This window comes from Panicum virgatum, chromosome 6N (genome assembly GCF_016808335.1).
Source record: "Panicum virgatum strain AP13 chromosome 6N, P.virgatum_v5, whole genome shotgun sequence".
Taxonomy (NCBI): Eukaryota; Viridiplantae; Streptophyta; class Magnoliopsida; order Poales; family Poaceae; genus Panicum; species Panicum virgatum.
The window spans coordinates 25,284,857-25,345,804 of record NC_053150.1 but is presented as its reverse complement, the minus strand read 5'-3'; the positions used below and the strand labels follow the sequence as shown (position 1 = coordinate 25,345,804).

At 45.1% G+C, this 60,948-nt stretch overlaps 1 non-coding gene across 1 annotated transcript; it reads left to right on the top strand.

Annotated features, from left to right (window-relative positions):
* The first annotated feature begins 11,663 nt into the window (after positions 1-11,663).
* Positions 11,664-11,770, top strand: LOC120680381. Its single transcript, XR_005677647.1, has one exon. It is a non-coding gene; the product is annotated as a small nucleolar RNA R71 (small nucleolar RNA).
* The last annotated feature ends 49,178 nt before the right edge of the window (positions 11,771-60,948 follow it).

The window sequence follows — 60,948 nt, the reverse complement described above, 5'->3', positions numbered from 1 at the left end:
CGACCAGTACTGGGGAACCATTCCATCTTTTTCCAACTGCTCCTGATGTACTTTTCTGCAAAGGATCACCACCAATGAAGAAAGTGATAATGACTGTCCAGCCAGACTTACTTCAGTCGGCTTTCAAACAAAAACAAACTTCTACAGTAGTTGCCCCCCGAGTCTTGACCAAGAAAAGGAAGATGATCACCAGGCGAGTGATCAAGAAACCAGTACCAACTTCCCCGAGCCCATCAGAGTCCAACACCAACCAGGTAACTCATCATTCAAGAACTTCTTCTTTATTTCAGACATATATACTCTGGTTGACTGTAATTCTATTTTCAGGATGCAGCTGAAGAAACCTCCAACGCAGAAGGCCTGAATCAACATGAGACGGCTGCAACTCCTGATGCACTGATGGATATAAACGAAGAACAAGCTGATACAGTCGATGCTCTTGACGCTAATACCAGCGCTGATAGGACGATTGCTCCCGAACCGACCAACATTTCTTCTCCAGAACAGGTGACATTACAAAACCAATTCTGAACCAGCCGATAACTTCATAAATGCACCTTGTTCTAACTCCAAAGATGTCCATAGAGCTTTGACATTTCAGGTTTGCTTTCCTTCGACCCGGCATCAATGGGTCTGATTGTCCCTGGAGCAGAAACATTATCTCTGCAGCAATCGGCTAACTTGACACATCAGCTTCTACTCATCAAGGATCTTCTATCCGCTCCAATCACCGCTCTGGTTGACGATTCCAGCAAAATAAAGAACATCTTCGAGCAAATAGAATCCCAACTTCCAGAGTCATTGCAAATCAAGCTCTGGTCGGCCAGCAACCTCCCATTCTTTCGGATAGAAGTCAGTAAAGCACAACAAAGGATGGAAGCACATCGCTCTCAAACTTCTCTGAAAGCTGACATTACCCAAAAGTGCAAGGCCCTCAACCAGAAGAAGGCAACTCTAGATATCAAAGCTGACGTGTCTGCCAACGTGAACCGACTCAACCTCCTGAAGAAAGAACTGGCGGAACTCGAAGAAAAGGTCCGCACCACCAAAGAACTCATCCAGGCCGAAGAAACCTCCATCGCAAACTCCAAGCAAGAAACCCAGGAAATAGCCAAGCAGATACAAGCAGAGTTTGCAGACATCAGCACCTTGAGTCGGCAGATAGTCACAGACGATGACAAGGATGACGAAGCGATTGTAGCACGAGCAGACGCCGTCCATACTGAAGCCATCCATGCCATAGTGGAGTTCCTGAACCAGTAGATAGGCTCAAGAGAGAATTAGTACCACCTGTTAATTTGAGACTTGTAACTGTTCTTTTAAAACATCTTAAGTCGATGGTCACACATCGGCTGTTTGCTTTTCATATTTTTTACTAGCCAACTCAAAGTGTTGGCCTGTCATGATTTTTCTTTTTCTTTTTTTTTTACTGGCCAACTCAATGTGTTGGCCTTTCATGACTCTTTTTTTTTAGTGGCCAACTCAACGTGTTGGCCTGTCGTGATATAGCCAGATGGACGTCATCGGCTTTCACTACTCGCCTTCCCACATGCTCGGGAAATACCTCTTGAGATGCTGACCATTGACAGCAACAGAAAACTTGACACCGTCCAATTCCTCGAGCATGTATGCGTTCCCAGGCAAAACCTGATCAACCTTGTACGGCCCATGCCAAGTTGGAGACCATTTACCAAACTTTTTGTCTTTAGTTCCCAATGGCAATACCGCCTCCCAAACCAAATCTCCAACTTGGAAATCCTTAGGCTTGACCTTCTTGTTGTATGCACGGGCAACTTTAGCTTTGTTCTCTTTGATTTTTTCCAGCGACCAAAGCCTTAGCTCTATCAGGTCCTCCACATTATCGTTCATCAAGGCTGCATACTGTTCAGCAGATAGATCATTCTGAAACTCAACACGCCTTGATCCAGCCGTGATTTCCCATGGTAGCACAGCATCCTGGCCGTAAACTAGATGGTACGGCGACGTCTTGGTGGACCCATGACATGAAATACGATATGCCCACAAAGCTTTTGATAACACCTCATGCCAGCGCCTAGGATATTCATCAATCTTTCTCTTTATGAGCTTGATAAGGCTCTGGTTGGATGCTTCAGCTTGTCCATTAGCTTGGGCATAATACGGAGATGATCTGATTAGCTTAATCCCCATGTCATCGGCAAACTTTCTGAACTCCTCTGATATAAAGACCGATCCTCCATCGGTCGTAATGGTCTGAGGGATCCCAAACCTATGAATGATGTGTTCTTTGACAAAGCTGATCACATCTCTCGATGCTACTGATCTCATGGGCACTGCCTCTACCCACTTTGTGAAATAATCTGTGGCAGCTAAGACCCATTGGTGACCCTTGCTAGACGACGGGTTGATCTGTCCAATCATGTCCATGCCCCATCCTCTGAATGGCCAGGGTTTGATGATAGGATTCATCACTGATGCTGGCACTATCTGAATTTTGCCAAACTTCTGACATGCTTGACATCCCTTGTAATATTTGAAACAATCCTCAAGCATAGTGGGCCAGTAATAACCCGATCGCCTAATCAGCCATTTCATCTTATGAGCCGATTGGTGAGTACCGCAGGCTCCTTCATGTATCTCATGCAAGAGCTGATTTGACTCTGAAGGCCCCAGACACTTGAGCAGTAGTCCTTCCAAGGTCCTGTAGAACATGTCATCCCCTATCAGAACATACTTCATGGCCTTGAGTCTTATCCTTCTGGGTGCCCCCCGAGCCGAGTCCTTCAAGTAATTGAAGATATCGGCTCTCCAGTCTCCGGGTTCTAGAAACTGAACCTCCACATTGACTCCATCGGCTGCTTCCCTGTACCTGGAAGCCATCTGTGCCAAATCATTGGCTTCATTGTTCAGAGTCCTGCGTATCCAGTGGAAATTGATGTATCTAAATTGTGACATCAACTCACGGCACTGCATCCATATTGAGAAAAGAGCCTCGCTCTCACATCTATATTCTTCCGTGAGCTGAGAAATCACCAATTTTGAGTCCCCAAAAATTTCCACCACCTCTGCTCCAGCCTCAAGGAGTAGTTCCATCCCTTTGAGAACGGCTTCATATCCCTCCAAATTATTGGTGCATGAGGCAGTCATTCTGATGGAAAAAGAATATGTCGCCCCACGAGGCGAGACCAACAGAATTCCCACACCGCACCCATCATCACAAGCCGATCCATCAAAGAACATAGCCCAAGCACGAATAAATACTGCAGCAATATCAGTGGTAATCCTGTCCGCAACAAGATCCGCCAGTGCTTGTCCCTTGACTGCTTTTGCAGGCTAGTATCGGATATCAAACTCTGACAATGCAAACATCCATTTTCCAAGTCGACCTTTCAGGACAGGAGCCAACAGCATGTGTTTTATGACATCTGATTTGCATATAACAATTGTTTCCGCCGAGAGCAAAATATGACGATGCTTTGTACATGTAAAGTATAAGCAAAGGCAAAGCTTCTCGATTTCAGGGTACCTGGTCTCGGCATCTAACATGCGTCTGCTGAGGTAGAAAACCACCCTCTCTTGGCCGTCATGCTTCTGAACCAACACTGAAGCAATAGAAGTGTCACCCACGGATAGGTACACATAAAACGGCCTATCATGCTGAGGAGGAACCAACACTGGAGGCTTTGACAAATATTCTTTGATTTCATCGAAAGCTTGCTGTTGTTCTGCCCCCCAGCGAAACTCATCATCAGATTTGATCTTCACTAGACCCATGAACGGCTCAATGCACCCAGACAGATTAGAGATAAACCGTCTGACAAAGTTGATTTTACTGATGAGCTTCTTTAATTCTTTCTTCGTAGTAGGTGGCTTCATCGTCTTCACAGCTTCTTGACTCTTTAGGCCGATCTCGATTCCCCGTTCATGCACCAGGAATCCTAGAAATTGACCGGCCGATACACCGAAGGCACACTTCTTTGGGTTCATTTTGAGCCTGAACCTTCGAGTCCGCTCCATAACTTGACGCAGATCTTCTAAATGCCCCGCAGTTGACTTGGACTTGACCACAACGTCATCAATATAAATCTCTACCAGCTTGCTGATGAGATCATGAAAAATGTAATTCATAGCACGTTGGTACGTTGCACCGGCATTTTTCAGTCCGAAGGTCATAACCAAGTACTCAAACAAGCCAACTGCACCTGGTACTCTGAACGCAGTCTTGTTCACGTCCTCTGGGGCCATGAAGATCTGGTTGTAACCGGCGTTGCCATCCATAAAACTCATCATTTTGTGGCCAGCAGCGGCATTGATCTACGTCTCTGCAACAGGCATTGGGTATTCATCCTTCGGAGTTGCTCTGTTGAGATCTCAAAAATCGACGCAGACACGCCATCGGCCATCTTTCTTTTGTACCGGCACCACACTGGAGATCCATTCTGCATACCGGCACAGCCTGATGAACCCAGCATCCAGCATCTTCTCCACCTCTTTCTTAACTTCTTCTAGGACTTCGGCCTTCATCTGACGTGCTGGTTGCTGAAACGGCTGAAACCCCTTCTTGAGCGGGAGCCGATGCTCGACGATGCTTCTATCCAGACCGGGCATTTCAGTGTAGTCCCATGCAAAACAGTCCCGATACTCTTTCAGTAATGCAATCATCTCCTCACGCAAAACCAGATTCAACTTTTTGCTGATAAATGTCGGCCGTGGCTTATCCCCAGAACCGATGTCAACTTCTTCCAAATCGTCAGCTGACGTGAACCCGTATCCTAGTTTGCCATCGTCTGAGAAACCAGCTGCGAACGCAGGCGAGTCTTCATTATCTGCAAGATCAGCGGCAAACACAGGGAGATGACAAGAAAAATTATTTGGCCAACAGCATGGGCTGGCCGCCTCTATACTTCCATTATAATTCAAAATCAAATAGTGGATGAGTGGCCAACTGCCAGAGCAGGCCATCGTGTGTACATGATGTAACAATTCCGAACCCAAACAGGATTTAACTATTTTTTGGGGCCGATCGCCGGGATCGGCCTCTCTATTTCTATTACATCCCGTGGCATGCCAGGATGCATTTACTCTGTGAGGCCAGTGGATAAGACTAGCCTCAATCCGTTTTTTGTCGCCTCGATCCGATCACAGTCTTCAAGGGCGATCCCTGAGATCGGCTCTTGTCCTTCTGCATCCCAAGCATGCATATCCGCGACGGAGACTTCGCTGGAATCGTCTGCAGGGACCACTTCTACTTCATCGCCGTCCCATTGGATGAGGTACTGATGCATTGTGGAGGGGATACAACAGTTGGCATGAATCTAGTCCCTTCCAAGCAGCGCCGTGTATGTACCCTTGCTGTTAACGATGAAGAACGATGTTGGTACAGTCTTGCGGCCCACTGTCAGTTCCACATTAAGAACCCCCATTGCTTCTGATGGTTGTCCGTTGAAGTCATTGAGCATCACGTTGGTCTTGATCAGATCAGCAGAAGAACGACCCAGTCGGCGCAGCACAGAGTACGGCATCAAGTTGACTGCAGCGCCAGTGTCAACCAACATCCTGTTCACAGGCTTGCCGTTGATGAAGCCCTTGAGATATAACCCCTTCAAGTGTTTGTAGCTCTTCTCCTTAGGCTTCTCGAAAATGATTGGCCGTGGGCCGAGATCCAGCTGCGCGACGGCCAATTCCTCCTGTTGGGGTGCTCGAAACTCTGACGGGAGCACGAACACCATGTTCACGTCAGCCGATGGCTTTTCATTGGCTTTTGTCTGCTTGGGGCGCCACTCCATCCTCGGGGGGCGCCTCTCTTCCCTCTACGGTCGCCTAACTTTCTCCGCGAGATCCGGACGCGCTTTTCTCAGCACGTCAAGGTACTTTGCTTCTGCGTCTTCGAGGTTGCGCAAGCGCTGTATTCTGCGCTTCTGCGACCGGTTGAGCCCGTCAGGACACCACCGTGGGCGATGGTACCTGTCTTCTTCCTCTAGCTCTGAACCACCTCCGGATGGGCGCCCCACATGGTCGTCCTGACGTGTTCTGGGCCCCAAACGCCGGAACACCGATGTCTTGTCTTGTTGATGCCCTCAAGGCCTGCACTCCAAGCAATCATCTATAGTAGGTAATCGGCTCATGCCGGAATTCCAACAGTACCTGAAGAACGGGCAATGCCAGTGGTCGCGTGTAGCCTAGCGCCTGCCCAGTGTCCTTCCTGAGCGGTGCTCGTACTCGTCTTCCTCCGATTTGTATCGGCGGCGTAGCTGATACTGGTACTGGTATTTCTCCAGAAGCCGATTAGAAGCTGGAAGCTGATTGCGGATGTGACGTACTTGCTCTTCAGTCACATGCTGCTATTCCAAATCACGTTCATCTTGCGGCCGTTTGCCAGAAGCGGCCTCTCTCCTCTGCTTGTTATGGCGGCGCACAGGTCCCACCATGTTGATCTGGAATGCTAGATCCTGGCCTTCGGATCCGACATCTGACAGCTCCACAACGTTAACCGGTGGGAAGGGCTTCGTGTCAACCTTCATGGTGTGTTGAGCCAGGATCAATTGGCCTTGTTCGATAGCCGATTGGATCTGTCGACGCAGCTCCTTGCATTCACCTGTGGCATGAGTGAACGAGTGGTGCCATTTGCAGTACAGCCTCCCCTGCAGCTCTTGTGGCGTCGGTAGCTTGTGGTTCTCTGGGAGCTCCAGCTATTTTTCTTTGAGGAGCAGGTCGAATATCTGCTCTGTTTTGGTTACGTCGAAGTCGAAGCCCTTCACACGCCCCTGCTGCTTGATCCACTTGCATGGGACAGGATTTGCCCCCCGGGTCCACTCTGCCACGGCTACTTCCTGCTCTTCGCCAGAGTCGTCAGATTCCTCAGCTTGTGCCATGTTTACATGGCGCTTGAACTTGTCCTGGTACAGCTCAGGATGGTAATGCTCGTACACTGTAAGCTTCTGCACCAGGTGAGCCAAAGATGTGAACTCCAACTGGAAAGCCGCATCCTTGATCGGCTTAGCGAGTCCCAGGACAGCCAGATCGACTGCCTCCTTCTCTGTGATGCGTGACGAGTAGCATCGGTTCTTGACCTCCCTGAAGCGCTGTATGTACTCTAACACGGTCTCTCCTCGCTTCTGCCTGACTTGGGCGAGGTCGGCAATTCCGGCTTCTGCAGCTTCCGAGTGGTACTGGGTATGGAATTGATCTTCAAGCTGCCTCCAAGTCCGGATCGAATCCGGAGCCAGTGATGCATACCATCCAAAAGCTGGGCCTGTCAGGGATTGGCCAAAGAACCGGACCCTCAATGGATCTGATACTGAGATCATCCCAAGCTGCGCTAAGTATCGGCTCACATGCTCGATGGAGCTGGCTCCTTCTGACCCGTTGAACTTGGTGAATTCAGGAAGCCGATACTTGGGTGGCAGTGGGATCAAGTCATAATCACTTGGATACGGCTTGGAATAGCTGCTCGTTTTCCTCTTGGGCAGGATGCCGAACTGGTCTCTGAGTATTGCACTGACCTGCTCCACACTGAGAACTCCTGGGGCCGATGGCTCAGCATTCGGCCCAGTAGCGTACTTTGCCAGCCACGCTTGTTTTTCTGCGTCTGCTCCAGGAGCTCCTGGGTTCACCATCTGCACCGAGCGTGCTGGACTGACGCTGTCAAGGATGTAGGCGCACGTGTAGCCGTGCGGGATCTCCTTAGGTGGCTCGGTGAGGAACTGGCCTTCTCCAGGATCACCGCCGATCTTGTGGACGACGTAGATCGGCGAGCTGTGTGGTCTGGGAGCTGCAAACGAGAATGGCAGTTGCGGCCTAGAATGCAGTGCAGCTTCCTCTGTGCGACTCCCCAGGATTGGCCCCGATGGAGAGTACTGGTTCTTGATTATCTCCTGGATGACGCGATGCGCCATGCGCTCGAGTTCGTTCATCAAGCTCTGAGAGTGCCGATGAAGCGCATGGGCCACCATGTAGTTCATCTCCTGACGCAGGGCTCTAGTGCGTTCTTCAGATGGTACAGACAGATCTACATTGTCCAGAGCGCCTTCTGGTGAGAACCCCTTCCACTTGATGCCATGGTTGCGAGTCCTCTCAAAAGAGCCGATGAGATCGGCTTCCAGCAGAGCTTTGATCTCATCATACTTCTTCTTGTGTTCAGGAGGAAGCTCATCATATGTGACGGGCTTGGGAGCGGGTTCTTGATCTTGAGCTCCAGTCATCATTGCGGTGGATGTTGTTGCCGAGTGTCCCACTGGGCGTGCCAGAATGTGTTGTCGACCGAAACCCACCGGCGAGCAACGACGGGCAACACGAAGAGCCGGGAGGTTGCTGGTGCGCTGGCAAGCACTGCTCCCTTGTCGACGGCACGCAATTTCCGTCACGCGCCCGGAGGATGTGTGAAAGCCGGGCATGCCACCTGACCTATACCCGATCAGGAGGGTGTAGACGTGCTTCGAACAGTTTCCTGCATACAAAGACACGTGTAAACGTAAGTCCGAGCCGTGGTCGGCTCCCCGGGATGACTCTTGCATCGGCTTTGAAGAGCCAATCGAGTTCCGGTGTCAGATGGGATCTGATTGTATCCGGATATGATAAATAGAGCAAATCACTATAAAAACTGCTTCAATCAAGTCTAATTAATCTTAATCCACGATGGTAATAGCTTCACTACTAGATCGGAACATCCTACACGTGACTAGGCCTAGCGAACGTAACAGACGACTAAACCACAACCTAAAACAGAAGCCTAAGAACTAGCAAGAGCCGATTCCCGGAACAATCCCTATCAAGGCTAAGATAAAGCATCTACTACACCACCGGATCATCCAATCCGTTTGCAAGGCCTAACCCAGCAGATATTATGCCAACTCTTAAGATAAGAGCAAACCATAACAGATCGGATCTACTAAACATGAAAGAAGCAAGGTGTTGTCCCTGTGCGACTAGTTCTATGCGATAAGAACTAGCGAGAGATTGAAACGTGACTGCACAGAGACAACATGATATTCGCAGATGATAAGCAACAAAGCACAAAAGATCTACTAAAAACCATGCTACGAACATCATGATAACTAGTACTACTCGCCATCAAAAACGCTTCAGTATGAGTAATACCAAGGTAAAAGCAAGAACAATACTGCCCTGATCGCAAGAAGCGATCAGGGCAGCATGGCACTTACTTGGTTGAAACCCTAGGATTAGGGGTGGCGATGCGCCGAGAGTTGTTGTTTGCGAGTCGTGATGACGCTCTCCTTTACAAATAACAAAGGATACATATTTATAGTCCGGAGACTTGGGAAACAATCTAAACTGATCTTGTCCCGATTGGACTCTATCTCTAATCTTGAACTAAATCTAAGGATACACGGCCAATGTGGCCCATACGCTCACGCAGGAGCCGATTTACAAGCCTTCCTCAATCTTCTGCTTTAAGCCCATCTTCCTTTCGGCCCATAAATTAACCCTGTTAATTTATGGCGATAACACAATGGTAAGCCCTAGGTGATGGCGAAGCTCACCGGTGGCAGCACGGGCGGAGAACGGCGACGAGGCGGCGTCCGGCGGAGGAAGGCGGCAGCGGGCGACGGCGCTCCCCGGGGAGGCCCTACGGGAGGGGAGGGAGCCAGGCGAGGAGGGGAATGGGTCGAGGAGAAGGGGATAATGCTCCCCATGCGCGGAATCAAGGAGGGGTTCACCGGAGGCGACGAATCAAGGCCGGCAGCGGAGCTCCAGTCGGCAGCGGCAATGGCGGCCAGCCGGTTCTGGGTCGATTCCGGCCGGGGTTGGGCTCGATCGAGTCCGGTGATGGGCGGGGGAGGTGGAGGACAAGGCTGGGTAGGCTCTAGCACGCGGAATTGAGGAACGGTGATCGAGGATGGTTGGGGCACCGGCGGCGGGGCGGCTCTGCTCATTCCGAGCTCGAGGAGGAAGAGGAGGGGAATGGGGAATGGGTTAGCACGACGCCCTCATTGCGGATAAGGACACGGGAGGGAGGGCGCGTGCGGCACGGAACCCGAGGATGGCCGGCGCGTGTCCCGAAGATGGACGCCGGCGAAGCCGACACGTGGTACGCCGCGATGTGCGCGTCGGCACTTCGCGCGCCTAATGTTCTGGAGTCGTGACATGGGCATTGTTCGACCTTCGGTTTGAAAGTGACCTTCTCCATCTGTCCATTGATGTTGAGCTGGATTTTTCCGGCTCCTACATCGATGTGAGCGTTTGCTGTGCTCAAGAATGGCCTGCACAAGGTGAGAGGCGTCTTGGTGTCGTCTTCCATGTCGAGAACGACGAAGTTGACAGGAATGAAGAAATTCCTGATTTTGACCGGAATGTTCTCTGCTATTGCCGCGGGGTAGCGAACTATTTGGTCCACTAGCGGCAAACACATGGCAGTAGGGGCGAGTGCATGATGGTTAAGTTTGTCATAAACTACCTTTGGCATGACACTGATGCTTGCTCCCAAGTCGCAGAGAGCGTTCGAAAAGTGTTGGGCCCCAATCGAGCACGTGATGGTAGGGCAGCCTGGGTCCTTCTTCTTCACCAGGAGTGGATTGAGTATAGTAGTGCTACACTCTTCTGTTAACTACACGATCTCGGTGGTGGGCAGTGTCTGCTTGTTTCCTAGAATATCCTTGATATACTTAGCATACATGGGTACCGGCATAGAATCAAGAAGTGGTATATTGACATACAACTTCTTTATTACCTCGACGAACTTGCCGAATTGTTCGTCGGCAACCGGCTTCCTTATCCACTCCGGAAACGGTAAGGCAGTTGTGTCATGGTAGTCCCGTGAAGTTCTAGGGGGTTCCATGGGGTCTTCCTGGGTAGCAGAGGTGTTGGATTCGATGGCCTCCTCCTGCACCTCGTCATCAACTTCGGCATGGCTAGCGGTTACGGTCTTCCGCTAATTTCCTGCATCCTATGGAAAAGGTGGCTCTCGCGTGGTCTTACCACCACGCTTGGTCACCGCACTAACATTTTCTTTCGGGGTAACTTCCGGTTGACCGGGCAATTTCCTCGTGTTAGCGTTAGGACAAGAAGATGCTAGTTGAGCTACTTGGGTTTCTATCATCTTATTAAAGCTCAATTGATTTTTAATAAAAGAATTAAAACCCTCTAGTTGTGCAGCCATAGATTCCAAAATTTTGTTATTAGCAAGGAATTTCTTACTAATGTTGTCATTTATCTGTTTTTGGCCGTACACTAGGTCTTTTAATATGGGCTGAAAGTTGTTATTAAAATTCATACCTTGTTGTTGCCCGAAGGGAAGGTTGGGCTTTGAGTTCCAACCCTGCTGAGGATGGAATCTCGAGTTGGGATTGTTGTTGCTCCCAACAAAGTGTGCGTCCTCTTGAGTTAATGGGCATGAGTTGCCCGAGTGCCCAGTCTCGCCACATGTTTCACATGACATCCGAGACTCTGAAACCTGGTTAACCTCCTGGTGCGGAGATTCCAGCTTCTTCATCAAAAGATCCATCTTGGCAGCTAACATGTCGACACTGTCAATATGATGCACGCCTCTGGGATGGGCTGGCTGCCTTTCTCCTTTCCAACTTTGGTTGGAAGCTATCTTGTCAATCAGTGTCTTTGCTCTCGCAATGTCGAGAGAAATGAAGGAACCACCCGCTGCTGCGTCGACGTGGTCCTGAGCTTGCTGATTTAGGCCATGGAAGAAGTTCTGAATAATCAGCCATTCTTATATGCCATGGTGTGGGCATGCTTGAATGTACTCCTGGAGACGTTCCCAGACTTCTGGGATGCTCTCATCCGGTAATTGCTGAATTCTGGTGATCCTATTTCGGAGGGCATTGGTCTTGCCCACTGGAAAGTACTTTGCTAGGAATGCATTTGAACAAGCTTCCCATGTATTGAAAGCTTCCTTGTTGGAGTAAACCCACGTCTTTGCTTTCCCGAGTAGTGAGAACGGAAATACCCGAAGGCGGACGATATCCAGTGTAGTTCCCTTGGGGTTGATGGTGTTGCTCACCTCCAGGAAGTTCTGAAGGTGGGCGTTGGCATCCTCAGATGCCTTTCCGCTGAATGGACTTGCCTGGACTATGTTCATCAGTCCAGTCTTTAGCTCAAAGCCGTCATCGCCGGCTTGGTTTTGGTTCAATCCAGTAGGGATGTGGCTACTGGACGGGGCAGAGAACTGACGAAGAGTCTTCTGAGCCATGGATGAGGAGGCTAAAGTGGTCGGGGAACTTGGGGGCCAAGTGAGTCTCTTCTGAGGTGGGACGATGCGGCGTCTCATGATTCTCCTAATTCTCTCTAGATTTAGGTTAAGTTGCTTGGTAGGTCGAAACCAGTCATGCACTGCTCTGCATCGATCAAAAAATAGAGAGAGCAATGGTAAGCCCGCTAGGGTTAGCGGTGACAAACTAGTAACGTTTATCAAACTATCTACGATATCTATAGCCATTTGCTTCCCTGGCAACGGCACCAGAAAAGCTTGTTGGTGTTTCTTATGCCCAAAAGAATTGATATTCTGCAAGCACATAGAATCACCGTTGTAGCACTTCACCTTGGAGTATTCTAGGGTATCGTATTTTTCCTTAGGGAAGCACTATGGTAAAGAGTATCGTAAATCAAATGATAACCATAATAGCTTAATCAACCGACTGACTAGACGGGGGTAAGCCAGATAGATAGGCAAGACAAATGGCCAAATGATGACCGGGTGACACATGGAGGTTCAACTCCTTAGAGAGGTAGAAGCTGGGAGGACAACGACCAAGATAAGACACCTGATACACTTCTGAACTATCGAGCTAGCCTCTCTAGATCAGACTAAACACCTAACTAGTCTTCGGGAAAGCAGAGCTTACTTCGGAGGCTGGAAGAGGAAGGACTTCAGAAAGGGGTGAGAGGGGAGTCCAATGGTAACCTGCACTACTGCTATGAAAACACCCGAACGTGGTGGACTACAAGGGACGGATAGGGCTGTCACAACCTACCGCCTACCACTACGGTTCTGTGGGGTGGAACACACTTTCTAGCTAACACTAAGGTCAGACACCACGTCTGCACTCGGTGTTAGGATTTCTCACGAGGCCTTCAAGAGAAATCCCCCTCAACCTAGAGCACTGACTTGAGATACTCTAGTCCAGGCGAGGAAACCTATAAGATAAGATCCCGACTAATAGAGAGATAACTTAGCCTAAGCTAAAGGTAAACTTCCACGCTCGAGCTAAACACTCACACTTGAGAAGATAAAAGATAGTGGAAAGTAAAGCTGACTCAGAAAAATAAAGAAGATAACTTATATTGACAATGTCAAAAGAAAGATACAAGAGCTATACCAGACTTTTGACAACTCCGGAATCCGGAGCAAGCTCGACTCGACTCTAACTCCCAAGCTACTAACCTACTCTAGAAAGTAAAGTGAAGAGAGAAGATCTCCAATGGTGTGTGTTACAAGTGATGGATGGGGTCTCTATTTATAGCCTTCCAGGGTCGGTTTTTGGCCGTTAAAACCTGTAGCGTCAGTTGTAAGCAGGTAAGGTCGGTGTGCTTGTCTTACACGTGAAGCCGGGGCTTGAAAGGCTGTAAAGTGGGGCTGGCCAGCCTCCCCTAGGCCGGCCGGCCTGGGGATGTGACCATCTGGCCACCGCCTTGGTGTGGACGTCCCTAATCATCTCCTGGGGTCGGTATTCATTGCGTGGTTTCAACGCTCACAGTGCTAGGCCAGCTGGCCTAAGGGAGTCCGGCTTGCTTCCCTTTGGCCCAACTCGGCCCTCCGTTGCGCCGATGTTTCTCTTGGACGCTTGTTATTTTCTCTGGGTGGTGGATCGATGACTCAGGCACAAATTTGCACTGAGTTGTGGGTCCTTTGATCCTCGTACAAGCCTCTCATTCCACTTGATCAAACCGACATCCAATCCACGACTCAGAGGCATTGTGGGTGTGTCATATTGCCCCTGGATCGAAGATAGGGCCTTGTCTTAAGAGGTGCCAGGCCGGCCGGCCTAGGAGAGGCCGGTCGGTCTGGGTTTTTGCCCAATTCTGCTCAATTTTGGTACACCTGCTCCTAAAATCGTAACTCATCCAAAACTTGTGAAACTCAGTAGAAATAAACAAAATATGAAAGAAACATAGTGTAAAGCTCATTTTATTCCAGAGAAGTTGACGGCTAGAATGTGAAATTATAGCCGTCAACTGTTATGTCATCCTAGATGAGAAGAACTTGACCACCCTAGATGCAGAAAATGAACTCCTCAATGATCAAGCGGTGAATGTGCTCTTTAGTCTCTTGATGTAAGTGAGTTCGATAGAGTCAAGAATCTCACAAATGCAAATGAGATATGGAAAAAGCTCATGGAAATTCATGAGAGTACATCAAGTGTGAAGGAGGCCAAGTTGTATGTGCTCAAGGGCAAATTTAGTGAGTTTGCCATGAAGAAGGATGAAAGTGTGGTCGAGATGTTCAACCGGCTAAATGACATTGTTAATGAGCTCGAGGGCCTTGGCTTTGAGGTGCCGGATGTGGATTTCTCTCACAAGTTCCTTAGAAGTCTTCCGGAGAGATATGACACTATTGTCACCTTGCTTGTGAGGTCGCATGTGAAGACCACTACTCCCACAACAAATATTGGGAGAAGTGCTTACTCATGACATGTTCAAGAAATCACAAGATGAAGTTCATAGTGGAACAATTGATGAAAAGGAGAAGAGTGTAGCTTTCAGGGCTCAAGATAGCAAGATTGAAGAAGAAGGTGGTTGCTAAGAAGAAGAATCGGATGAAGAGATGTCTCTCTTTGTCAAGAGGTTCAATAGAATGATGAGCAAGAAGAACTTTGTCAAGAGAGGACAATCATCAAGGAAAAATCCTTTTGTTGACAAGACATGTTTTTAATGTGGTGAATTGGGCCATATCATCATAAATTGCCCAAACAAGAAGAATGACAAAAACAAGAAAGACAAGAAAATGATGAGAGGAAGAAGAAGAAGTTCATCAAGAAGAAGAGAAATGGTCAAGACTGCTTTGTTGAGTGGGATTCTGATGTAAGCTCCGATGAAGATGATGATGACAAGCCATCCAAGGGAGTTGCTGGGATGCCATCAAGGAGGCTCCATCACTCTTCTCTGCACCACATTGTCTTATGGCAAAAGGCATTGCAAAGGTATTGCAAGATGATGAATTTGAAGAATTCTCATATGATGATCTTGTTGACATGCTCAACGATGCCGGTGAACTTGTGATCAAGGAAAAGGCAAAGTTGAAGGATTTGGAGTTGAAATATGGTTCACTCCAAGCTTCCTATGAGGAGCTAAAGACCTCTCATGAGAATCTTAAGGAAACTCATGAGAAGCTTGAGGAAGCTCACAACACCTTGCTTGATCACAAGAACAAGGCTAAGTTGAGTATGGGGGCTAGTAGTGAAACTTGCAAATCATATTGTGTATCTAGTTCTACTAACCCCTCATGTAGCACAAGTGATAAGTCTTTTTGTGATGAGTCACTTGTTTTGGAGAATGAAAAGTTGAAGAAGGAAGTGATTTGTTTGACCAATGATTTGAGCAAGTGCAATGATAGTAGAGCCAAATTCAATCATTCTTGGTCAAGCCAAAAGTTCACCTTGAATAGGCAAGGTCTTGGGTATATTCCAAAGAAAGGCAAGAAGGCCTTCTATGCTACCAAGACTACCTTTGTGAAGAAAGATGGACGGCCCTATTGTGAAAAGTACAAGAAAATAGGCCATAATAAGAAGAATTGCACAAACAACAAAGCTATATCCTTTGTGATGTAGACTAGACCCGATCTTCTGAGAGGCAGGGGTAAATTCGATTGATAGAGTACGTGACTTTGGCGATCCGGCTTCTAATCAGACATGAATTCGAAGCCTATAACCGTTACACCACTGCTCTGTTGGTTATCAACCAAGAACAACTTGATTGACCTCGCCAAGAAGGCTTTTCCTACAAGCGAATCGAAGAACACAAGCAAGAAAGTATAAACGATCTTCCGAGAGGTAGGGGTAAATTCGATTGATAGAGTACATGATGTTGGCGATCCGGCTTCTAATCAGACATGAATTTGAAGCCTGCAACCATTACACCACCGCTCTGTTGGTTATCAACCAAGAACAACTTGATTGACCTCGCCAAGAAGGCTTTTTCTGCAAGCGAATCAAAGAACACAAGCAAGAAAGTATAAATGCACAATCTGAAATTGCAAGTATGAATGAAGCGAAGGTAAAGTAGGGGTTCAAGAACTCAATTCCAAATGACTAATCGACACAGTGGAGGAGATCAAGAACGGGGGCCCTGATTCACAGCAAAATGACTTGTCGTCACAGTTACAATGAAGAAGATAGTTTCGCAATGGAAAATCTGATCTAAACAAAACCCTCACCCTAATGTGGTGGCGGCTACTGATTATATGAGGGTTGTGGCGTGCATAACTGATGAGGACATCGCTGCATCGGATACGTACACGTTGAAGTCCGACTCGTCTACAACTTGGACATCGTTTCCTTCTCGGATTCTAGAAATAGTCTGCACTAAAAATGACGCCACGGCCACATATAGAGTTTGTTTCAGGATATATTTATATGGTTGGAAACATAATTTCATAACCTTTCCAATGCCACCAGATTCAGGTCCATAGCAGTTTGGAGTCGATGGCAATTCACAAAACAAGTCAACATCCAGAATCTGTCAGGGTGCTGCGCCACCTCTTTTGGGCCAATGGCCCGTGTATCGTGTCGGGCCTTCAGCCCATGTTGTGGGCGCCCCCTTGGTCGCGCCCCAACCCTAGGTCACCTGGTTCTTCCATAAACTCAGTAGCCGCCGCCGTTTGGACTTGGGTTTTGTTTAGTTCTTGTGTTTTCCTTCGAGAAACAGAGATTGCATCGTTGTATCTGTGGCGACAAGTCCTTATACATTGATCCAAGGCCCCCATTTTTGATCTCCTCCACTGTATCGATTAGTCCTTTGGAATGGAGTCTTGAACCCCTCTTGTGATTTGCTTAATCCATATCTGCAATTATCAGATTGCATGTTTACATCTTCTTGCTTGTGTCCTTCGATTCGCTTGCAGGAAAAGCTTTCTCGGTGAGATCAATCGAGTTGTGCTTGGTTGATAACCAACGGAGCAGTGGTGTAATGGTTGCAGGCTTCGAATTCGTGTCTGATTAGAAGTCGGATCACCAACGTCACGTACTCCATCAATCGAATTTACCCTACCTCTCAGAAGATCGGGCCGCGTCTACATCAAGTGGTATCAAGATTCAGGTTTACCATGAGGTATAATTTCGTGTTCCCCTTTAGATTCATCTTGTTCTTTTACCTACAGTCCACAAAAAGCCCAAAAAATTTACACTTTCCGCTGTCCTATAACCTGCTTTAGCCTCTGCAATTTTCGTTTCAGTTTTGCTTAGTTGAGTTCGTGTCCGTGGTCGAGTCTTGTTGCTGTTTAGTGTGTTCGTAGTCATAGTCAACCACCCGTCGCTATTTTTGTTTCCGCCGCCATCCCATCGACCTTTACCCAAACAACAAGTCGAGGCCTCATGCTACTTGACTTGCCCTCGCTAGCCGCCTTGTGTGAACTCTCACCGCGTAAGCCCTAGATAGGTTGCAAGCCGCCTTGTGTTTTTGCCTTGCATCGCAGCCCTTCTTGATTTCATCTGGCGATATACATCAATAACCCCTTAGCCACGTCCATCATGGACCCCAACACGATACATGGGCCAACAGCCCAAAAGATGGTGTTGCAGCAACTTGACAGATTCTGGACATTCATTTGTTTTGGCAATTCCTGTCGACTACGAATGAATTTGGGCCTCAAACCAGTGCCATTGGAAGCTCCTTCAAATTATCTTTCCATCCATTTAAAGAGCATCCAAAACGGACTCCGTATGCGGCCTGGGCGTTGATTTTTGTGCGGGCTGCTCCTGGACTCCGAAGCAAACTCGAACTCGACTTCGATTGGGCCTCCAACTCGGCTTGGCTGCCCTTGCTGGTCCACCACGCCTCCAAACTCCTCCCCAACGTCCTCCTCATCATCTGCATGGTTTCTAACAATAATTAAATCATTAGGTAGTAATTTATTCTCAAATCCAAATGACAAATTTATTTGGAACAAGCTCACCTTATAATCAATGATCGTATCCGAAAGTGTCATGCCCTCATCGTCCTCCCCTTCTTGACAACAAACCTTCCTCGGTTTGATCTTAGTTGGATGATATGGAGTAGGTAACAACCAATATTGCTCCCCTCTTTTGAAATGAACCTGCTTCTTTAAAATAAAACTAGAGGAACTTGACATTACAGGATTAGTAGTATTGCAGCCCTCTACTTGATCACAATGTTGCACAGTAAATGGAGAATTCAGATTTGAACAAATATAGACTCGATGTACCATGTATTCTCTTTTGTTGTTTACTTTTCCAATAACATAATATGTATGTCTATAAAACCATGGCAAATCAGCATATACAAAAAATTTCTCCTCCAAATCACTAAGATTGCATAGAACATCAAATTCAATGTAACCCAAAGTATTCAAAGAAGATAATAGTTGCAGCTCATCAATATCACTAGCATTATGAATAACATATTTATTTTTAGCATAAGTGTTCGAATTCAACACACATATAGCATTATCATTTATCATCGATGGCATGGGTATATCATCATGCAAATCATCTTTATGACAAAGAACATCAAACAAATTATTATGTGACAAAGATAGATCAAGAGAAGAATTCACTAATGTTTTCTCCATCATAGCATGGTTGGTGGAAAAAGTTAGCACATCAAGAGAATTCTCACCTTCTATGAGTGTAGCACCATGATTATTACCTATGTTCTCAGCAGGATTAATAGGTGCATTGTGAAGTGATGGTTCTGAATTTGCACGTGAGGTTGTGAGCTCCACGTGATCTTCCATGTCATCCTCTTGCTTATGTACATTATCCTGCAAAAGGTTAGGCATAGCAAGAGGAATAACAGTAGACTCTTCCTCTAAATGATTCACCTCATCATTTGAATTAATTACAAGAGATGGATTAACAAAATTTTCTCTCAAAACAATTTTCATGTCATTCCAAGTTTGACATTTATCTAATGGCCTTAAACTCTCCCACCAAGTTAAAGCAGTACCTCGCAAGACACTGGCTGCATTCTGAACCTTCCTCCTTGGACACATAAAGCGAGCAGCAAATATGTTGTCTATTGCAATTTCCCACTCAATGTACTCATCAGCACTGATGCCATCATCAGTTAGTAGATATGAAGAACCTGTCATTGTTAGAAGATATCAAAAGATAACACAAAAGTATTATTCCTATCGACTAGCAACTACTAGGTTGTGGCGGAACCACCCAAAACTACTGGGCCCGGGTGCATTGATCTTTGTTGCTAAGCAACTCTGACCCAAATTGGCACTCACCGGTAGTTCCTCGAGTGAAGCCTCGATTAAAGCCACGCTATTCCAGGATCAGCAGACAACACTCACACGAAGGTGAGCCCAGAGATTACAACACAGAACACTTCATACAACTCAGAGTGATTGCAGCGGAAAAGAAATTTATTACAACCCATGTTCAGAATAGTAAAGTACTACAGAGTTCCATATACTCAAATTATTCAAGTTTCATTGTTCAGAGGAAGCATTAAAAGATAACTAGCGAAATACGTGACGCATCGATAAGCCCGTACGAAAGCGTCACTCAGCGGGAGGGTGATCAGCACCAGCTGAAGGACCATCCCACTCAACAGACCAACCCGGAGGCAAGGTGCACGGCCAAGTAAGACTCGCGAATAGATCTTCAAAGTTAGTACCTGAAAAACAGTGCCACAAGCAAGGCTGAGTATACTAATACTCAGCAAGACTGACCCATCACCGGATATAACATAGTCCGATAACTAGACATGCAAGGCTTTTTGGTTGGTGGGGTTTGTTTTGCAAAAAAAAATGCCACTAAGAGTTGATCCTTATTTTCAGATTTTATCTAGTCATCTTCTAGTGGGGTTAACCATTCTAAGTTTGCATCTACTCTACACAAACATGGTAGAGCAAACATTTAATCAACTAGCAGTATTATCATCATCATGTTCCACTTGTTACTCTGTGTGACCGAAAGCATTAAGCAATCTCATGCCGTGAGAGGCGGACGATTCTGAATCGAATTTCAACCTGGCCAGGGGAACCTAGACCACACGCATGGGGATCGACTTCGCTCCCGCCCACGCTACAGATCCCCTTTCTTTCCAGTCCGTGGATCCGGGGCACCCTCCCCGACTACAGAGTCCTACCACTCTGCACCCGTATGTCGCGACAAAAAATAAACCTTACTTCTACCAGGAGGGTGCGAGATCGTTCCACTCAACGGTCCAATCAGGTACTTAAGCTTTCCGATTACCATATTTCTCGGTATGTGGCTAGTACTTTCAAACGCTTAACGAAAAGAGCCACACACCGCGACCTTAGCCATTTTTGACTACACCAGCGGGGCATCACAACTACACATCCCCGCCCGTTGTCCTTACATTTCAACAGGAATTTAAAGTCAGTACAACTCCTATTTGCTCGCGAGAGGCAGGAAAACACTCGACTTCTATCGTACCTATTTAGCATGGCAACTAGTCGAATAAAAGATCCGGTATCACACATAGGTTCCTAGGGATCATGCGTCTAAGGTTTTCAATCAATGCCTAGAAAACTTAAATGCAGAAAGAAACTATTACAATACATCATAAATAGACAAATGAATAATAACTCAGAAAATAAGGCATAATGCACCGGGGCTTGCCTTCTTGGGCACTGTCAGGCAGAAAAGCCTCTGGGGCTTGGCCTAGGTCTTGAGACAAGTTAGCACAATTCAAATTGACCTCCTGATCCACACGAGAGTCCGCGGGCACCAATTCGTAGTCCCCGCCGGCGAGATTACCCGTTTCTATATGCAATGCAAAATTTATGAGTTATGCATGGTTAACGATTTTTTCCTTCACGATAAAGTTGTAGTTCAACAAAAGTTAATTTAGTGATGATTTCAACATTTCATTTCATGGGCAGTCGTTTATAGAGTAGTAACCACAATTATGTTTCTTCATGAAGGAGTGGCGGTTTTGGTTTTCATTCTCAAATTTAACCCATAGCATGCTTTCATTATTTCATAACAACAACTATACTCATGAGCTAGTGGTGAAAAACTCAAGTAACACAGATCCAAACTTAAGCATTCATGGTATAAATTTAAGCAATTAACCATAAAGCAAAAACCATAACTATTCATATAAGTAGATCACCCTAGTTACTTCATCTTTTTGTACAGAACGTTTAACAAGGGTTATGGTACTACAAATTTTACGAGAGCAACTTTATAGCATAAACTCGGTACTGAAATTTTTCCAGATTTTATACACTTATACAGCAGAGGTGACAAAAAGAATAAAAACAGTAAGCCATTTACAAAGATTAATTCTACAGAAAGTTTTACTCAGGATATGTTTCTCAAATGTTTACCAGAGCCTACTCATGAGCTAAAAATACTCCAGAAAAATTATCGAGCTTTATAACCACCATATAAATTAGTTATGCAATTAATTTAACATAAGTTAGCATAAATTTCTCACAGTTCAAATGACCAGTAAAGCATGTAAACTTTTTATTACAGACAGATCATACTCTACACAAGAATATGTCAAAATATCAAGATCAGATATGGTGTATTTTACTCAAAATTAAAATGGTAAAACTAACCATAAGATGCTAAGCATGATTATTCACCAAAGCAAAACTCATTAACTGCAGCTCAAAATTTTGACACAGGAACACAGAGCTAAAAAGAGACTTCAGAAATAAATATAGATTTTTCGGAGCATAAGAACTATATATGAAGAATTAAATTGATTAAACAAGCATAAATCATGGTATATAGCAAATGAACTCTAATAAATCTGAAATTTAGATATTAACAGGGTTTCAGTTGCACATGCACACAGTAAAAATTCCAGAGCAAGATCATGTGCATATTTTCCAGTATTAAATCGAGAAAGCTAGTAACAGATTAGAGAATCTTGATTGTTCCAACATGATATCTGTTTTGGTTGGGTGTCATCTTTTTACTGTGATCTTAATATTCCATTAGTGATGACATATCCAAAAAATCAAGGTCATTTGCTGAGTAGAACTTCCTGAACATGCATAAGGTGGTTTTCTTAGTCTTTTTCCCAGATTAAAATTTGTAGATCTTGTTACAAGGATTCCAGATCCATTGAGTTTGCATTTTTACGATTTTTCTATGATTTGTTCTGCATTTTAGAAGTTCACTGGTATACACTGGAATACTTGCAAAAACACCCTTGAACGAAAAAAAGAAGTTACAACCGGGCCCTTTGCCGGCCTTCTCCGCCGTGGCATCTTCCCGGTGGTGTTCTGCTAGGCAGGGCTTACCGGGGCAGCCACGGGGAGGCGCGTGGGAGAGTAGGGATCGAGGAACACCTACCCTGGTCGGCGTTCGAGTGTTTGGCGCACAGAATCGGGCTCGTCGGCGTCAATGGCGGAGCGGTTGTTCGGTTCGTCGGCGTTGGAGGTGAAGGAGGGCTCGGGGAAGGGGAACAGGGCGCACACGAGCACCGCGTGAGCTTGAGGATGCGCCTGGGGTAGCTGTTGTGCACGGACTCCCTCTGGGCTGGCCGGTCCGCGGTGAGCCCGAGCTCGCCGGCGGCGGCGCAGAAGGGGAACGGCGTCGGGAGAGGGATTGGGCTCGATTCCGCGCGCGTGGAGCTCAACTGGAAGGTGGAGAAGCTGCTGCGGTGGTTGGATCGGACAATGTAGGGCTGTGGTGGCCGGTCCGCGTGAGCTAGATCTCGCCGGCCATGGCGGAGCGGCGGGAGGAGGAAGAAGGAGGAGAAGGCGCGGGACGGTGGAGCTCTGGGGGTTCTTATAGGCCAAGGAGCTCCTGGGCGAGGGAAGTAGCGACTGGGGGCAGTCGATTTGGCACTAGTCGGCTCGACGGCGGGCTGGCGGGCGAGCAGGCGGCGCTGCGCATGGCGGGGGTGGCGTGGCGGCTCGGGGAGGCGTCTGGGACGCGTGTGAGCGTGAGGAGGTGCCAAGGGGCGGGCCAGGTGGCGCTGAGGAGTTTCCCCGGGTCCATTTGGCCGCGGGCGCGCGGTGGACGAAGTCCACCGGCGGCGTACGGCGGGCGGCGCGAAACAGAGTAACGGGAGGAGAGAGAGATGAAGGTGAGGGCCTATTTGTGATTTCTGAAAATCCAGGGACCTATCGGTAATATAAAAATATCTCCTATTTTGAGGGCTCAAATGAAAAAGTGTTGAATACCAATCTTGCATAACTTTTCAAAATCTACAACTTTCATGTTATGCAAATTTTCATTTGAAACTCACATTTTGAACTGTTTGTAAATTTGCAATCTTGCACAAAAGGACTTTGGTTTTATTCTGTTTTTGATTGATTTTTGGCTGAAGTTCAATTGAGCACACGTCAATTGAAGTACCTTTCATGAGCCAACAAAAATTTTGTGCATCTTTTTGACTTGAAATTTGAGTAGCTTTTCATTCTTTTTCCTTTCTCCTTTAATTTCTTTTATTCACTTTGACTTTTATTTGACTCCTTCTTTATGAATAAATTTCCCCCCTTTTTCTTTTAAGTTTAGTGAGGTACAGTGATGGTGTTTAAGGGTACTGACACCTGAGGTGTCACAGCCTACCCCCCTTAAAAAGAATCTCGCCCCGAGATTGGATGATTGAAAATTAGATAGGGAAGTGATATACCTGAGGTGGAGCTAAGAAAACCCGGATAATGTCGATTAAGATATTCTTCCGTCTCCCAGGTGGCTTCTTCTTCAGTGTGATGAGACCACTGAATTTTATACATTTTTACCACCTTTCGACGAGTACCTCTCTCTTTTTGATCCAGAATTCTGAGTGGATATTCGGTATAAGAGAGATCGGGCTCCACTAAAATTTCATGCTGATTGATGATTTCCGTAGGAACTCGAACACATTTCTTGAGTTGGGATATGTGGAAAACATTATGGACGGCAGCGAGTCGTGAAGGAAGTTGCAAACGATAAGCCATGGGTCCACATTCTTCAATGATTTCATATGGCCCGACATAGCGAGGTGCGAGCTTACCCTTGACTCCGAAACGTTGAACGCCTCGAGTTGGGGACACTCGTAAATAGACGTGGTCACCAACCATGAACTTCAAAGGATCCCTTCTTTTATCGAAATAACTCTTTTGCCATGACTGGGCTGCTCGGAGATTTGCTTGTACTTTTTTTACTTTCTCCTCAGCCTCGACCACTAATTCGGGTCCAAATATTTGACGTTCTCCAGTCTGGGACAAACTCAAAGGAGTTCGACACCATCGACCATACAAGGCCTCGAATGGTACCATCTTCAGACTGGCCTGATAGCTGTTGTTATAAGAAAACTCAGCCAAGGATAAACATTTGTCCCAGTGCTTGTCATAATGGATGACACATGCTCGAAGCATATCCTCAAGAATTTGATTCACCCTTTCGGTCTGTCCGTCCGTCTGTGGATGGTAAGCTGAGCTTCGAATTAATTTGGTTCCGAGAGCTTCTTGGAGTTGCTCCCAAAACCTTGCCACAAACTGAGGACCACGATCCGAGATAATTGTCTTGGGTATACCGTGTAGACAGACTATCCGATCGATATAGGTTTCAGCATATTTCTTGGCTCGATATTCAGTATGCACTGGAATAAAATGAGCGGTCTTTGTGAGCCTATCAACAATAACCCAAATGGAATCATGATGCTGAGAAGTATTTGGTAAGTCCATGCTGATATCTTCCCATTTCCAAGACGGAATTGGCAGTGGTTGGAGAGTTCCAGCAACCTTCAAGTGACTAGCTTTCACTCTCTGACAGGTGTCACACTCTGCGACATATTTGGCAATCTCTCTCTTCATGCGAGTCCACCAAAAATTTTGTTTTAGATCTTGGTACATCTTGGTGCTACCCGGATGAATAGAGAATTTAGAGAGATGTGCTTCGTCCAGGATTTGTTTCCGCAGCTAATGATTCTTTGGAATGACTAGGCGATCCTCGAACCACAAAATTCCTTTATGGTCCACTCGAAAACACTTGTATTTATTTTCACCTTCTAATACTTTCTGCTTGATGATACCAACACTTTTGTCGTGTAATTGGGCCATGATGACCTTGTCATAGAGTGTCGGTTCCACCGAAATATGATTCAACGAGCCCTGAGGGATGATTTCCAATTTCAGTTTTTGCATTTCAGCACATAATGTGTCATTATACGACTCCACAAAAAGGCAATTGCAGTGAACCTTGCGACTGAGCGCATCGGCTACAACATTAGCCTTGCCTGGATGATAATGAACTTCCAGGTCATAATCTTTGATTAATTCCAGCCATCTTCATTGCCTCATATTCAGCTCACTTTGAGTGAAAATGTATTTGAGACTCTTATGGTCGGTATAAATATTGCAATGAGTGCCCATAAGATAATGTCTCCAAAGCTTGAGAGCATGAATAACTGCGGCTAGCTCAAGAGCATGAGTGGGACAATTTAGCTCGTGTGGCCGAAGAGCTCGGGAAGCATATGCTATAACTCGATTGTCTTGCATTAGAACACAACCAAGACCAGTACCTGAAGCATCACAGTAAACGTCGTAGGGTTTGTTGTTGTCAGGTTGAGCCAAGACTGGTGCAGTGGTTAGATGTGCTCTTAATGTATGGAATGCTTCATCGCACTTCACATTCCGTTTAAACTTGACATCCTTCCTTAGTAGCTCTGTCATGGGCTTAGCAATTCTAGAGAAGTCTGGAATAAATCTGCGGTAATACCCCGCCAAACCGAGAAAACTGCGGATCTGATGAACTGAAGTAGGAGGTTTCCAGTCCATCACTTCTTGTACCTTGCTGGGATCAACTGAGATGCCTTCACTGGATATAGTGTGACCCAGAAACTTGACTGTGTCCAGCCAGAATTCACACTTGGAGAATTTTGCGTACAGCTTATGATCTCTGAGACGCTGAAGAACAATACGCAGGTGTTGTTCATGTTCTGCCTCATTCTTGGAATAGATCAGAATGTCGTCGATGAAAACCACGACAAACTTGTCAAGTTCCGGCATGAATACCGAGTTCATGAGATACATGAAATAAGCCGGAGCATTGGTGAGACCGAAAGACATAACCAAGTATTCATAGAGGCCATATCTGGTTGAGAAAGCGGTCTTGGGAATATCACAAGGCCGGATTTTAATTTCATGATACCCCGAACGAAGATCAATCATGGAGAAGATCTTTGCTCCAGCCAACTGATCAAATAGTACATCAATGCGGGGAAGTGGATATTTATTTTTGATGGTCACCGCATTGAGAGGCCGGTAGTCAACACACAACCTCAGACTGTCATCCTTCTTCTTTACGAACAATGCTGGACAACCCCAAGGTGAAGCACTCGGGCGAATATAACCCTTGTCTAGAAGTTCTTGCAGCTGGATCTTTAATTCGGCTAATTCTTTAGGCGGCATTCGGTACGGCCTTTTTGAAATAGGTGCTGTACCAGGCTGAAGTTCAATGACAAATTCGATATCCTGGTTTGGCGGCATCTGTATATTCACGGACTACCGGAATATCTTCGAGATTTATATCTTTCATTGCATAGGCACAAGAGTTGTTGCATTGGTGATGAGGTAAATACAGAACCGAATGACCATGAGTTGGAGAATTTATTTCAACAGCTCGGGAAGAGATATCTAACATTACCCCATGTCTTTTCATCCAATCCATTCCCAGAATAATGTCCATACCTTCTAGTGGCAACAAGATTAAAGTGGTAGGAACAGTTTTACTACCCAAACTAAGTGGCGCATTACGAACGATTTGGTTTGATGCAACTTTACCACCCGGAGTAGATATCATAAATGACCCTTTCGTGTGACGAAAATCTAACCCAACCCTTGCTCCAAATTTAGAACTAATGAAGCTATGAGATGCACCATAATCAAATAAGATAACGGTGGGGTGTTGGTTTATAGAGAATGTACCCGACATGATTGGTGCTCCCTCAGGAAGGTCAGCAAGGCTGGTGAAGTTAAGTCGGCCCTGCTTGACTTGAATGGTTTGCCTCTTGCCCTTGTTCTGATCATTTCTGCGAGAAGCCTGCCCTTGAGGTTGTCCTGCCTGGGGGCACATCTTGGCAAAGTGATCCGGACTCCCGCATCTGAAACAGCAGGTTATTATTATCAGGGCGAGCGGCTGGCTGAGCATTCGGCCTAGGGCCGTTCTGCTGCTGCTGAGGTACAAATCGAGCTTGCTGAGGAAACCCGAATCGAGTCTGCTGCTGCTGTTGAGGAGGCCGAATAATCCAACGTCCTGGCTGAGGGGCCTTCTGAGAGGGTGCGGGTGGGTTATTCTGCACAATACTGATACCTCGGTGCAGAGGCACTCGAGGGTCCAGTAGGTGCCTTGCGCTTCTTTTCAGCGCGGTGTGCAGAAATAAGATCCTCCTGAAGAGATAGCCATATTCACCAATTCATTGAAAGAGTCCGCCCGGACAAGATTTAGCCTTTCTTGTAACTTGGTGCTAAGGCCTCGACGGAAGCGTTCATGCTTCTTAGCGTCAGTATCCGCGTGATGTCCAGCATACTGACACAATTGATGGAATACTTGGGCATACTGCACCACGGTATGAGTGCCCTGAGTTAAAGCCAAGAACTCATTGAGCTTACGGTCAAGAAGTCCAGCTGGAATATGATGATCTCGAAAAGCCAATTTGAACTCATTCCAATTCACCACATGATCAGCCAGTAGCATCCCGTGGTAATGATCCCACCACATACGAGCTGATCCACGAAGCTGTTGCGCGGCGTAGCGAGTCTTGTTCGCTTCGGAACAAGTAGTCAATAGAGAAAACTTGGACTCGATTGTGCGAATCCAAGCGTCCGCGTCCAGAGGCTCATCCGCTTTATTGAACAGCGGAGGCTGAGTACTGAGGAAATCTTGGTAGCTCGCTTCTTGTGCGTGATGAGCATGATGCCCACCCCGCGGTTGTTGCTGAGCTTGAACCAACTGCCGCAAAATTTCTGTCTGGGCGGCAAGAACCTCCGCGATACCCACTGGTGGAGGAGGTGGAGGTGGATCGCCATTCCCCCCGGCTCCAAAACCACTAGGGGTGCCACGAGTTGATCCAACCATCTGAAATGTGAGTAATTTTGCATTAGGCTCAACATTATCATCATTTTAAATGGAATTTACAACTCAAAATGACATGGAAGTAATGGAAATCGCTTTAATCATGTTGTGCAGCAAAATCAGTGATACGAAAACGCTCATAACTGGAGTTCTGTACATTATATAAACTTGAAACTTTTACAGGAGATATATAATTTCATGAGCTACAACTTTGGTAGTCATCACAAAGTCAGATTCCAAAAGTAGGTTAGTCGAAAAATTCATCTACTCCTCCTCTGGTTTTTTCTGTTTTACAGAAAGCAGAGCTTCTGTATTTTGTGATTATCTCCTGCGATACTGATCCGTTTGAGCTGAAATTTTGCGAGTATTTTCATGATGCAATTTGGAACAACTTTGGTATTCAACTCAGGAGCTAAATCAGAGAGGAAAGGAGGATAAAATTTCGAACTAGCTGCTGCATTCAGCTTTTCACATATCACCGATATTTCACATTAGTAGCATTTGAGGTTCATTACATACATCATCCTCTCATTTCTACTTGGTTACTTCTCACATCAATACTAAGGGGGTTACTCAACTCTAAGTTAGCCTAGTAGCCATGATCCAAAAGTAGGCTACACTAAGAGGAGTCTACAAAAGCTAGAAAACCGCGCCTTGGTCTACATGTTGACCGATGCCTCACTCGACGCGGGAGTGTGAACCTCAACCGGTGCGAGCTGCGGCGCCTGGTCCTCGGAGTCCATCTCTGAAATGCCCTCGATCTCCTGGGGCTCGTCCTCATCGTCCACCTGCATCTCGTCGGGGGGTGCGTGAAGGGCATCATGCGCGTGCTGTATCGCGTGGAGCTGCCCCTGGGCCTCGTCCAACTCAAGCTGCAGGTCGTGGAACTGGTCCTCCAAAAAGTTGATCGTAGTGTCACGATCCATCACCGTGTCCTGAAGCTCATGAACCTGGCCGTGGAGCTAGGCGATAAGAGTAGCCCTGCTCTCGAGCTCGGTACTTGCCTCCTGAAGCTGCCCATCTCTCAGCTGGACCTCCAGGTGCAAGGCCTGAGCGTGGTCCACCAACTGAGCGACGGCGTAACTCTGGTAAGTGTGAAGTCTGCAAAGACCGTCCAAGCACATCGCTGTCGTCCGAAGTGCCCCGACCGGGTCAAGGGTAGCGACCACGTCCACGTGTGCCATCCGGTCGAGCCAAAGCGGGTCTGCCGGGTTAGGTGCAGGGAACAACCCGAACGTGGTCAGAACCACCTCCAGAGGGTGCGAAGAGCAAAAAGTGGTCATCGCCCTCATGGCGGTAAGCTCCCAAGTGTCCAGCAGGTAGTGACCGACCACCTGAGTACGATCGGCTCCCACCCCGTTGAGCGGGTGCTGCGGGATCACCATCGTCACACTGCAGCGACGAACTCCGTCCTCCACAAACTCGTGGCCATCGTAAACCGGTGGCTGGAGGTAACCGGCTGCACTCAAAAGCTCCCAAAGACGGCGGGGAAACCCATCCCAGTGCAGGAAAGCAGAGTGCACGTGCCCCTGCGCATCAACGACCAGCAGCTCTTCCATCTGTCCCAACAAAAGACCGATGGATCAGCTGATGGTAACAAGAACTACTAACTCTGGACAGTGAATTGCCAAAACAATAGATAATTTGCTTCAAAAATTCTCAAAAATTTACACAAGCTCCCTAGGATAACCATGAACAATTCATCTAGTCAACACTAAGATCAATTCGGACTCTAAGGGGGTGATATGCTCAGGTTTTCAGAGTGACGTCAACCAGAAAAACTGGGTGTCCAGAGAGGGTGTATTTTGACCATAACTCTCAAACCAATTGTCTAGAATTATTCAAATTTTTATGGTAAGTTCATTAATTAGTTTTCTACAACTTTAATATTGAACGATTTTTCATTTGAACAACTTACGAAGGTCGAAAAATTTCAGTTTGCACAGACTGTTCAGAGTTGACGGTTCTACACAGGGTTGATATAAAATCACAAAATCCAGACTAGAAGACTTCAAAAAATTTCAAACTTTTACAGTAGTTTGATAACTTAGGAAAAATCATTTCGTATTACTACCCCAAGTTGATTTGAATATTTTAACAGAGGGTTAAAATTCGTGGAAACCAATTTGTAGACTATCTAGATACTCCTTAAGATAGGGTTTTAGCTGATTTGATTGCAATTTCTCGCGAAGATTTCTTTGTTACCCTTTTTGAGAATGAATGCAGAACCTATCCGTCCTCACCAAGGAAAAGAATTGCCAAGTAACCTTGGTCTTACGCAATGACTTTGGTGGCATACATATTACGTCTCTCACTATATATTTACTCGATATAGCTATATAGCCTAGAATTCGATTTCGAGTTAGCGTACCTGCAGAAAATTGACAATATATAGGTTGAACATTCCGTGCCAGTACTCACGAAAGCGTTCCCATACATTACCGATCACTATAGAACCGGCATCCATACAATTACCGCTGTATGGACAACGTTAAGCATACGTCATCGAAACAACGTATTGACTGAGTACCGTCTTTGACGGGGAATTGAATTCCAATTTCGAACCATTACTCCCCATATATTCAACCGAAGTTGGTATATAGGCAGCAGCTCAAGTAGGCCACTGCTTCAGTATTCAGCTCAAGTATACGGGGAATTGAACCGACGGGAAGGTCAGACTTCCTCAGCTGACTGAGTAAGCATACCTCCGCGGCGACGATGTAGTTGCAGAATTTAAATTACAGAATTTAAATACTGAAAAGTAATGTTCTGGAAGTTAGCCATACAATATAAGACACCTGATTATACCCATAAGGTCCCCTAGGGCTTTACGTCCTAGACTTGTCCTTGGAGATCCTAAACTCTTTCAAAGAAAACTTTAATAGTTTTGAAGTCAAGTTTTAATTTGTTGTTTTGAAAACCGAGGCTGTCATGTCTGGTAGGCTGTCTGCGAGCTCTGATGCCAGCTGTGGTGGAACCACCCAAAACTACTGGGCCCGGGTTCACTGATCTTTGTTGCTAAGCAACTCTGACCCAAATTGGCACTCACCGGTAGTTCCTCGAGTGAAGCCTCGATTAAAGCCACGCTATTCCAGGATCAGCAGACAACACTCACACGAAGGTGAGCCCAAAGATTACAACACAGAACACTTCATACAACTCAGAGTGATTGCAGTGGAAAAGAAATTTATTACCACCCATGTTCAGAATAGTAAAGTGCTACAGAGTTCCATATACTCAAATTATTCAAGTTTCATTGATCAGCGGAAGCATTAAAAGATAACTAACGAAATACGTGACGCATCGATAAACCCGTACGAAAGCGTCACTCAGCGGGAGGGTGATCAGCACCAGCTGAAGGACCATCCCACTCAACAGACCAACCCGGAGGCAAGGTGCACGGCCAAGTAAGACTCGCGAATAGATCTTCAAAGTTAGTACCTGAAAAATAGTGCCACAAGCAAGGCTGAGTATACTAATACTCAGCAAGACTGACCCATCACCGGATATAACATAGTCCGATAACTAGACATGCAAGGCTTTTTGGTTGGTGGGGTTTGTTTTGCAAAAAAAAATGCCACTAAGAGTTGATCCTTATTTTCAGATTTTATCTAGTCATCTTCTAGTGGGGTTAACCGTTCTAAGTTTGCATCTACTCTACACAAACATGGTAGAGCAAACATTTAATCAACCAGCAGTATTATCATCATCATGTTCCACTTGTTACTCTGTGTGACTGAAAGCATTAAGCAATCTCATGCCGTGAGAGGCGGACGATTCTGAATCGAATTTCAACCTGGCCAGGGGAACCTAGACCACACGCATGGGGATCGACTTCGCTCCCGCCCACGCTACAGTTCCCCTTTCTTTCCAGTCCGTGGATCCGGGGCACCCTCCCCGACTACAGAGTCCGACCACTCTGCACCCGTACGTCGCGACAAAAAATAAACCCTACTTCTACCAGGAGGGTGCGAGATCGTTCCACTCGCCGGTCCAATCAGGTACTTAAGCTTTCCGATTACCATATTTCTCGGTATGTGGCTAGTACTTTCAAACGCTTAACGAAATGAGCCACACACCGCGACCTTAGCCATTTTTGACTACACCAGCGGGGCATCACAACTACACAACCCCGCCCGTTGTCCTTACATTTCAACAGGAATTTAAAGTCAGTACAACTCCTATTTGCTCGCGAGAGGCAGGAAACCACTCGACTTCTACCGTACCTATTTAGTATGGCAACTAGTCGAATAAAAGATCTGGTATCACACATAGGTTCCTAGGGATCATGCGTCTAAGGTTTTCGATCAACGCCTAGAAAACTTAAATGCAGAAAGAAACTATTACAATACATCATAAATAGATAAATGAATAATAACTCGGAAAATAAGGCATAATGCACCGGGGCTTGCCTTCTTGGGCACTGTCAGGCATAAAAGCCTCTGGGGCTTGGCCCAGGTCTTGAGACAAGTTAGCACAATTCAAATTGACCTCCTGATCCACACGAGAGTCCGCGGGCACCAATTCGTAGTCCCCGTCCGCGAGATTACCCGTTTCTATATGCAATGCAAAATTTATGAGTTATCCATGGTTAACGATTTCTTTCCTTCACGATAAAGTTGTAGTTCAACAAAAGTTAATTTAGTGATGATTTCAACATTTCATTTCATGGGCAGTCGTTTATAGAGTAGTAACCACAATTATGTTTCTTCATGAAGGAGTGGCGGTTTTGGTTTTCATTCTCAAATTTAACCCATAGCATGCTTTCATTATTTCATAACAACAACTATACTCATGAGCTAGTGGTGAAAAACTCAAGTAACACAGATCCAAACTTAAGCATTCATGGTATAAATTTCAGCAATTAACCATAAAGCAAAAACCATAACTATTCATGTAAGTAGATCACCCTAGTTACTTCATCTTTTTGTACAGAACGTTTAACATGGGTTCTGGTGCTACAAATTTTACGAGAGCAACTTTCTAGCATAAACTCAGTACTGAAATTTTTCCAGATTTTATACACTTATACAGCAGAGGTGACAAAAAGAATAAAAACAGAAAGCCATTTACAAAGATTAATTCTACAGAAAGGTTTACTAGGGATATGGTTCTCAAATTTTTACCCGAGCCTATTCATGAGCTAAACATACTCCATAAACATTATCGAGCTTTATGACCACCAGATTGATTAGTTATACAATTAATTTAACATAAGTTAGCATAAATTTCTCACAGTCCAAATGACCAGTAAAGAATGTGAACTTTTTATTACAGACAGGTCATACTCTACACAAGAATATGTCAAAAGATCAAGATCAGATATGGTGTATTTTACTCAAAATTAAAATGGTAAAACTAACCATAAGATGCTAAGCATGATTATTCACCAAAGCAAAACTCATTAACTGCAGCTCAAAATTTTGACACAGGAACATAGAGCTAAAAAGAGACTTCAGAAATAAATATAGATTTTTCGGTGCATAAGAACTATATATGAAGAATTAAGTTGATTAAAAAAGCATAAATCATTGTATATAGCAAATGAACTCTAATAAATATGAAATTTAGATATTAACAGGGTTTCAGTTGCACATGCACGCAGTAAAAATTCCAGAGCAAGATCATGTGCATATTTTCCAGTATTAAATCGAGAAAGCTAGCAACAGATTAGAGAATCTTGATTGTTCCAACATGATATCTGTTTTGGTTGGGTGTCATCTTTTTACTGTGATCTTAATATTCCATTAGTGATGACATATCCAAAAAATCAAGGTCATTTGCTGAGTAGAACTTCCTGAACATGCATAAGGTGGTTTTCTTAGTCTTTTTCCCAGATTAAAATTGGTTGAGTTCCTGCAGATGTGACTGTTACAAAACTTGTAGATCTTGTTACAAGGATTCCAGATCCATTGAGTTTGTATTTTTACGATTTTTCTATGATTTGTTCTGCATTTTAGAAGTTCACTGGTATACACTGGAATACTTGCAAAAACACCCTTGAACAAAAAAAAGAAATTACAACCGGGCCCTTCGCCGGCCTTCTCCGCCGTGGCATCTTGCCGGTGGTGTTCTGCTAGGCAGGGCTTACCGGGGCAGCCACGGGGAGGCGCGTGGGAGAGCAGGGATCGAGGAACACCTACCCTGGTCGGCGTTTGAGTGTTTGGCGCACAGAATCGGGCTCGTCGGTGTCAATGGCGGAGCGGTTGTTCAGTTCATCGGCGTTGGAGGTGAAGGAGGGCTCGGGGAAGGGGAACAGGGCGCACACGAGCACCGCGTGAGCTTGAGGATGCGCCTGGGGTAGCTGTTGTGCACGGACTCCCTCTGGGCTGGCCGGTCCGCGGTGAGCCCGAGCTCGCCGGCGGCGGCGCAGAAGGGGAACGACGTCAGAGAGGGTTTGGCCTCGATTCCGCGCACGTGGAGCTCAACTGGAAGGTGGAGAAGCTGCTGCGGTGGTTGGATGGGACAATGTAGGGCTGTGGTGGCCGGTCCGCGCGAGCTAGATCTCGCCGGCCATGGCGGAGTGGCGGGAGGAGGAAGAAGGAGGAGAAGGCGCGCGACGGTGGAGCTCTAGGGGTTCTTATAGGCCAAGGAGCTCCTGGGCGAGGGAAGTAGCGACTGGGGGCAGTCGATTTGGCCCTGGGCGGCTCGACGGCGGGCTAGCAGGCGAGCGGGCGGCGCTGCGCATGGCGGGGGTGGCGTGGCGGCTCGGGGAGGCGTCTGGGATGCGTGTGAGCGTGAGGAGGTGCCAAGGGGCGGGCCAGGTGGCGTTGAGGAGTTTCCCCGGGTCCATTTGGCCGTGGGCGCACGGTGGACAAAGTCCACCGGCGGCGTACGGCGGGCGGCGCGAAACAGAGTAACAGAGGAGAGAGAGATGAAGGTGAGGGCCTATTTGTGATTTCTGAAAATCCAGGGACCTATCGGTAATCTAAAAATATCTCCTATTTTGAGGGCTCAAATGAAAAAGTGTTGAATACCAATCTTGCATAACTTTTCAAGGTCTACAACTTTCATGTTATGCAAATTTTCATTTGAAACTCACATTTTGAACTGTTTGTAAATTTGCAATCTTGCACAAAAGGACTTTGGTTTTATTCTGTTTTTGATTGATTTTTGGCTGAAGTTCAATTGAGCACGTGTCAATTGAAGTACCTTTCATGAGCCAACAAAAATTTTGTGCATCTTTTTGACTTGAAATTTGAGTAGCTTTTCATTCTTTTTCCTTTCTCCTTTAATTTCTTTTATTCACTTTGACTTTTATTTGACTCCTTCTTTATGAATAAATTTCCCCCCTTTTTCTTTTAAGTTTAGTGAGGTACAGTGATGGTGTTTACGGGTACTGACACCTGAGGTGTCACATAGGTAGTGGTGAAAGTGGAATGCAATATCTCAAGCGGCTTACCACCGTCTTGCAAGTGTTCTTACCAAAGCCAACAGGCGGCACAATCAGTTGTCAACCTTGGGTGTAATAGTTGCAAGATGAACCTGTGCTGACCGAAGTATTTGTGGAGCTTTGGGTAGGCACAATATGGTAGCAAGGAATATCAAAATTTCAATTCAGAATTGCAAAATTGAAAACTAGTCCCAAGCTAGTCTATGTTGCCGGCCTAAACTCGTCTCAGACTTAGTTCAAGTATGCAATGGATACAACTTTGGAAGGGACTCATAGGATGCATGCACTTAATTTTTTTTCTTCTTCTTTTATTTTCATTTTTTGGTGCGGCTTTTGTTCTTTTTTTTCAGCACCTTCAGCCTTTTGTTCTTTTCTCTTTTTTTTAATCTGAACTGCTGCAGAAAAACAAGTGCTATAACAAACACCAATTCTGTTCAGAACACTACGACATCAGTAGAACATATGTATTTTTAAAATCGTAGCTCCCATTGATCTGAAATTTCTACAGATTAAACTAGACAAAAATCTTGATCTAACCCAACTGGAATCAAGTCAATCGTAGGTCTACAACTCCGGATATAAAATAACAAAATTTCTGTTCAGATTGTGATATGACACTAGCACAAGACACGTTTTAAACAAGCAACACAATGACACAACGTGGGACTAAAATTTAGAAGGGCAAACTGAACCAAAAAATTGTGGGGCACAAACAGGTTATAGAACAGCGGGAAAAAAAATTTTAGGGCTTTTTGTGGACTATGGGTGATGAACAAAAACGAATCCAAACGGGGGGGTACACGATAATATACCTCATGGTAAACCTGAATCCTGATGCCACTTGATGTAGACTAGGCCCAATCTTCTGAGAGGTAGGGGTAAATTCGATTGATAGAGTACGTGACGTTGGCGATCCGGCTTCTAATCAGACATGAATTCGAAGCCTGCAACCGTTACACCACCGCTCTGTTGGTTATCAACCAAGAACAACTGATTGACCTCGCCAAGAAGGCTTTTCCTGCAAGCGAATCGAAGAACACAAGCAAGAAAGTATAAACGCGCAATCTAAATTGCAAGTATGAATGAAGCGAAGGTAAAGTAGGGGTTCAAGAACTCAATTCCGAAGGACTAATCGATACAGTGGAGGAGATCAAGAACGGGGGCTCTGATTCACAGCAAAAGGACTTGTCATCACAGTTACAATGAAGAAGACAATTTCGCGATGGAAAATCTGATCTAAACAAAACCCTCACCCTAATGTGGCAGCGGCTACTGATTATATGAGGGTTGGAGCGTACATAACCCCCTAGCCACGTCCATCATGGACCCCAACACGATACATGGGCCAACAGCCCAAAAGATGGTGTTGCAGTAACTTGACAGATTCTGGATGTTCACTTGTTTTGGCCAACTAGTGCCATTGGAAGTTCCTTGAAATTATCTTTCCATCCATATAAAGAGCATCCAAAACGGACTCCGTATGCGGCCTGGGCGTTGATTTTGGTGCGGGCTGCTCCTGGACTCTGAAGCAAACTCGAACTCGACTTGGATTGGGCCTCCAACTTGGCTTGGCTGCCCTTGCTGGTCCACCACGCCTCCAAACTCCTCCCTAATGTCCTCCTCATCATCTCCATGGTTTCTAACAATAATTAAATCATTAGGTAGTAATTTATTCTCAAATCCACATGACAAATTTATTTGGAACGAGCTCACCTTATAATCAATGGTTGTATCCGAAGGTGTCATGCCCTCATCACTTTGATTCTAGTTATATTCTTATGAAGGATTCTAAGGGTTGTGTTAGTGCTAAATATGTTGGGTTACCTATATATGGTGCTAACAAGAATGCCATTTGGGTGCCTAAAACCTTGGTCACTAACATCCAAGGACCCAAGAAAATTTGGGTATCTAAAAGAGTTAGATCTCTTTTGTAGGTGAATTATAAGGCCGGAGGAAGACATTGGGTGCTTGATAGTGGATGCACTCAACATATGATCGGAGATTCAAAAATATTTTCCTCTCTTGATGATAATGTTGTTGGCTATAGTGATATCATCTTTGGTGACAATAGCCGAGGCAAGGTCAAAGGAGTTGGTACAATTGCTATCTCAAGTGATCATTCTCTTTCAAAAGTATTGCTAATTGATTCTCTCAAGTTCAATCTTTTGTCGGTCACTCAACTTTGTGATTTTGGTTATAAGTGTAGTTTGACTAAGGATGATATTGTAGTGATTAGTTTGGATGGAAATGATCATATCTTCACGGGATTTAGACATGAGGATGTATATCTTGTGGATTTTGCTACTAGAGAGGCAAATTTGTCTACGTGCTTGTTCTCTAAATCATCTTTGGGTTGGTTATGGCATAGAATATTTGGTAATGTTGGCATGAAATAACTCAACCGACTCTTGAAGCATGATTTAGTTATCGAAAAGGTTAATATGAAGGAGGAGAAAGAAATAATAGTAACGTGGTCCCGGGCATCTAGCATTCTACCCGCAATGGTTGCATTTGGATTTATCTGGTCCTACAACATATAGAAGCATTGAAGGAAATTGCTATTGTTTTGTGGTAGTGGATGATTATTCAAGATATACATGGGTTTTCTTCATGACAAGGCCGATACATATGATATATTCAAGAAATTCATAACAAGGGCCGAGATTGAATTTGAACTCAAGGTGAAGAAAGTGTGAAGTGACAATGGAAGTGAGTTTAGAAACAGAAGAGTTGAGGAATTGTGTGATGAAAAGGGAATCAAGCATTAGTTCTCAACCAAGTATACTCCGGAGCAAAATGGTCTTATTGAAAGGAAGAATAGGGCTTTGATTGATATGGCAAGATTAATGCTCTCCGAGTATAATGTTTCGGATAGTTTTTGGGCCGAGGCAATCAACAAGGCTTGTCATGCTTCAAATAGATTATATTGTCATAGATTTCACAACAAGACCCGATATGAATTGCTCATTGGAAGGAAACCAAATATCTCATATTTTAGAGTGTTTGGTTGTAAATGCTATATTCTCAAGAAGGGAACTCGGTTATCAAAGTTCCAAAGTAAATGTGATGAAGGTTTTCTTCTTGGGTATTAATCTTATAGCAAGGCTTATCGGGTCTACAACAAAACTCATGGCATTGTTGAAGAAGTATATGATGTGGAGTTTGATGAAATCAATGGGTCTCATGATGAACAAGAAAATCTTGATGATGTGAGAAGTGATGGCTTGAGAAATGCAATCAAGAATTTGTCAATTGGTGATGTTAGACGAAGAGACGAAGATGAGGATGAAGGTGTTCCTTCTATTATATGCAAGATCAAGTAGACTCAACTACATCACCTTCTACATCAACTCAAGAACACATTGCTCCTCAAAGAATTAATCATGTTCTTGCAAAGGATCTCCCCGTGGATCAAACCATGGGTGATATTAGTAAGGGTGTTCAAACTCGATCTCGCATTGCTTCATTTTGTGAACACTATTCTTTTGTATCTTTTTTTGAACCTAACCATGTAGATGAAGCTTTGAGAGATCCGGATTCGGTGAATGCTCTACATGAAGAATTGAATAATTTCACCCGAAATCAAGTTTGGGATTTGGTTGAAAAGCCCAAGAATCATAATTTCATTGGCACTAAATGGGTCTTTCGTAAGAAGCAAAATGAGATGAAATTGTTGTGAGAAACAAGGCAAAATTGGTACCTCAAGGCTTCACTCAAGTCGAAGGTTTGGATTTTGGTAAAACCTTTTCTCCCGTAGCTAGATTAGAAGATATTAGAATTTTATTGGCTTATGCATGCTCTCACAACATAAAACTTTATCAAATGGATGTGAAAAGTGCTTTCTTGAATGGCAAGATTAGTAAACTTGTGTATGTTGAGCAACCTCCCGGTTTTGAAGATCCAAAGATGCCAAATTATGTATACAAGCTCTCTAAAGCTCTTTATGGTCTTAAGCAAGCTCCTAGGGCCTGGTATAAAAGATTGAGGGATTTTCTTATTTCTAAGGGCTTCAAAATTGGTAAAGTTGATACTACTTTGTTCACCAAAGCTATGGGTAAGGATTTGTTTGTTTGTCAAATTTATGTTGATGATATTATCTTTGGGTCAACTAACCCAAGTTTTTGTGAGGAATTTGGTGAAATGATGTCTAGGGAATTTGAGATGTCCATGATTGGTGAATTGAGTTTCTTTCTTGGACTTCAAATCAACCAACTCAGGGAAGGCACCTTTGTGTGTCAATCTAAATATGTGAAGGATATCTTGAAGAAATTTGGTATGGAAGATACAAAATAAATCAAGACTCTTATGGCTACCAATGGGCATCTCGACCTAGATGAGGGAGGTAACTCGGTTGATCAAAAGCTTTATCGTTCTATGATTGGTAGCTTTCTTTATTCGACCGCATCTAGGCCCGACATCATGTTTAGTGTTTGCATGTGTGCACTATTTCAAGCCATACCTAGAGAATGTCATTTGACCGCCGTCAAACGTATATTGAGATACTTGAAATTCACTCCTAATATTGGCTTATGGTATCCCAAGGGTGCTCATTTTAATCTAGTTGGTCTTTCGTATTCCGATTATGCCGGGTGCAAAGTTGATAGGAAATGTACTTCCGGTGGTTGTCAATTTCTTGGAAGATCTCTTGTATCTTGGTCTTCGAAGAAGCAAAATTTGGTGGCTCTTTCAACAACCGAAGCGGAATATATTTCGGCCAAAAATTGTTGTGCACAACTGTTATGGATGAAGCAAACTCTTCTTGATTTTGGTGTGAAGTTTGATGAAATTCTCTTATTATGTGATAATGAAAGTGCCGTGAAAATTGTAACTAATCCGGTGCAACATTCAAGAACCAAGCATATTGATATCCGTCATCATTTTCTTAGAGATCATGTGAACAATGGTGATATCAAAATTGATGGAATTGGCACGGATGATCAATTAGCCGATATATTTACCAAGCCATTGGATAAATCTCGGTTTTGCAAGTTGAGAAATGAGCTAAACATCATTGACTTCTCAAATGTGGCTTGAAAACTAGTACATTTGGCATTTGGCTCTTATGTGCATTCTTTTTTTTAATTTTCTTAATTTTTGAGGCATTTTTGGGCCATTTATGAGTTTTCTTTGATTTTATTCAATTTATTTTGATCTCTCGTTCTTACACACTCACATGAGTTGTTTATTGGTATTTCATAATGATCACAGAATAATCCGCAAGCGCACGGAGATATCGTTGTAGCACTTCACCCGGAGAGTATTCAGGGTATCGTAATTTCACAGGGAACGGAGGTGTAACGACCTTCTAGCTAGCTTAACCCAGGAGAACAAGAAGTAGGAGAGCTTCGGGTAGTGTGGTTTATCTAAGGTTAAGGGTCAAGGCAAGGTAAACTTATGCTCGTCACTTGTTTACTTCCGGCACCGGTCTGACCCAGGTACTGTTAGGGACCTCCGGCTTGTGGCTCTACGCTGTACTCGGACAGGGGGGAGTGGTTATGAAGCAGCTTCGTAGCGGACTGACAGGGCTGTCACCACCTGCGGTCTACCCCACAATACTGTGGAGTATGAGGCAAACAAAGGCAATCTAGGACCTAAGCACCACGGTTAAGCCTTCGACTACGTACTCTAGCGTTGCGTAGGGTTACCCGTCTTTATCAGGGGCGCTCTACCAGAGTATCCATTACGAGAACGAACGATGAACCCGTAAACAAATGAATAACTTAAGAATATTGAACCGAGAACTTAACAGAAGATGAACTCCGGATACATACTCAAGTGTTTCATACCTGTTGAAGTACAAGATGAAGAGAGGCCGACACGTCCGGCTCTTCTCCGATCCTCCACCCCGCACACTTCCCTTCTCTAATGATACAAGTGGAGTCTGACTACTACTCCTTCTCCTTGTGTATGTGATTAAATGAATGAAGTTATGAATGACTTGAGAGGGTGTGTGGAGGCTCCTTATATAGTGTGAAGAGGTCGGTTCCCGGGTGAGAAAAGCACGGGAAAGTTGGCAACTGACGTTGGGATGGCAGTGGCAGCCTTCCTTCCGAAGCTGAGGGCCCGGGAACCAGTCCAGGTTCGGCCGAACCTGGGGTTCGGCCTACCCCCCCTCTGCTGCCTTTGCCCACCGTCTTTTGCAGGGTGACTGCTAGGTGGGTCCTCTTCTCTGATATGTCGGTGCCGGGGTTGGATACGTCAGTTTTGTTCTGACAATGGGGCCCTCTTCATAAGTGTGATGTAGGATTGGATTTTCTATTTACTTGTATTGCGTCTTGTGTATGTTTTTGCCTTATTCCGTGTATGGGTGCCTGCAATCCAAGAATCACCAAAACTCGTGGAAATGATTAGAAATAAGCCCTATAACTACTTTTGGTGTTTGAAAGTTATGAAAAGATGCAGGAGTTGACGGCTTTATTTCTGGCTTAAGGACCGTCAACAACACCCCCATTCTTAGCCTTTGCTCGTCCTCAAGTAAAGAGGCGAAGACTAAGGTGGATGCAACTCCTCTGAAGAAACCTGCATACAAATTATTCCAAGTTTTTCTCCCAGACTTGTGAACTTTTTAAGTGTCTACCATGCTTATCTTGATAATTGAAACTTGGAACAGTTTAAGCTTTAGGTTCCTTAGTCTCCCGAGCTTAGATACTTAAGGTTTTATGAATTTTCAAAATCGAAACATAGCTTCGCTCCTCAGTTTGTACTCTCGGATCTCTGTTTTTTCTTTTTGGATTCCTCACCAAGGCAGATCATGCCTTCTTTTTCTCCTACCTCTAGAAAGGCTTATGTAGAGCTCAGGGTAGGGGAAAGTTGAAGGCATACCTGTTCCTCTTGTGTTGCTAAGTCAAAGACCGGATCCTTAGGAGAAACAAGTCATAAACCTTGATCAAGATGTGCAAGTGTGTGGAATTTTTGTGGATGGTATATGAACTCCTTTCATGAGCTATTTCTCTCTTATTTCTTTGGACATGGGCTAACTTTCTTTTGAAACACATTAGACCTTCATGTGTCCATATTTCTTTTCTTTCTCTTTTGAATACCTTCGACCTTCATGTGTCCAGAGATTTTTTTTAACAGCCCATGTCTTTGCAACTTGGAGAGAATAGCCATGAATAACATGGAGTTTATATTTTGTGGAATGGAGTGGGTGAAATAATCTTGCACAACTCCCGGTGTAGAAGTTGGCAAAATATGTGGAGTGTACATGATCTTGATCATGGGAGTATGAAATGCATATCTCAAAGGGTCACAACATTTTGACAAAGCTCAAAGAGATAACAAATTGCATATGTAGAAGGTTTTAAGTTTTGAACAAAATATGGCCTTGGATAGGAATTTTATAAATAAACGAGGAGCCATGCTATAAAGTTCTTATATTTTTATAAGAAATTTTAAACACTTTACAAGGGAGAACAAGATTCCATTCATTTTAACCATATCTCAAAAGTCAATTACTAGATTAACATGGGGTCCCTAACATGAGTTGGTACACAAGAATGAGGTAAAGACAAGGTATAAAGAGTATGCAAATTTTATCATGAAGTCTATGGAGTGCATGGTTCTTTTTAATTTTATTTATGCAGTTTTTGCATAGGATTTTTATTGGAACCTAGGGGAAACAGAAGTAGAGATACAAACCGAGGTCCAGGAGATTGCAGGACCGAGATGGGCCCTTCTTGGGTTCGGCCGAACCCATGGGTCGGCTGGCCCAAGAGTGGATCCTCTGGCCCTGTCCCTTTTGTGCATCATCCGTCTCGGTGTTGTTTGCTGTGCTAGGTATGCGCTGCTCCCCCACACTGGACTTTGGCCTGCGATCTTATTCAAAAACATATGGAAACAAAACAAAACTCTGCCGGTTTGAAGACTGGGGGGTTGATCTTTTATTGAATTATCAAATATGGGAGCACATTACATTTGAAGAGAAATACATGAAAATAAAGACTGAAAAGTAAAGTGGTAATGTGCCCAAAGATAACTGTGAAGGGTGTTGTGCAATCTAAAGGTTGCCCTTCTCAACACGTTTCTCTAAGCGTTCTATCCTAACGCCTAGACCGCGGCGGAGCGTATCATAATCGTCCTTGACGGACTTGAGCACTAGAGTGAGCTCCGCCACACGGTCGCTAATCTCCTTGTGCCCATCGCGCAGTTTGATCACTATGCGAAGGAGCTAGGCGACCTTAGGCCCCTTGAGGACCTACTCGTCATCACTCTCGAACTACCCACCAGGGCGCGTGATCGGAGGAGGGGGGATGTGCCTCTTGATGCGTTTGGCACCCTTAGGGGAGGATGCCATGGACTCGGCTTCTCCTTTATCCTTAGAAGAGAGTTCGGGCATCAACCTCTTGCCGTACCCACCGCCTGGGGTACGGATGCCTACAACGTGAAAACATTGCGGAGGCGAGGGTGTCGTGGTCGTGCGTGTGGGTGTGGTTACATAGTTGTGGCTAACGACATCGCCACTTTTTTGTATACAGTGAATACACGTGTTCCTAATCTTCCTCTAGTGGCATCGGTGGAAGTGGATCGGTGAAGAGGCGCTTGGAGACGTCCTTCGGTGCGAGCATCCCCGTCGTCGAACGTGCAAAACCTCCTGAACCCGGGCACCTACCCCTCTTGGTGGAGATCTTCCTGACGATGCGAGATGACGAACGGGAGGCCGAGGGGCCACCATGGTGGTTCGGCCAACCAGGGGTTCGGCCGACCCCCCTTTGGAGCCCCTCGGCGCCTCCTTTGACGCTGGTGCAGGGATGATCGCCAATGGTGTCTTGGAGATGTGCTCGGCCTCCTGGTCGACTTCCATGGCTGCTAGCGTGAGATTTGCCGGTGAGGGTTCTCCTTCGAGGGCGAAGGTGGAACGATCGCCTTGCCGGCCATGGAGAATGCTCAGAGTTGTGGAGAGGAGGAGAGCAAGAAGATCAAGAATGGAGGTGAGGGAGAAAAGAGGAGAGGATCATTTTAAATTCAAAACCGGGAGAAAATTTCCATTCTGCAGCCCGGCACATATGGAAATTAGAAGTAGCCATTCGAGGGAGTTTAAATACGAAATTTGGAGTGCTCCCTCTGCCAGGTTGGGTCGGCCGACCCAGGGGTTCGGCCGGCCCCACTTGGGCCCTTCTAGCTTCCATTTTTCTCTCACGGGTTTGGGGGCACATGGTGGCCCCCATGCAAGTGGTTTTGGGTTATATTTTTGGACTGAGGAGTTTGAAATGTGTCGAACTCTACTAATTTTATAATATCAAACTCTTCACTGGAGTTATATGGCATATGAAAAACTTTTAAACACTGGCCATTTACCTTGAATAACTTACCTTCATCATCTTGAAGTGTGACGGCTCCATGTGATGATGCGTTGACGACGGTCTATGGTCCTTTCCACTTGCTTCGGAGCTTGCATTCGCCAAAGAGCTTAACCCTGGAATTAAACAATAATACCTTATCTCCGGGATTGAATTCCTTCGGCTTGATCCTCTTGTCGTTCCATCTTTTTTGTTCTGTCTTTGTAGATCCTGGCACTGTGGTAAGACTTCTCTCTCCACTCTTCTAATTCTGCCAGTTGGATCTGTCGATTCTTTCCGGCTTGCTTCAAATCCATGTTCCACTGCCGTATGACCCAGTGGGCTCTGTGTTCTAGTTCCACTGGCAGATGGCATGTTTTGCCGTAGACGAGTTGGAATGGGGGCATTCCGATGGGGGTTTTGTATGCTGTCCTATATGCCCAGAGTGCATCGGCAACTTACTTTTCCATCCCTTCCCCATCTCGTTGACGGTATTCTACAGAATATTTTTAATTTGTTTGTTGGAAGTTTCTGCCTGGCCGTTTGTTTGTGGGTGCTATGTGGTGGTAATGTTGTGCTTGGCTCCTAACTCCCTTAGGTAGTTTCGGAAGGTTTTGTCAATGAAGTGTGATCCCCTGTCACTTATGACCATTCGTGGAGTTCCAAATCGGGGGAAGATGACTTCTTGGAACATCTTCCGGGCGTGTTTGGCGTCAGCAGCTCTACATGGTAGTGCTTCCACCCACTTGGATACGTACTCCACTGCTACCAATATGTACTCGCAATCTTGGAACTTTGGGAATGGTGCCATGAAGTCGATGCCCCAAACGTCGAATAATTCGACTTGGTGATTGCTCGTGAGGGGCATTGCATTGCGAGTCGTTATGACACCTTGCATCTGGCATCTTTGACACCTTCGAATGAATTCTCTGGTGTCTTCATACATTGTTGGCCAAAAGAAACCACTTTACCAGATTTTTGCTTGACTCCTGAATGCTCCTTAGTGGCCTCCATATGCTGCAGTATGGCCTTTCTCGATGATTTGTATGGCTTCTGCTGCGGGTACACATCGTCTCAGCAGACCATCTATGCATACCCTGTACGGGTATGGATCATCCTAGAGATGTCGACGGCTCTCGTAGATAAGCTTTTTCTTGTTCTCCCCTGGTGGCACGTATCCTGCAACCATAAAGTTCACAATATTTGCGTACCATGGGGTAAAGTCCGTCACCTTAAGAAGCATGTCATCGTGTAGAAAATCATTATCGGAGGTTCCTGCAAGTTAGTAACCTGCATACGCGATAGATGATCTGCAACAGTATTCTCTACTCCCTTTTTATCTTTTATTTCAAGGTCAAATTCTTGGAGTAATAGAATCCATCTTATTAAGCGAGGTTTAGCATCTTTCTTGGTGAGCAAGTATTTTATAGCTGCATGATCAGTATAAACAATAACTTTTGCTCCAACCAGATAAGATCTAAACTTGTCTATAGCAAAGACAACTGCCAAGAGCTCCTTCTCTGTGGTTGCATAATTAAGTTGGGCTCCAGTCAGTGTCTTGCTAGCGTAAGCGATTGCATGATGCTTCTTATCTTTGGTTTAGCCAAGACATTATTTCAAAAGGAAGGCTCCAATCAGGAGGTTGGATGATTGGAGCCGAGACGAGTGCCATTTTCAGAGTGTCAAAGGATTCTAAGCACTCGTCGGTGAACTCGAAGGGTTCATCCTTAGCTAACAGGCTTGTGAGGGGTCTAGCAGTTTGCGAAAAGTCCTTGATGAATCTTCTGTAGAACCCCGCGTGACCTAGGAAGCTACGAATGCCCTTAACGTTCACCGGGGGTGGAAGTTGTTCTATTACCTCAATCTTGGCTTTATCCACCTCTATTCCTCTTTCGGACACTAAGTGTCCGAGAACGATGCCTTCACGGACCATGAAATGGCATTTCTCCCAATTGAGAACTAGGTCCTTCTCTTGGCATCTTTGTAAGACCTTGTCTAAATTTTCAAGGCAATGATCAAAAGTTTCTCAATAGATGGAGAAGTCGTCCATGAAAACTTCCATGATTTCCTCGATCATATCGGAAAAGATAGACATCATGCATCTTTGGAATGATGCAGGAGCGTTACATAGCCCAAACGACATTCTACGATAAGCATAAGTTCCGTAGGGGCATGTAAACGTGGTCTTACTCTGGTCATCAGGATCGATGGGGATTTGATGATAACCCAAATACCCAACAAGAAAACAGAAGGAGTGCTTAGCTAGCCATTCTAACATTTTGTCTATAAACGGAAGCGGAAAGTGATCCTTCTTTGTGGCTGCGTTGAGTTTTCGGTAGTCTATACACATCCTCCATCCCGTGACGGTTCGTTGAGGGATTAGTTCATTTTTGTTATTTTCAACGACCATCATACCTCCCTTTTTTGGTACTACCTAGACGGGGCTAACCCACTCGCTGTGAGGCACGAGATAGATTATCCCGGCATGCAGGAGTTTTAGGACCTCTTTCTTGAACCTCTAGCATCGTATTGTTGAGCCTATGCTGAGGCTCTCTAGATGGTGCTTTTGAAGAATCTATCGGAATATGATCCGTGCAGAGGGCAGGGCTGATTCCCTTAAGGTCTTGGAGTGAATAGCGGAACACGGCCCTATGCTTTTCCAAAACAGCAATTAACTTTGTTGTTCCCTCGTCAGATAGCTTGTCACTAATGATGACGGGGGTTCAGTGTTATTATTTAGAAAAGCATAGCTGTAACGACCCAGTGTTAATTGCGATGCTAATCATGTGCTTAAACCGCTAATTACGGACTTAAGCTCATTGTTAGCGTTAATCGAGTTTGCGCGATAAACATCGGTTTAGCAGTGTTCGATCGCGTTTTTGTCTCTGATCCGAGCTTCATATCAACTTTCGCCCAAAAGCAAAGTTGTAGATCTTCTCTCCCTCTACAACTTCTATTTTGGCCAAATTTCATGTACCAATGTAAAATTTGGAGTTTTGGGCGGTCAAACTTTGATCAAAATCATTTCAAACGAATTCCACTCGGTTACTGTGTTCTCCAGTAAAGTCGTACATGCGCCCATACCGCGACCCCGCGTCGGCCGTCGGCGAACCTCGCCCTCCACGCTCGCGCGCCCGTCCTTATCCCCACGGAGCCGTGTCCGTTTTCCTCTACACTTCTCCTTCCTCGAGCTCGCAACGAGTGGAAGACGAGCCTGAGGAGCCCGCTGCGGAGCATCCCTGCTCCGGTCACCCCTCGCCGTCCTTCGTCGATTTCTCGCGCCAAAGCTTCCCTAGCCTCGCCCCGAAGCTCCTCCATCCCTTCCCGAGCTCGGACGAACTCTACGCCGGCCGAATCGAGCCCGCGACCACCGGCCACCATTGTTGCCCTCTCCGAAGCTCCGCCCCTTCCGTCGAGCTCCCCTCTCCGGCCCTCCTCCGCTCCAATCGAGCCTTTGGTGAGCATCTTTGCGCTGTCCTCTCCCTTCCCAACCCTATCCCCGCTCGATTCCGTGGCCACCGGCGCTGGACCACCGCCGCGCCGCCGTGGTCGCCATGGCGCCGCCGCTGCGCCCGCCGCGGGCTGCCTCCGCGCGGGTCCCAGCCGCGTGGCCGTGCGCCCCCGCTCCGCCGGACCCTCCTGGCCGCGGTGCGCCCCGCCCCTTCGCCGGTCTGCGCCGCCACCGGCGAGAACGCCGCCGCGCAGCAAGCCGCCACCGCCCCGCGCGCTTCCCGCCCCGCTGCGCGTGCGCCCTGCCGCCCTGCGTGCGCCCCTGGCCGCCTTGCTCGCGCTGCAGCTTTGCAGGCTCGCCCGGGCCGCGGCTCGGCCAAGCAGCACCGCCGGCCGGCCGGCCCATGGCCGCCGCGCTCGCGCGGGCGTGCCGACGTGCCTGGCCAGAGCAGAGCAGGGGAGCTCTCCCCCCCCCTCTCTTTATTTCGCTGACGGGTGGGGCCCGTGGCTCTAGTTTTTGTTTTCCTTTTTGTTGATTTGAGTGAAAGTTTGATAATTGCTAGAAAAATGCAGGAAAATCCTAAAATTGTAAACCAAATTTTTTTAGGTTTATAAAATCAAGATCTTCAGTAGAAAAATACTCATGCATGAAAAATGTCACTTTTTCCCCTGCTTAATTTGTGTTTTGTGTTTAAACTAGTTTATTTAATACCGGGTGTTCCGCTGCTCTAAAAATTGTGAAATTTATTCAGTAGATTACACTTTGGGTGTGTAGTCCACTGAAAAAGTTTCAGGTGCATATCCTATGTGCATGTGTGTATCTATTAGTGCTTGATTCTTTTCATTTCGATAAATTCTTGTTGCGAGTTAATGTTTCCATGCATGTGTAATTTCAATCAAGCAAACTCCTATTTTGATCCGTGCTGCTCTAGAGTTATGTTAATCCTTCGAAGCGAGTTCGTAACTTTTGCTTGAAAGGAAACACTTCAGGCTAAGCTCAGTCGGAAATTAAACCTGCCAAGCAGCACCAAGTCGTTTCCTTTATCGCTAGTTTTTCATGGTTGTTCGTTAAATGACTACCAATCTTATCTTCTTTTACTCGCATTACATTGCCTCCTGAGTGCCTTGCACCATTGTAACTCCTGCATGGCATCTTTTTATACGTGTAGACGTCACGAACGAAGCGGTTTACGAGCTGGTTGCTGAGCCGGTCCAGGAGCCGCAAGAAGGAGAACAGCAGGAGGACGCAGTCGAGCGCGCTCCCGAAGAAATCGCTAACCCCACTGTTTTGAGAAATAATGCAATGAGAAGAAAATTGAAGACCGGGCGGAGGGAAAGTTGGACATGATTATTGATTAAGGAAAGTTGAGTCTCCGCCTGCGTCGATTGAGGACCGTTCCGTTGTTGGCCCTTTGACTGAGGATTGAACAGTACTAACCACATGCCGGAAGTAGGAGGTAGTCGAAACCGGTAAGCTAATTACCTTAATTGCGTCGGAATCTGGGTCTCGACCTGCGGTGCTGGGTAGGGTTGACGGATGGTGAAGTAGCCCACGGGTTCACTGGGTGTTCGCACGTGCGGGGCTCATCATCTGGGTGCTTGCGGGCTTGATTCAGACTTCGGGGTAATTATGGGAACAGTTGACGTGTGTGGCCCGACGGGGTTTACGCGTATCGTGTGAGTTAGGTCCACCTTGCAAGGTTAAATCGGATCGATTCGCCGTGACTCGCGGATATGAGAGCCTTGGTCAATGCGTCGCATCGTAGTAAGAATTGAAAGGACAGAAAGAGAAAAGTTGGACTTTTGTTGATATTCTCGAAAAGATAATATGATTAACCATGTGTGCTCTAGAGAATTAGGCAAACCTAGTTTCTAGCTATCACCACAATTGTAGCTAAAATATTGAAAGTAAGGATCCAGTTTTAGTAGCTTTTCAGCAAAATAACCCAGAGCCAAAGAGCTGTGCATGTCTAGGTAATGGGCTAAGTATACCCATAGACGGGTAAGCCTTGCTGAGTATTAGAATACTCAGGGTTTGGTTGTAACCCTTCTGAGCAGGTTGTATTCCAGAAGACTTCGAGGAAATCAGTGCATCCTGGAGTGGTCAGCCTCTTCCTCCAGGTTGGGCAGTCGAGTGGGTTCCGTCTTCTCCGTGGAGTGAAGGCAGGTGAGCCTCACATCAGTGGGCAAGATGTGAAGTTCGTCTTTTGGTCATCGACGTTATCTACTGTACGGTATTTTGAAACTTGTTTTAATCTGTTGTATTTTCCGCTGCGTTTGAACTCTGTATTCGAAATGTAACTCTGGCTTGTAAAACTTTATTGTAAATTAATTTGGAAACTTTTGTTTAACTCTGGTTGTAAGTTAAGTTTGAAAACCTTGGTTGCTTGTAATCACCTGTGCTCGTCTTTTGGCGAGAGTTCCTGTGCAATCGATCCTGGTTAAAGCAGGCAGTCTGAGTGTACTGGTGAAGTGCAGTAGCGGAGGATTAAGTTAAATGGTTAGTTAGTGCACTTGATCTGTATTATTTGGGTTGTTCTGTGACAGTAGCGGAGTCCATAAGGAATAGGCTTTGGCTCTATGGGTTGACGAGGAGGTTGTTCATGAGTAGGTAACTCAAAGGTTTCATCCTGATCGTCCTCTTCTTCAGTAAAGAGTTCAGCATCTTTTTCTAAGGAAGATTCAGGAGTTTCTACAGGAAGGATAGCTTCTACCTCATCAACTGTTTCCTCTTGGGGCATAGGTTCGGTCATGGAATCTTTTGACTGAAGGATTGGCAAGGTAATGTCCTTACACCCAAGAGTTACGTCGAGTGTTCCTAAAGGGGAAATGTTTTGGAACATCTTCTCGACGGGATGCCCGATTAAAACATCGAAGTCTTGGACTTCGAAGATCTGGAAATCAAGGCCAAGCTCAATTTTATCGTACCAAACAGGTACATCATGCAAGATTTCGATCCCTTCCATGGTGGAATGAGGTCCACTCCATAGGGATCTCGAGGTCAGGAGAAATGGGTTGTCACTTAGGTGGCTAAGTGCAAAGGATGCTGACATAATATTTGCTCCGACCGTAGGGCTGTAGTGATCTAAGACAGCAATTCCTTGGATGAAACAGGGAAGAGTATACAAAGGGGATTGAATTCAAATTGCTTCGAGTGACAACTCTCCTTCGTGTACCCATTCACTGTTCATGACGGCTGTCACCCCCTTAACTGCTTCTTGTAAGGAAGCTTTATCTGCAGGGGTTATTGGGTCCCTAGGAACTGGAGGTGTCTTTTCTTGGGGATACATTGAGGTGTTTCCAAAGATTTGAAAAAACGTCCACCTCGATGTTGAAGGGAAACTCTGGAGGTTGAATTTCTTCTTCCTCCATTGTTTCTGGTTCGGGGGAAGATTCGGTAGTTGGCTCTATGGGATTTGGTGATGGAATTATAGAATCAACCAACAAAACTTCCTCATGGCTTGAGGATTCCGCTGCCGGAAGGGTTTCTGTTAAAGAGGTGTTCTCTAGGGTATGATCCAGGAGAGATTCTCCTTCGGCTGTGGTTTTATGGGTGAACGATCCTTCGGCAGAGATGTCAAGCTGTAGGGCAGATTCCTTGCTAAGCCCTAACCAGAAGTGTTGAAGCAATACGTGGTTAGGGATAGACAAGTCTGGACCGGCATGCATAAGCTGTGAAAACCTGGCCCATGCTGCACCTAAGGATTCCTTCTCATCTTGACGAAAGTCGAGGATTTGTTTTCGCAGGGAAGCGATGCGAGAAATGGGGAAGAACGCGAGACATAATCTATCCTGTAGTTCTTCCCATTCTCCGTTTACCTTTCCTACATACTATGTACTCTAGCGTTGCGCAGGGTTACCAGTCTTTATCAGGGGCCCTCTACCAGAGTATCCGTTACGAGAACGGACGATGAACCCGTAAACAAATGAATAACTTAAGAATACCGAACCAAGAACTTAATAGAAGATGAACTCCGGATACTTACTCAAGTGATTCGTACCCGTCGAAGTACAAGGCGAAGAGAGGCCGACACGTCCGGCTCTTCTCCGATCCTCCACCCCACACACTTCCCTTCTCTAATGATACAAGTGGAGTCCTACTACTACTCCTTCTCCTTGTGTATGTGATGGAATGACTGAAATTGTGAATGACTTGAGAGGGTGTGTGGAGGCTCCTTATATAGTGTGAAGAGGTCGGTTCCCGGGTGAGAAAAGCGCGGGAATGTTTTGCAACTGACATTGGGATGGCAGTGGCAACCTTCCTTCTGAAGCTGAGTGTTGACATTTCTTAGCGTCGCCACTAGGAGGGGTTAGTTCCTAGCAATGCCACCAAGGGAATGTCGTGTTGGTATGTCTTAACGTTTATAGAAGGATCCGCAAGCGCACGGATATACCATTGTAGCATTTCACCCGAAAGTATTCAGGGTATTGTTATTTATATTTTCCCAAGGGATGGCTAGGTTGTGTAAAGATATTTGCAAGTTCCATAACCATGACATTATGAAGTAAGGTGCAGACTACTGATTATGCAGGGCTAAGTGATAAATAAAGGATAATCAGGGGTAATGTGACACACACAGAATAGCCAACTCTCATGAATAAAGAATAAACAAGCACACCTAAGGTTAGTGGGAGCATAGGCATCAGATCCTAGTATACTATTCATGTTAGCAGATAAGTTACGTTAGCCACATGCTTAGAACTGCAGGTGCCAGGAAATTCGGGACATCGGGGAGAATGACACGCATTGGAGAACATCCAGTCCCGTTTCATATTTGCATGAACTCCTACACGATACCCAAACGTCGGGGAGGACGCTAACCGAGAAGCAGCTTCCCGGCGGACTGACAGGGCTGTCACTACCTGCGGTGTACCCCAGTCACACCGTGGAGCACCGTCATATCCGAAGGATCCCTCATACCCGGGCACCATGCCCGCATATGAGGTAACTACCCTAACACCCCCGAGTCCCCCACCCATCGGATGGACAGGTAAGATGCTAAGGCAAGCCTCGTGGATCATTCTGTGTGGCGGAACCACCCAAACTAACTGGGCCCGGGTGCACTGATCTTTGTTGCTAGGCAACTCTGACCCAAATCGGCACGCACCGGTAGTTCCTCGAGTGAAGCCTCGATTAAAGCCACGCTATTCCAGGATCAGCAGACAACACTCACACGAAGGTGAGCCCAGAGATTACAACACAGAACACTTCATACATCTCAGAGTTTGCAGCGGAAAGTAAATTTATTACAAAACATGTTCAGAGTAGCGAAGTACTACAGAGTTCCAAACTACACAAATTATTCAAGTGTCATAGTTCAGCGGAAGCATTAAAAGGTAACTAGCGAAATAACATGACGCATCGATAAAGCCCGTACGAAAGCGTAACTCAGCAGGAGGGAGGTCAGCACCAGCTGAAGGGCCATCCCACTCGACAGACCAACCCGGAGGCAAGGTACACGGCCAAGTAAGACTCGCGAACAGATCTTCGAAGTTAGTACCTGAAAAACAGTGCCACAAGCAAGGCTGAGTATACTAATACTCAGCAAGACTGACCCGTCACCGGATATAACATAGTCCGATAACTAGACATGCAAGGCTTTTTGGTTTGTGGGGTTTGTTTTGCCAAAAATGCCACTAAGAGTTGGTCCTTATTTTCAGATTTTATCTAGCCATCTTCTAGTTGGATTAACCATTCTAAGTTTGCATCCAACTCTACACAAACATGGTAGAGCAATCATTTAATCAACCAGCAGTATTATCATCATCATGTTCCACTTGTTACTCTGTGTGAACGAAAACATTAAGCAGTCTCATGCCGTGAGAGGCGGACGATTATGAATCGGATTTCAACCTGGCCAGGGGAACCTAGACCACACGTATGGGAACCAAGTCACCCACACAACATTTCCCCTTTCTTTCCAGTCCGTGGATCCGGAACACCCTCCCCGACTACAGAGCCCGACGTCTCTGCACCCGTACGTCCGGACAAAAAATAAAACCTACTTCTACCAAGAGGGTGCGAGATCGTTCCACTCGCTGGTCCAATCAGGTACTTCAGCTTACCGATTACCATATTTCTCGGCATGTGGCTAGTACTTTCAAACGCTTAACGAAATGAGCCACACACCGCGACCTTAGCCATTTTGCCTACACCAGCGGGGTATCACAACTACACAACCCCGCCGGTTGTCCTTATATTTCAGCAGGAATTAAAGTCAGTAAAATTCCTATATGCTCGCGAGAGGCAGGAAACCCCTCGACTTCTACCGTACCTAATTAGCATGGCAACTAGTCGATAAAAAGATCCGGGTATCAAACATAGGTACCTAGGGATCATGCACCTAAGGTTTTCGATCAACTCCTACAAAACGTAAATGCGCAATAAAAATTATTACAACATATACAAATAGTAAGATGAATATAAGGCGTAAAATAATGGGATTATGCACCGGGGCTTGCCTTCTTGGGCACTGTTGAAAGGTAGCCTTGGGCTCTTCCGAACATTGGTTCGGGTCTTGATTCAAGTCAGTACAACTAAGGGAGACACTCTCCGGAGTGGTATTCGCGGGCACCAACTCGTAATCACCGTCGAGTAGATTTATCGTTTCTATATGCATGCAGAAATGATATTGTTACAACATGATATAAACATATTTCTTTCCTTTACTATAAAGTTGTAGTCCAGTATAGCGTCTACTCAGTACTGTAATTTTTCCAGATTTTATTCACTTATACAGCTGAGGTAATAAAAAGAACAAAAACAACAAGCCATTAATTAAGATTAATTCTCCAGAGAGTTGTACTAGGGATACGATTCTCAAATTTTTACCAGATCCTATTAATGAGCTTAAAATACTCCAGAAAAATTATCGAGCTTTATAACCACCAGATAAATTAGTTATGTATTTAACTTAACATGATTTAGCATAAATTTATCAACATGCATTTAACCAGTACTGCTTATGAATTTTTTATTACAGATAGAACATACTCTAAACAAGACCATGTCCAAAAATCAAGATCAGTTATGGTGTAGATTACTCAGAACAAAAATAGTAATTCTAGCCCTAAGATGCTAAGCATGATTATTCACCAAAGAAAAACTCAGTTACTGCACCTCAAAATTTTTAGACAAAAACAAAGAGCTAAAAATAGACTTCAAAAATAAATATAGATTTTTCTGAGCATAATAACTATATATGGAGAATTAAGTTGATTAAACAAGCATAAAACATGGTATATAGTAAATGAACTCTAATAAATCTGAAATTTATGTGGTAACAAGATTTCAGTTATAAATGTATGCAGTAAAAATTCCAGAGTAAGTTCATGTGCATATTTTCCAGTATTAAATCGAGAAATCTAGCAACAGATCAGAGAATCTTAATTGTTCCAATATGATAACTGTTTTGGTTGGGTGTCATCTTTTTACTGTGATCTTAATATTCCATTATTGATAACATATCCAAAAATCAAGGTCATTTGCTGAGTAGAACTTCATGAACATGCATAAGGTGATTTTCTTATTCTTTTTCTCAAATTAAAATAAAAGCAAAATATGAACATGTGAATGTAACAAAAGTTGTAGTTCTTGTTCTAAGGATTCCAGAAAATTTTAGTTTATATTTTTCTGATTTTCATACGATTTTCTAGGAATTTTTGAAGTTTGCTGTTTTGAGTTTAGGCACATTTTGCAGTTTGACTCCTGGAAGTTTTGGTTCTTCTCAAACAAGGTCCCTGGCGGAAATCCAAAACAGGGGAGGAACTGGCTCGGCGTTTCCCGGCGATGGGAATGGCCGGCGGCGAGGGGAAAGTGGGGGGAAAAGGAGAGGGGATTGAGAGCTACCCTTGGGCGGTTGTAGGAGGAGCGGAGGTGGTCGGAGCTGGGCTCTCCACGGCGAGGGGCGGACGGCGGCGGGTCTGGTCGCCGGCGGCGATGTTCTAGTGGGGGAAGGAGGGAGCGGACGGGTCTGTGAGCTTCAGGAGGCCGAGGAGCTTCCGTTCTGGGGGTTGGTTCGTGTGGAGGAAGGCCGGAGATGGGGGCTCCGCGGCGAGCCGAGCTCGGCAGCCATGGCAATGGTGGCTGGGGCGCTTTAGGCGCGCGAAGGGGGCCGGCCTGGGCTTTTATAGGCGCATGGGTGTCACTGGGGGCCGGTTTCCTTCGCCTGGGAGGCAATGCGGGGCTGGGGGAGTGCAGAACCGGGGCAGCTCGGACTGGCGGCAGTGGTGGCCGGCCATGGCGTCGTGGCAACACAGGAAGGGTGGGGGCGCGTGACGAGCTCGGGGGAACGCCAGGAGAGCTGGTTTGGGGCAAACCCAGGGGCGCGGGAGCGGTTTTGGGCGGAGGCGCGACGCGTGGGGCGGCCAGGTGGCTTCGCCGGCGTACGGTGCTGCCCGTAGGCCGAGCGCAGGGAGACGAGAGGTTGAAGAACCGGCCAGTGGCAGTTCTGTAATTTACTCGAAGTTCAAAAATCCAGTTATGTAAACTCTAATTTTCTCCTCCATCTTGGCCTAAAATGAAAAAGTGTTGAATACCATTTTTGCTCAGTTTTTCGGGATCTACAACTTTCGTGTTATGAACTTTTTCATTCGAGCGATGGTTTGAGAGTTATTTAATTATTTCAAAAACTGCCATTTAAAGTACTTATCATTTCATGTGAATTTTGGCACTTTTACTCCCAGGCTTCAACTAGGTTTTTGTTTAACATGACATGGTGAATATGTCTATTTATTTTCATATGCATGTTTACATTGTTTTGCAAGTTATTTCAACTGCCTTGCTACTAGAATTTGAACTCCTTTTTATTTAATTTGTTTGAATTAGTAGCTCTTCACAAATCAAGGAATGGTTCCAATAATCATTTCAACTGATGGTTTTTCCAGTTTAAATTTGATTTGCATAGAAAGTTTATAGGTAATTAGGAAATATGTATTTTAGTGTCTTATTACCACACATGTCAAGTCAAGTTTAAAAGTGTACCAAATATTGTTTTTCAAACACATTGCACTCAAACACATGCATACATACATCTACACACAAGTTTGCAAAAACTAGACATAGGGTTCTTATTTAAGTTTTCTTAGCTCATTTGTGTGTGAAATTATGTTAATTGACTAGCTTTGGTTAAACTGACACCGAAGGTGTCACAGCCTACCCCCCTTAAAAAGAATCTCGTCCCGAGATTCAGTTGAATAAGCTAAAAGTGGAAAGTGTGTGTATCTTTGGTTGGTGAAACCAGAAGGTAGACATCATTACCGACTTCGAGTTGCAAAGATTTTCTTCTTTTTATCCAAACAACTCATTTGGCTAGAGTGGTCAGCTCTAAGATTTTCTGGTATTATCTTTGGTTGTTATTCTGCCTAATGATCAAGTCTGGTCCAAATATTTAGTGGTCTTTGGTTTGTGACAAACTCAGTGGAGTTTGACAACTTTGATCATACGATGCTTTAAATAGTGCTACTTTTAGACTTGCTTAATAGCTGGGTGAGAACTCTACTAAAAACGGGCATTTGTCTTCATGGTTGTCATACTGAATGATGTAAGATCTTAGCATGTCTTTTAAGATTCGGTCCACTTTTCAGTTTGACGTCGGTTCCAGGATGATAAGCTGAACTTTTGGATCAGTTTGGTGACAAGAGAAGATTGCAAGGGATTTCCCAAAAAGTGTGCTAGGAGTTGAGCGTCACTATTGGAATTAATTGTATGTGGTGTGATATGTAGACCACAATGTGATCAAGTTGAATACCGGCACATTTCTTGGTAGTATGAATAGTGTGTAATTGAAGAAAAGGTGTCGGTTGTCGATAATGATCCATATGGAATTAGGCCTTGGAGAGGTGCTTGGCAAACCAATCATGAAATCCATAATCGGCAAAAATTGGAGTTTAACGGGTATTTATAAGTGATCTCGGCATAGCATTATGAGATATACTAAGCAAGAAATTTGCCTAGGGTCTTGATATATTTCATTAATACCCAAGTGATTGGAAAGCTTTGGAAAAAGGTGACCTATCAAGAATTGGTTTTCAGAGATCACGATTCAGTTGATCCACTATAGAGATTCAAACCATACAACTCTATCCTTGTCGCAGTAAAACATTTAGGCTTCTCCATTCTTTAAAAGAGCTTGTGCTTGACGATTTTCGCAGGACAGATTCTGAGTAGCTGATAGAATTTAGCATAACTGATGAATCCAAGGTCGAAAAATTGTCAAATTTTTACTGGGGGTGCCTAAGATAATTGTGATCATTTCCTCTAGTCAACTCTAACTCAGAAACAGAGCTTAAGATAGTCAAATCCTTAAGTGTTTGCAGGAAGGTTGACCCAGATTTCAGACTGAACAGAGGGCTAGTATTTTGACTGTAAGTACCAAACCACTTGAAAAAAAAATTCTCAAAATTTTTCAGTAGCTTCTAGACTCCGTTATCCACAACATTCATGTTGAACGTTTTCTCAGGAAAGGCGTTTAAGTGGGTCGAAAAATTCATGTGGCCAGACTGCTACAAGTTGACAGAATCATAGGGGTTTACCAAAAGACTGAATTTTGAGGGTTACAATTCTCCAAAAATTTTCAAAATTTTACAGCAGTAAGGAGATTTGTTTTACTACATCTTATTCCACAGGCTCAGCTTATTTTGAGGTAGTTGGCCAGGTCTAAGATTTGGGTTTCTCTTCTGTACCTGTCGGTCCACTTATATCTGACAGCTTTCTAGTATGGAAATTGCAATGTGGCAATGCAGATATGTGGTTAAATGAGTTAAAGCACCCATGGGAGATAAGTTTGTGTCGATGTAATATACGGATACAACGACCCATACTCCTAAGAAATATGCACACGGATTGGTGCATTTGTCCTGAGGTAAGCTAGTGGATGTGCGGTTCATGGTGTGATGGTACACATGGTTTATGCACATAATGTGGTACACACAAGTGTGCTGAGTAAGTGCGTGGGCATGCGTTGCACATGTTGCAATGCAGTGTACTGACCAAGAAAGTTATGCAAGTTCTTTATATTTCTGTTGACCTTCATGAATTTCTTCAAGAGTGGTGAAATTGATCCTTCCTTGTTCGACCTGATCAGCCTGTTTCTTGCGCTCATCCCGCAATCTTTTGCGCATGCTTTTAGTTGTTTGGCTAGAACCTTGGTCCTGATTTTGCTGTGTGGCCTGAGGACATCTTCGAGCGAAGTGGGTAGGACTTCTACAGATGAAACAACGGTTCGTCTCACTCGGACCATTGTGCTGTTTGCATCGTAAGGATGTCATCACTGGCATATCTACTGAACCATTCTCGGGTATAGTGCACCTAGTTGGGTCCATGGTTTCACGGACAGGCGAGCGAGTTCTTGCTCTTAGGACTGTGTTGGCAGCAATAGCATTGCGGGTTTGCCTTTTACCACGGGGAACGAAATTTGTGCATGTAATTTCCCATCCAGTCAAGTCCATATTGCTTGAGCCATGCTTGGGGGTCAGACACTTTACTTGGTCATCCTTAAGTTTCATCGGAAGTTGTGATGGTGGCATTAGGGAGTCCGAGTGAACATCCTTTATTTCTTGTGTGTCTTCATGGAGCTCTTGATAGTCTACAACTGGAGATTGGTGGACCTTGTGCCCATCTAGTTGAAAGTGTTGTTGCTGTAGAAAATGAGAAATCACTTGCTGTCCCTGAACAAGTTGTCAAAGCAACTCATTTTGGGTGGCAAGTAATTCCTCAAGGCCGGGTGGTGGTGGCTGCGATCCGCTACCACTGGCACCGAAATTATCTAGAGTACTATGGGTTGCTCTCACCATCTGAAATATATGAGTTCAAGCATCAGTGATAGGATTCGTATAGCTTCCAAGATGCAATGAACAAGTGTGCAACATAATAGAACACAACAAATGCTGTGTAACCAGTTTGTGCAGCGTTAGTCATTACAAAGAAATTTGTAACTTTCTTTTGGTTCATCGAAACTTTCTAAAATTTTGAAAGCAACTAGATAATTTCACGTGCTACATCTTTGGTAGTCAACTCAGAGGCTAATTCTAAGAGTAAGATGGTTGAAATTGTCCATTACTACACCTCTGGTTTTCTGAACAGAGTCTCTGTATCTAGGCCATAACTCCTACTATATACATCTAATGAAGTTTAAATTTTGTAGACATGTATCTTAGGTTGTTTGGAGCAACTTTGGTATTCAACCCCAAGGCTAAAACAATGGTTAAGATGGTTGAAATATTCGGTCTTTGCTTCTCTGTTCTGGCTGTTTTCAGCAGGCCGGGTGATAGTTTTTTTTTCACCAGGGACAATATACTTGGCATAAAATTCTCAAACTTTTACAGAAGATGCCCAAGGTAGTGAGGAACATTTCATCTAGTCAACACTAGGGCCAGTTCAGATCCTAACAAGGTGATATGCTCAAGATTTTGAAGCGATGTCAAACCAGAAAACAGATTGTCCAGAGAGGGTGAAATTTGACCATATCTACCAAACCACTTGACAAAGATAAATCAAAATTTACAGTGAGTTCTTCATCAAGTTTCCTACAACTTTTGTGTTGAACGATTTTTCAGATGAGCAACTTAATATTGTCGAAAAATTCACTTTAGACAGATTGCTCTAATTTGAAAGATTTGCAGAAGGTTACTATAAATTTGAAAACACTAAGGTAGAGAACTTCAAAAATTCTCAAATTTTTACAGTAGTTTGGTGATTTAGGTA